The sequence below is a fragment of the Budorcas taxicolor genome, chromosome 21 (assembly GCF_023091745.1).
Source record: "Budorcas taxicolor isolate Tak-1 chromosome 21, Takin1.1, whole genome shotgun sequence".
NCBI classification, from domain to species: Eukaryota; Metazoa; Chordata; class Mammalia; order Artiodactyla; family Bovidae; genus Budorcas; species Budorcas taxicolor.
Window position 1 is genome coordinate 62,779,669 of NC_068930.1, and position 71,633 is coordinate 62,851,301.

Consider the following 71,633-nt stretch of genomic DNA (forward strand, 5'->3'; position numbering starts at 1 on the left):
ACGAAGGCAAAAGGGCCTGGTGCCCATGAAAGCCTTGCCTGTATCCGTGCGTGCTCAGTTGCTCAGCTGTGTCTGACTCTTTGAGGCCATATGGACTGTGGCCCACCAGGCTCCTCTGGGGATTCTCCAGGCAAGAATACTGGAGTGGGTTGCCGTGCCTTCCTTCAGGGGATCTTCCCAACCCAGGGATCAAACTTGAGTCTCTTAATAACTCTTGCATTGGCAGGTGGGTTCTTTACCACTAGCACTACCTGGGAAGCCCCATGAAAGCCTTACTGTGGCCCTTTCTCCAGTTTCCCGTTTCTTGGCTTTTATAATAAAATTAAGAGATTGAACTGGAAGATCTGTATGTAGCTCAGTTAATGGCTTCATGGAGTAGACAAAGCCACATGGCGGCAGATGCTGTGATCAGGCCTGACTACAGCTATTTTTTTCTAATTTTAGTCGCCAGGAAATTATTCTATAGTAGGTTAAATAAAACACTAATTCGCACCAGGGAGCAGTAAAGGGAGTGAAGCACATGACCCGTGGAGAATGTGTACTTGTTTTCCCAAAGACTTCATCTTGAAATAGAGTTCTGCTGAGTCCAGGTACCAAGATGGTTTCAGTTAATAACATAGGCTCTTAGAAACAGGCTTAAAATACCAGCCAGCTCATACAAACATCTCCTTAAAATAAGCTTGAATTTCATATGCAGATCCATCTAAGAATGGCTCAAATTAGCGCTTGAGAACAAGGGGGAACACCCAGTGCCAATGTCCTGTGTGGATTCAGACACCTCGGATCCAGCATCGCTGTAGCTCCAAGGACTCACGCGTGCTGTAAATCACAGGAGAGTCGGATTCACCACCCGGCCCAGAAATAGCACGGTTCTGGAGGTTTCTTCATAGATGATGAAGAGAAATGGCCGGTCCACTCTGATGATGGGAGGCATGTAATAAGCAGTGATTTCTAATAGGGTTCCTGCCATTGCCTCTGTCCCTTCTTCATCCACCTCAATCATAGCTCTTTGTAAAACCTAGGAAAGGAAATATGTGGAAGACCATTTGTGTGCTCATGGAGAATAGGATTCACTGAATCCCTGAACACTTTTTGTTATGGTCCTTACCCACGGGGCTGTGCTCTTGGGATGTATTGGTATAGAGCTCATCTGCAGAGAGGAATGGTCTGTGGTTGCCCTAGCAACTGCCTCAGAAGCCCCTCAAACACCAGGAGACACCAGGAACCCGATTGTGAAGTTCATTCTGGCCAGGGACGTGAGGATTCTGTGGCTGGCCATTTCACATACACGTGGATCAAATCAACAAATACTGAGCATGCACTTTGTGCTACTGATTTTTAAAAATATTTATTCGTTTGGCTGTACCGGGTCTTAGCTGTGGCATGCAAACCCTTAGTTCCAGCATGTGGAATCTAGTTCCCTGAGCAGGGATTGAACCCAAGCCCCCTGCATTGGGAGTGTGGAGTCTTAACCAGTGGACCACCAGGGAAGTCTCTGTGTTACTGATTTTTAAAATGAGCTGATATTCCTCCTGGAAGGTTTTCAAGCTGTCTGGAACCCCTGAGAACTTTGACCTTCTTTCTGGCAGGCAAGGGGTGGGAGGGAGGTGGGGCAGGAATGTGGTTATTCTTCTGTAGCAGTTTCCTAGAACTTGGTACCACTCTAAAGTGTCCCCTGAGCAAGCCTCTGGGTCCTTGAAGTCTTTCTGAACTCAGGTGGCCTGGATATAGGCCACCTGTCCCGTTTGTGAGGCCCTTTTGTCCAAGAACCTCATGTGATGTGCGTAATGGACCTGTATAATTATTCTAAAAGAAGATAATGAAAACTGTATTAATAATAATACTTAGACATTCTCTTAAGTTCCTGGAGTGAAAATTCCCTTCCTGGAGTAAACAAAGGGAAAATATCAATAATTTAGAATTTAAGCTCTAAAACCAAAACAAATTTCTTCAATCTTTCATGTGTTTGTAGCAGAAATGCATGTGTTGGATGCTGTAGCGGCAGAACTAGGGACAAAGAATGTAAGTTGGGGGAATTACAGGTCAAAATATATATATGAATAAAACTCAAAAACAGTTTTTGCCATTTGTGGATTGGGCTGCTTTCACTGCAAACATTAAAAAACAAAATGGAAGATTGTTTTGTAGGGATATATCAGAGGGGTTTTCACAAGAGGCAGGAAGTTAGGCAGATAACCTCTGGGGTTTTCTTCCCTCTCCAAAGCAGTGGACTTCACTGGCAGTCAAGTGGTTAAGATGACCCTTCCACTGCAGGGAGTATGGGTTCAATTCCTGGTCAGGAAACGAAGATCCCACATGCTGCAGAGTGCAGCCCCTCCATCCACCCAAATAAATGAATTAAACGGTAAGGTGGTGCAGTTTCATGGAATTCTAAGTGAATCTGTGAATCAATTCCATTTGGGGGTGAATTTCTCCTTAAGCACTGAGAAAGAAGAGGGAGCTCTACATAAATTAGTTAAACAGATGTTTTAATAAAGTAGCTCCAAATGCTTCAAACATCCAGCTTAGGCACTGTTTCAAGTCTTGGGAATTTTAATCTAGTTTTCTACTACAAGGCTTCCCTTGTGGCTCAGCTGGTAAAGAATCCGCCTAGAGTACGGGAGACCTGGGTTCCATCCCTGGGTTGGGAAGATCCCCTGGAGAAGGGAAAGGCTACTCACTCCGGTATTCTGGCCTGGAGAATTCCATGGACTGTATAGTCTATGGGGTCGCAAAGAGTTGGACACGACTGAGCGACTTTCACTTTTCTACTACAACTTGGCCTTTTATCGACATTCAGTGGAATGGAAAAATATTTGTTCTCTTGGACTCCCCTGAAAGAGCCTGACTTACCTTGGAAACTTTCAGATTTCTTTCAGTAACCGTGAGATCCCTTAGGTCAGCCCAGGGTAAGAAGATTCTTTGGACTCCCATCTGTTTAAGCAGCTCATGCATCTTATACTTCTGGTCTAACTTGAACTTTGGAAAGAAAACTTCCATTTTTCTGTGATACAAGTACATATAATGGTGAACCATAGACAAAAATCTTAGATTCTGAACACTAATAAGGTCACTTCACCTTCCTCCAAGATTATTCCTAGTAACAAGTCTCCTTCAGTTGACTGTAGCTCATTCTGCCCTTTTGTAATGGTCTGACTCAGAGAAGAGAGTTCTGACTTATCAAAGATGTATTACTTCTGCTTCAGGAAACCAGTTTTATTTCCCAGTCAATGACTCACATTCTCTTTAGGAAAAGATGTCATACTTTGTTGGCCTGATGGGCTGCCGTCTATGGCAGTTGGACACGACTGAAGTGACTTAGCAGCAGCAGCAGCAGCCATACTTTGTATCTGTTTCCCTATGTCTTAAAAACAACCCAACCAAATATCTCCTGCCATGAATCCTGCAGACTCCTGGAGGGTGGCTGTTTCCAGTCCCTATTCTGCAGACTCCTAGGATTCCAGGAGAAACTTGGGAGTCTGGGAATGGACGGAGGGGAGGGGAAAAAAGGAAATTTTCAACCCCCTATTTATTTTTAGCCAGAGAAACTCTGATCTCTCTCTCTCTGCCTATCTATCTAGCTATATTGGGTTGGCCAAAAAGCCCATTCAGGTCTTTCTATACCACCTATAAAGATGCACATTGGAGTTCTTACCCTTGTTTAGAAAGATGGATTCTGTGGCTCAAAAATAAAAGGATGTAAACTACTGACTGGTACTAAGTTAGTCTTAAAGAAGTCCCAGTGTCTTCATCTGTGAAGTACAGCCAAAATACCAATACAGATTTCAGCGTTCTTCAGAGGAGTCAATGACATAACATATGTTAAGCACCCAGAACAATGTCTGGTGTAGAGTAGAGGCCCAGTGAATATTCATTTCCTTTTGCCCCCTCAACCCTTCTTTCTTCCTCTCTTGTAGAGCTGGGCAGGGCCCATACTCAGGACATGACAGGTCTTGAAGACTGATATATAAATTGATGCACCTAAACATTTGTTGAGGGCTTACTACGTTGAAGTCCTTTGCTAGGCTCTAAGGATTTGAAGAAGAGGAATGAAGATAAAATGAACACTGGGACCTTTAGCTGAACTCCCCTCTGTGTCAGATTCTAGAGTGACGGATTCAGGAGGCATCACCTTGGCCTCCTTACTGGTGCTAACTTCCTTGTACCCTGATGGGTGGATTGATTTATTCCACAAGCATTTGTGATCCTGCCCTGTGCTCCCACCCCTGCTCTCTGTGCTCAGCCTCCTCTCCAGGTCCTCGCATCTGGTCTCATGCTTCCATTTTTGTGCTGCTGACTCCCCAGCCTGGACCTCGCCCTGCACACACCAGATCCAGCCTTTGATACCCAGCTGTTGCCATTTTGATATCCCCACCCAGCTGTCTATAGGTATTTCTGATCCAGCTCTTTCCAGCTGAACTTTTGCACATACCCCTCGGCATGTTCGTCCCACAGTCTCCCTTTTCAGTACGTGGCAAATCTTTCCAGTTGCTAAGGCCAAAATCTTCATCTTTGACTCTCCCTCTTCTCTCTCACCCACATTCCAGTCCATGGGCCAATCCTGTGACTTCCAGGTTCATAGATTCAGGACCTGCTCCTCCTCACCTCCACTGCCACTACCTGCCGAGCATCCTGATCTGGGTGCTTACGCTGACCACGTGACTGGTCCCCTTGCTCCTCCTACATGGCCCCAGTGTCTTTTCTTAACAAGCACAGACCATGTTGCCCCTCAGCCTGACTCCAGTGGCTTCTCATCTCTTTTGAAAAAGCCCATGTGTTTCCCAGGGCCTGTAACGTACAGTCCTGGGTGACGGCTGCTGGTTCCCCTGCGACCTCATCTCCAAACTGCTGCAGCCTCACCAGCCACCTCATTGTGCCTCAAACCCACCAAGCACACTCCTAACCCAGAACTTTCACACTTTTGCCTGTAACTCTTCTCTCTCCCAGGGCACCCTGACAGCCCTCCTTCATCTTAAGTGTTTGCTTACATCTATCTTCTTGGCCTGGCCTTCCCTGCTGCCCACCTACACCTCACTAGAACGTGAGCTCCATGAGGAGGGCTAGCATCGTGGACGCATCACAATGCCTGACAAGTGGAAGAGCCTTGATAAGGACTGGCCGAGTGAACAAGGAGCCACGCAGTATGATAGACAGTGACAGAGTGGAAAACAGGACAAAGGCAGCCCCTGCCACCAGGGAGCCCACCGTGGGGCAGGACAGGCACAGAATGAAATTGGGAGTGCCCACAGGGAAGGAGAGGCTGAGCTGGGCAGCAGGAGAGCCGTACCTGGTTTTCATGTTCCTGAGCCACGTGTCCACCAGGTCTGTGGTCAAGTAGTCTTCAAGGGTGAGATGGTCGCCTATCCTCCCCATGAGGACCACCAGCATGGAGGCATTTCCTTGGTAGGGCAGCTTGAGGACATGGCAACCAAAATTCTTATCAAAAGTGGAGGCAAACTTGCCTGACCTGTACATCATGGGCACCTTGACCACCTTGTACTTGTCCAGGTAGAAAGTGTCCATTTCGGTAAGAGCAGGGTCAAAAGGGATCAGCCATTTCCCTGAACAGGTAAGAAAGGAACTCATTGTGGAAACGATCCTCCCCTAAAGCATCCTTCCTGCCAAAGTAATAAAGGGCCAGTGTTCCGTCCCCCTTTCTGCCCAACTAGGACAGGTATCCTTATTGGATTTGTTTTGACCACAGCTCAGGCAGTCAGGAGGAAGGCATGGCAACCCACTCCAATATTCTTGTCTGGAGAATCCCCACGGACAGAAGGGCCTGGGGGCCTATAGCCCATGTGGTCTCACAAAGTTAGACATGAGTAAAGTGGCTTAAGCATGCCTGGATGCAGGCAGCCGGAATACATTTCCTGAAGATCAGCCTTTCCCAGGCTTCTTTCCAAACTGGCAAAAAATGAACCCAGGGACCTCCCTTGTCCTATGGTTCAGAATCCGCCTTCCAATGCAGGGGACATAGGTCTGATCCCTGGACCAATGCAGGGGACACAGGAAGATCCCACATGCTGTGGGGCAACTAAGCCCGAGTGCCACAACTATGGAGCGTGACAAAACAGAGACCTAACACAGCCAAAAATAAAGTGGTGAAAGTCGCTCAGTCGTGTCTGACTCTGCGACCCCATGGACTAAACAGTCCATGGAATTCTCCAGGCCAGAATACTAGAGTGGGTAGCCTTTCCCTCCTCCAGGGGATCTTCCCAATCCAGGACTGAATCCAGGTCTTCCGCATTGCAGGCGGATTCTTTACCAACTGAGCCACAAGAGAAGCCTGTTACACACACACACACACATACACACACACACACATACACACACACACACATACACACACACACACACACACACGAATCTACCCAAAGTCCTGCTGGAATCACGCACTGAAGCAAGGAGATGTCTCCTAACCACCTGTGGCTCCCTCACGTTCTGGACAAAACACAGGGTGAGCAAAAGTCACTCATTCCAGATGGTGCCCAAAGGACCCACTTCTGTCTACACTCACTTCCTTGTGGTGGGTTAGCTCCAACCTGGAGAAGACTTTGGGCCTGGCCACAGGCCTGTGTGCAGGAAGGGCTCTCTGACCACTCCTTTGGTGCATATAATGTGCAAACAGAGGCCACTGGGGCAGAAATGATGACATTGCCACCCATCCTGTGCTCAGTGAGGCTCAGGGGAGGGGCGCCTTGTCGACAAGCAGCCACACAACCCAGAGGAGGCCGCCTGCATGCAGGCACACAGCTCTACACACAGACATCTGTCCTCCTCCCGGACATTGCAAGCCCCCTGGTGTCACCTTCCTGCTACAACGGTGGCCATGCAAAGCCAGTGCTCCCCGAGAAAGGCAGGATGGAAAGGACCTGGGATGAACCCCTCATCTGAGGTCAGCTTCTGCCGTTTACCCTGTGACCTTGATCTAGCCAACTTCTCTGAGCCTCACTTCTCTATAGGAGGTGGGAGAGTCTGCATTTTCTATACTGAGAATCCAAGGATAAGGGATTTTGTCACTTGCCCCAGGTCACAGAAGTAGAGGGTGAAGGAGCAAAGATGCAACCTTAAATATCTCAGATGATCAGAAACCCAGAAGGTTCCCCAGGTCAGAATGTCAGAGGAGAGCTGTGTAGATATGCTTAGAAAACTAGCAGTAAGCCCTGCAGGCACGTAGGGGCCCCAGGGCAGGGGTATCAAATGGACACGTTGTCTGGCGCTGTGCCCGGTACATCCTACCTGTTCAATGCATGTTTCAATCTGTTTGTGAAACCTGAGAACAACATGTTCCTAGAAAATCCCTTGGCATCAACCGGACACAGGCCCAGCAGGAAAGGAAGAGACAGGCGAAGAGACCCACGGCTCTGGAAGAGCAGAATGTTATCCATGTACCTTTGAACAAGATGTAATCCACGAGAATTAATCTGGTGTCAGGATTAATCTCATCAAAGAGTTTGGGAAGTTTCCCCTGTGTCTCTTGGCTCATGTAATGATTCATGAGCCTTTTGGCCTGGGAAGCGTTGCGAAAATTCACAGTCACACACTCCATATCGAAATACCTCTTGGAGAGATTGAGGAAGGTCTCTCTGATGTCAAAGTCCTCGTGGATGAAGGCGAAACTCCCCTGGGCCAGGCCCAGCTCTGGGTTATGGGAGAGGCTCTCTCGTAGCCTCTTGAAGAGAGCAGGCAGGCGCGGTGTTTGGGTCTGGTTCACCGCGGGCTGGGTCTGGTTCCAGGCCTGCAAGAGGAGTCCCTCCAGCTGGGCTCTGCTGTGCCCCCCGGCCCCCAGAGTCAGTGCAGCCATGGCCCAGGCCAGGCTGAGCGGGGAGAAAACCACGTTGCCATCATGCTTCAGGGAGATCTTACGTAGCAGGCTGAACCCCAAGTTGGAGGCCTCCCTGGAGAACTGCTGCCCCTTGGCTGACAGCCAGGGGGAGTCTTCCTCCCCCTCCTCTTCCTCTGGAGCCCATGGTCTCTCACTGGTCTGGCTGGTCTTGTTTTGGTCCCTGGGGGTCAGCAGAGTCTCCAGCCCTTCCTGGGCCTCTGGCGAGTGGAAAGCAAGGGTGGAACCAGGCACCAGCCACGCCTGGGCCAGGAGGCAGGCCAGCGGGAGGCTCAGCACCACCCGCATTGGGGCAGCGTGGAGGCCCAGTCAGCAGCAAGGCTTCCTTGGGAGAAAAGAAGGCAGAGATTGTCCTTAATGTCTGATGCCCACCTCCTCCCTGGGTCCTGGTACAGCTCCTCCGGTGACCCTCCTTCTTTCCTGGGGGTCGGGGCTTATGCCCCCGTGGCAGGGCTGGGGAGACCCTGAGCAATTAGGGTCAGATTTGTTACCTGAGTCGGTGGGAGGGGAGATATCTTATTTCATGGAGAGAAACCTCCTCCCGTTTCCATCAGGGATCAGGCCCTCGGGCAGCTCCTGGTCTGCCCCAGCTGTCCTCACCCATCCCAGTTCCTCCCAGGGGAATGGCAGGCAGCCAAGAAGGGAAGGGATGAGAGGGAATGCGGTGTGGGTCCTCGGCCTCACTGGGTGCTGGTCACAGCAGTGCCGGGAGTTGGGAGGTCTTCCCAGAGCTTTCCCTGTCTGCTTGCTTCATTCGCTGCCCTGGATCGCTGGGCAATAGGGCAGCCTGTTCAGGCTGGGCTGTGCGGACTTGGACCTTGGCCTTTGGCTGGGGACTTAGAGGGTCTGGGTGGCCATGGGGCAAGGATGAATGCTGAGTTTGCCTGATTCTGCAATAGACCCCCCTGCCTCCCCTACAGCGCTCGGCCCAGCCCTGGGGCCCAGTCACAGAGCTCCTCTCAGGACTTCCTGCCTTCACTCTCTCCAGAGCCCCCAAGGATAGGAACGGATGATGAGCCAATTCAAACCACTCAGGCCCGGGCTAAACTTCGCTTGGACCGTCTCACCTAACCCTCAACCTGTGAAGTGTGTCCTCTCGCCCACTCCGAGGCTGCCTGTTCTAGCGGAGCCAGGCCTCCAGCTTGGGCAGTGGGTCTCCATACACCACACTCCCCACCACTGCCCCCTCTCTGGCCTCCCTCTCATCCTTGGGCCCAGAGCCTAGCTCCCGATCACCTGGAGTTTCCATCTGAATAAACCCCCATGGGCACACGGGGCTCCTAGCGTTGACACCACCAGAGGCTGGCTGGGAAGGTCACTGAGATGCACCCTCGCTCTCTTCCGAACCCACTGCCCCAGGAGGGCTTGGGTGGGGCAGGACCACTCAGCGCAGAGCACACAGGGCAAGGGAGGCCACAGGCCTCACAGAGTTTCTATCAGCAGAGACCTTCACTCAGCCAGGCCACCTGAAGCAAAATGTGCTGGTGGGGTGAGGTTCCCCGGCCTCTTGTGGATGCAGAGGTCTGTGTCCTCGCTGGGCCGGCTACAAGATGACCCTTGGCTCTGAGACTTAGCACATTGCTTTTGGCTTTTGCTAAACAGTGTCATAGGATCCAGGGCCTCGTTCTTTCCATTGCTTGAGTGGCATGACCTTACTCAGCGAAATACTCCTCTGTTTTCTGTGAGCATTTAGGAAGCTTTGCCCAATTCTAAATGGCAAGCCTGCACTCTAAAGGTAACTCCAGCATTAAATGTGCTGGGTAAAGACCTGCTGGAGTGTACCAAATGTACCCAGGTTCATGCCTTCGTTATATCACAGGCTTTAGCACCCCTTTGTAAATTAATCCCACAGTGATACTCTCAAATTCAGAGTCACTTCTGTCTGTAATGGTTTCCACAGACTGGTGCTAGTAGTAAAGAATCTGCCTGCCAATGTAGAAGATGCTGGTTTGATCCCTGGGTTGTGAAGATCCCCGTGAAGAAGGAGATGGCAGGGTGGGTTCTCACACATTCCCACTCATCTCAGTATTCATGATCAGCAGGAAGAAGATTTCCACATACCTTAGTAACAGCAAACTGCCCACCACTTGGTTCCAACAAGAAATTGCCATAACTCTGAACTCTCATTCCCCTCCAATGAGCTTTTGTTCAAAGCAACCCTCCCCAGCTTCCTCCCAGAACCTAAGAAAAGCCAGCCTGCCTTTGTCTCTTTGAGAATTGTCTATGGTTTGCCAGTTTGTCCCAAATTGCAAGTCCTCTTCTATTCCTGAACCTGTTCATCTTCACTTCATTGTAATTGCCATTAATTTTGTTTAAGGGGCTTCCCGGGTGGCTCAGATGGTAAAGAATCTGCCTGCAATGTGGGAGACCCAGGTTCAATCCCTGGGTCAGGAAGATCCCCTGGAGAAGAAAATGGCTACTCACTCCAGTATTCTTGCCTGGAGAATCCCATGAATAGAGGAGCCTGGCAGGCTACAGTCCATGGGGTTGCAAAGAGTCAGATACAACTGAGTGACTAACACTTTCACTTTCTAAGGGGCTTCCCAGGTGGCTCAGTGGTAAAGAATCCGCCTCCCAATACAGGAGACACGGGTTCAATCCCTGCTCTGGGAAGATCCCATATGCCACGGAGCAAAGCCCATGAGCCACAGCTACTGAGCCCACGTACCACAACTACTGAAGCCTGCCCGTCTGGAGCCCGTACCCCGCATGAGAAGCCACTGCCATGAGACATCCATGGACTGCAAACTCGAGAGTAGCCCCTGGTTGCCACAACTAGACAAAAATCCGTGCAGCAATGAAGACCCAGCACAGCCAAAAATAAATAAATAAAAAAATTAAAAGACATTTTTTTAAGGATGACACAGAGATGCAGCACTCTAGAACCTGAGTAGTAATAAACCCACCACTCATGCACCACTTCTCAGCCCTGAATGTACCTGGAGCTGCAAACCCACCCCCAAATCTGGAAGCAGCAGGAACTCACTTGCTCGGGCAGACAGGTCCCTGAGAAGAAGGCCAGGGAGCTATGTGGGGCTTGCACGGAGTGTTGTGGGCATGACATCTCAAGCCTTCAAAGCCTCTTCCACTGGCCTCCTCTCTGCGGAGGAAGCCTCCTGTGTCTACAACAAGCCTCTTACCATCCCCACCTCCTTGCCCACCCCATCCAGTCCAGGAATGAGGGCTCAGCGCTGCCCAGGTTGCCACCCTCTCCCCTGAGAACCCACCCAGAGAGGACAGGTCTTCTCTCCCTATTCCTCATTAGGCAGACACTGTGAAGCCTCCCTTTGATCCACTGTTCTTACCAGTGAGTGGCCACCTGGTGCCTGGGAAGGTCCTTCATTCAGGGCAAAGACAGAAGGTTAGGGCTTGTAGCTGAAAGGCTGCAGTAAATATTTGCTATTCCAAAGTGTGACCCCCCCTGCCCTCAGGGGGCTGTTACTGATTAACATCCTGCTTGGAGACGGTGGTGTTTCTGGGAAAGCCAAGATGGAGAGAGAAGCTTCTCATAATCCCCTGTAATCCTGCACTCCTGACCCTTGGACAATTCCTCCATGAGAGCTTCTGCTTCTCAACCCAGGCAGCACCCTAGTGAGATCCAGCTCCTCGTGGGACATAGTTGCTGCAGGTGCTGAACGCCTCGCAGGAAGGAAGGGCTGGATCCCATGGAGGCCTCCCGGGTCCCCAACTCAAAGCTGGGCTCCATGTGAGGAGGGAAGGCAGAAATGAATAAGGCCTGCTCCCAGCACCTCCCAGGGAACTTTTCAGTCCACTGGGAGAGCTGTCGCTGTTTAGTTGCTAAGTCGTGTCCAACTCTTTGTGACCCCATGGATTGTAGCCCACCAGCCTCCTCCGTCCATGGGGATTCTCCAGGCAAGAATACTGGAATGGGTTACCATTTCCTTCTCCAAGGGACCTTCCCCACCCAGGGACTGAACCCACGTCTGTTCCATATCCTGCATTGGCAGGCAGATTCTTTACCACTGTGCCACCTGAGAAGCCCCCCGCGCCCTCCCCGCCCCCCGCAGTGGGAGAGACAGACCCTTTAATCACCACCAGCCATAAAGAGCCTATTTCAAGGTTAACTCTCTGCTTCACCAGGTCAACGGACTTCTAAGACTAAAATCCTCAAACTGTTAGACTGTTGGACTGTTAGACTCTTTTTGATAATATAAATATTTTATGTGCCCTTTACTACTCTGAAGTGAAATTTGTAGTTAATAGAATCTACCCACAAAATTTAAAAAATAATAATAATGCATTATAATATGGAGGGGAAAAGGAAACTGTGAGAAGATAACGTTTCTTTAAGTATGCCCTGCCGTGACTGCACTAGAAGCGGCAGTGATACTGTCAGATGTGGGACCAGGTGGGAGCGCTCTCTGCTGCACACCTGTCGTATTTGCCCTTCCACACCGCAGCCACGGTCACTACCAGCAATGTGGCTTTCTGCAATGGTGAGTCACGTTCAGTTCCTCCAAAACAACATACAAATCTTACTCTGATTTATTTTCATAGGAAATTCCTTGGGAAATAAAAATTGGTGGTGGGGGGGGGGGATGGTGTTTTTAGCTGAGCTAAAATACCTGTGGCCCTGTGAGAGTCTGGGCTCAGATCATTTATTAGTGGGTTTTCAAATGTTCCATCCACGTGGACTTGCAGCGGGACATTGCAGTCACATGACACCGCTTCATTGTGGGGGATAGGCCTGTGTGTTTCCATTGTATCTGGCATGTCTGGCCCGCACTCATGGAAACCCAATAACGCTGCTCCAAATGGTTGTGGAAATCAGAAGTGCCCCCAGCAAGTTTCCAGAGTGTTCCTCTGGGGAAATACTTGCTCTGTTGAGAATGGCTGCCTGAAGAGGCCAAAGTGAAGGGTGCAGGCAGATGAGGCTGCGCCAGGGTTCTAGGCTCAGCACAGGAGCCAGCCTCTCCTTCCGGCCCCTGGAGTTCTGCAGCTGAGGGGCGGCTGGCAACCAGGAGGCAAGGTCTGCTTCCTGCTGAGGGTGACGGGCTTCTGCTTGGGGCAAATGCCTGGGAGGAACTAGTGAGCATGGAGGGTGTGGAGCACAGCGCTCACAGGGGATTCAGAGGTGCCGTAAAAGTCATCATGGGGCATTTGACCATTTGGGAGTCTTAAAACTTCTGCAGGAATTTCAGAAACGGATCTTTATAAGGAAGGCAGCAGAATGTATTGGAAAGAGTGTAAAGGCCTCTGTCAGACTCCCTCGGCTTGAATCTCAAGTCTTCCAAATTCCTGGCTGCTGGACATTAGGAATGTAACCTAACTTCTGTGAACTTGCTTTTCCTTCTCCATAAAGTAGCTAAAACTGTGCCCCTGACCCATGAATATCTCAGCAGCACCCAGGAACTAGGAAGTCTATGGGCAACATTGCTTCTAAGGTGGTGGGTCCCAACCCCCAGGAAGGGTGGCCCGGAAGTTCTCCACCTTCAGCAAAGATGAGTCCTGCACTGCTCCCAGCAGGTCAAGGTCAACACTTGTCCCAGTAACTGTGAGCTCTTTCACCAGCTGTGTGGCCCTGAACAAGCTCCTTAGCCTCTTCTTGCCTCGGTTTCCTGATCTGTAAAGTGTGACTCCCAGGGCTGAGCTGTTAGGACTGCGGTGAGGCTTAAATAAAGCAGTGCCTGTAAAGAGCTTGCTGCCTGGTAGGAAGAGCTGATGAATGATATTTGTGGTATAATTTCAGAGCCAGAATGAACTTCAGCGGCAAGCCCAGACCCTGGATTTGGACTTGACAGAGGAGAAGATGCTGGGGGGGAAAAAGGTCAATGTTAGTCGCTCAGTGGTGTCTGACTCTTTGTGACCCCCATGGACTGTAGCCCGCCAGGCTCCTCAATCTATAGGATTCTGCAGGCAAGAATACTGGAGTGGGTAGCCATTCCCTTCTCCACCCAGGGATCACGCCTGGGTCTCCTGCATTGCAGATAGATTCTTTACCCTCTGGTAGAGACACCAGGGAAGCCAGAAAATGCACACCCTTACTCCTTAAGGCCCTTCCTGCCTGTGGTGGTACCGGAATACAGCCAGGCCACCTGATTTCCCATCTGCATTTCATTCACCAGCTTCTGCAGAGAGAGACTGGGAAACATCTGATGGGAAGGTGTGTGGTGATCAGAATCAACTCAGAGGAGAAAGTACAGTCATTCCGGGAACAGCTCAGTAGGCAGGCAGCATAGTGCTTCCGGGAGCCACTCTGGAGGGTGAGATCCAGGGGCTTCTAAAGCAAATCTGTCCTAGGGCCCAAAGGGCTGAATGTCTGAAAAACAACCAGAGCCAGGTATTGCCAGAATCAGGCTTCAGGAACCAGTGAATCACAGTTAGTCCGCTCAGTGTGGATCAGATCAAGAGGAAAGCTTGGGCGAGTGTGGGGCACAGAGATAGAAAACAAAAAGCTTCCGAAATCCTTGCGACACACAGATGTGTGGGGCAAATGGTTCACTGTTTGCAAAGCAGCCTCTCTTTCCCTCCCCACTGGCCTTCTGTCTCCCTGCATCTGCTCCAGGCTGCCTCCACCCTGCCTCCCCCGGCTCCAGTGACACCTAACAAGATGGCAGATTCATCCTCTGTCCCCAGTGCTAGAAAGCTGATGGTCAGGCAAGTGTGCTACTGTGATCAGCAAGGTGGGTTTAACTTCCGGGTAATTAGGGGCTTGCCTGGATAGCACCTGCATCTGCCTAGCATGACAGGTTAACTAACCTAGCTTTCTTTCCTTGAGATGGGCTTTCTCTTTGGTTCAGGGAAAAGGACATCAGAGTCAGAGGGACATGGTAGTAAGTTTTCCTTAGTATAAAGAAACAGATGATCAGAGAGGTCAATAAACTTGTTCAAGAACACAGAGCTTGAATTTGAACCCAGACCTCTGGATTCCAACGCAGCTAACCAGTACAGCCACCTAGTGTGACAACAGGTTTCACTGAGATGGTCCTTCTACCTGGGAGATCACGTCCTTTCCCTTTTTGTTTTGTGCTGGGGTTCATTAGTCATTTGTTTCAGTTTTTAATTTAAAAAATTATCTTTAAATAATTTCAAACTTTAAAGTTGCAAGGATAGTTACAAACAACTTCTGTTATGCTTTACAAAGGTTCACTAATTTTAAAACATTTTCCACATGTTTTACCATCTCTTCTTTTTATACATAGTAGCTTCAGGTATCAGAGAAGGCGATGGCACCCCACTCCAGTACTCTTGCCTGGAAAATCCCATGGGCGGAGGAGCCTGGTAGGCTGCAGTCCATGGCGTGGTGAGGAGTCGGACACGACTGAGCGATTTCACTTTCACTTTTCACTTTCCTGCATTGGAGAAGGAAATGGCACCCCACCCCAGTGTTCTTGCCTGGAGAATCCCAGGACAGGGGAGCCTGGTGGGCTGCCGCCTATGGGGTCGCACAGAGTCAGACACGACTGAAGCGACTTAGCAGCAGCAGCAGCAGCAGCTTCAGGTATTGTGACCATATTAAATTTCCTGGATTTGAGAATTTGATACTACTTACAGAAGACAATACTCTTGTTCTTGGGGTCACCTTATCATCTCCAGTGGTCCATCATAAGGCAGTGTGTGTGCACGGACATGCGTATACACGCCTTGCGCCTGCTAGTAGCTGATGAAGCGTATTGTCCAACTAGTATGTTGAAAAGCTCCTTGGACTGATTCTTCTTCTCCCCTTTAACGTAGTTATATTATCTGTTTGAAATATGTTTGAATTCACTTGTTTTCTTTTCATATGGTTTTAGGGCTTCCCTCATTTGTTCACTTAATTTTATTTTTGAATATACAGAATATTAACATTACTCTAAAAGTCTAAACCATATAAAAAGGTCGATGAAGAGAAGTTCTATTCCTTACCCCCCAATCTCTTCCACTCTGTCCTCCTCACTCCCTTGCAGGTAACCATTTAATTAGTTTCTAGGTCATCCTTTTTTTACAAGGACCCACTGGCATTCACACTAGCAACATATGAAAATGATTGTTTCCGTACAACTGGTAGAGTGTCCTGAAAAGCTCTCACATTTTTCCAATCTGATGAATAGGAAATGGTATCTCAATGTAGTGTTAATTTGCATTTTTCTTATAATGAGGTTGAACATATTTTCATATGTTGAAACACCTCATAATAGGGATATTAGCTCTTTATCAGTGACATTTCTTGCAAGTATCTTCTCTCAGATTTTCAATTCTATTGACTTTGCTTATGAATTTTTGACTAAGCAATTAAAAATATTTTATATGGTCAAATTTCTCAGTCCTTTGAAAAATTTCATATAGACTTTGAGTCATGGTAGGGAAACCTTTTTCTCTACCTAAATTACAGAGAAATTTACCTGTGTTTTCTTCTAGTACTTATACAGTTTTTTCTTATTTTTCATTTAGGTCTCTGATTCTTAGTTTATTCTTATGTGTGAAGAGTGAGTCTAATTGTATCTTTTTCATTTTTCAAATGGCTATTCAGTTGTCCCAATACTATTTACTTAAAAGTCTTTATCAAATATTAAATTTCCATTTGTATTGCTAGACTTTCTAACCTATTTCATTGGTCTGCCTATCTATTCATATTCCAGTGCCATAGATTTAGTTACAGTGTCTGTGCGGTTTGAGTTGACATCTGGTTGGGCCGGTCCCCTATCCTCCACCCCCTGCCCCCACATCTTTTCTCTTTCTGTGTTTTCCTGGCTACTCTTGAAGGTTTATTCTTCTGTATGGACTTTGGCATCATTTTGTCTACCTCCAGAAAAACATTTGCTAGTATTTGTATTGGGATACAATTCAGTTGATAACTCAGGGAAAACTGACATCTAGATGAGGTTGGACATCTTATTCAATAAAGAATATCTTTGCATTCGTTCAAGTCTAATTTTGTGTTTTACGGAATATTTTATAATTTTCTCTATATCAATTCTGCACATTTCTGGTTTATTTCTAAGTGCTATATCTTTTTGATTGTTTTTGGATTTTCTCTTCCATTATCTGTTTTAATTGGTTGTTGTTTGTGTATATGAAGGCATTGCTTTTGCATGTTAACTCTGTATTCTGGTATCTTGCTGAAATCTTTTATTGAGTTCGTTTTACCATTGATTTGCTTAGGTTATGCAAGTACATTACATGTCATCTGCAAACAGAAAGAGTTTACACTTCTATGTCTCTGCTCCCTCTTGTCTAATTGCATAGTCTAACACCCCCAATGTGAAATGGTAATGAATAGAACAAGTAGCCTTGTCTTACTCTTGATCTTAGTGGGAATGCATTTAGTGTTTTCTTATTAAGATGCTGACTTTACACATAAATATGGAATCTAGAAAAATAGTATAGATAAACCTATTTGCAGGGCAGGAATTGAGACACAGGCATAGAGGACAGACATGTGGGCACAGAGCTGGGGGAAGTGGAGAGTGGGATGAATTGAGAGTAGACTGACGAACATGCACTACCATGTGAGAAACAGATAGTGGGAAGCTGCCAAATAGCACAAGGAGCTCAGCTCGGTGCTCTGTGATGACCTAGAGGTGGGATGGGGGGCGGTGGGGGTGGGTGGGAGGTTCAAGAGAAAGGGGATATATGTATGCATATGGTTGATCTGCATGTGGCTCAGCTGGTAAAGAATCCATCTGTAATGCGGGAGACCTGGGTTCAATCCCTGGGTTGGGAAGATCTCCTGGAGAAGGGAAAGGTTACCCAGACCAGTTTTGTGGCCTGGAGAAGTCCATGGACCATATGACTGAGCGAATTTCACATAGTTGATCCACTTGGTTGTACAGCAGAAACTAACACAACATTGTAAAGCAATTATACGCCAATAAAAAAAGATTCTGATTTAGAAAGGTGTACAAATATGTCTATTTAAAGAAAGTGAAATGCACTCAGTCATGTCCAGCTGTTTGTGACCCCATGAACTGTAGCCTGCCAGGCTCCTCTGTCCATGGAATTTTCCAGGCAAGAATACTAGAGTGGGTACCATTCCTCTTTCCAGGGGATCTTCCCAACTCAGGGAACAAACCCAGTGTCTCCTGCATTGCAGGCAGATTCTTTACCTTCCGAGTGACCAAAGTGAAGTGAAGTGAAGTGAAGTGAAGTCACTCAGTCATGTCCGACTCTTTGCAACCCTGTGGACTGTAGCCCACCAGGCTCCTCTGTCCATGGGATTCTCCAGGCGAGAATACTGGAGTGGGTTGCCATTTCCTTCTCAAGTATCCTCAGTTCCTTTCTCTCAAGACATATGCTGTTGTTGTTCAGTCGCTCGGTCATGTCCGACTCTTTGCGATCCCAGAGACTGCAGCACACCAGGCTTCCCTGTCCTTCACCATATCCTGGAGTTTGCTCAAACTCATGTCCATTGAGTTGGTGATGCCATCCAACCATCTCGTCATCCTCTGTCATCCCCTCTCCTCCTGCCTTCAATCTTTCCCAGCATCCTGTATCTATCATCTAATTCTCTCTCTATCATCTATTATCAATCTATTTATCTCTCATCTATAACATCTATTTATGTATCTACCCATTTGCTTCTCCTTTATCTCACTTGCTGTTTTCTGCCCTGAACTGTGACAGTAAGGTCTCTTCCTCTTGCAGTCTTTCTCTAGTGACCTCTTCTAACAAAGCTTAATATGATGCCCGGGGCTGAATAAAAGGTCCAGACCCTGATCTGAAAGGTCCAGATCAGTTTTTGCAGAGCTGCAATGAAAGGAGAATTTGGAGTTGAAAAGCAGTAAATCGATACCTTTTTGTTTTAAACAGTCAGTTATACTTTAAAGGTGTTTAGAAATATTTTTTCTTTGTCCACATGTATACTCTTTCCAGTGCTCTTCATTCTTCTGTGTCTGTCCTAGTTTCCATCTAGAAGCATCTTATTTCTCTATAAAGAACTACTTAAAATTTTTCTTTAGTAAAGGTGGCAAGCTTCCTCAGCTCTTCTCTGAAAAACCTCCTTATTTTGTCGTCAATTTTGAAGGGTTTTTTTTTTTTTTTTTTGCTTTCTGACTGATAGGACATATCCGACCCCCCCTCCAGCACTTTAAATACATCTTTCTGTTGTGTTTTGACTTGGATGATTCCTTCTTTTTAAAGTTTTTGCTTAGAAATAATTTCAAACTGACAAAAGTTTACAAAAATAGTAATGTTTCCATAGACCTTTCACGGTGCTTCCACATATCACATAACCGAAGGACAAGGATCAAAACCGGAAAATTACATCGGCACAGTACTATATTGATATTACTCAGTGTATCGGTCGTCCTCCTCTTCCCCTTCAACCACTCTTGTCACCAGTAGCAATGACAGTGATTTATTACAAGAGGGGAACCTGGGGAGGATTAGGGGGAGCCCTCCCACCCCTTTCTGTGGGCTCTGGGTGCCCGCGTCAGACGCAGGTGGCTCCTGGGAGTGCACCTTCGGTCGGGTTCACAACCTTGCCCAGGAAGAGGCTGCTCCATGTGAAATCGTCGAAGATCATGATGATGAAGGGCCGGTTGAAGCGGAGGGTGAGCGGCCCGGGCGCGGCGCTCACGCTGACCCGGGTTGGGGCGGCTGCCCCCAAGCCCTTCTCATCGACCTGCAGCGCAGCCTTGTGGACCACCTGGTGGGAACAGATCCCGCGAGGAGGATGAGTACCGGCTGCATGGGCGGAGCTTTCTGAGCTCCGCCGCCTCAGCTCCTCGCACCCTCGGTTTTCTGGATGGCGAAGCTGTGGCTCAGAGAAGGGCACTTACTGATTCCTCATCTATGCGGCAGCCCCCGGACTAGCGCCGGAATCTGTCCACCCCCCGGACCCAGGTCACACCTGGGCTGCCTCCCTAGAAAATCGGCAGGTGGAGCCCACCAACGGAGAGAGAAGGACTTGGGGCTGAAACTGGAGCTCAGCATCCATACTGGGCGTCCCTTACTGGGTCCTGCGCTGGTGGACGGAGACCTCGTTCCCTCTTCACTTTGCCGGTAAATACGAGGGTTCGATTTGTGCAAAAGGGTTGTACCCACTCTGTAGGGGAAAGGGTCATCTGTGACTTCTCCAACATCCCTAGTTATAATCAAAATTAGAAGATATTCTCAAGCCGGTAAAACTCTTGAGTGGCTTGTATCAAAAGCCTTGGACAGATCAGAACTGGCTGATTAAATAACACCACCTATGGGATAGGATGGCTTCCCTGGTGGCTCAGTGGTAAAGAATCTGCCTGCCAATGCAGGAGATGCAGGTTCGATTCCTGGGTGGGGAAGAGCCCCTGGAGAAGAAAATGGCAACCCACTCCAGTATTCTTGCTGGGGAAATCCCATGGATAGAGGAGCCTAGCGGGCTCCATGGAGCTGCAAGGAGTCAGACATAACTTAGCAACTAAACAACAACAACGAAGGGACAGGACTCTCCTAGATGGAGCAGCTGGGAATCAGAGGCTCAGAGCACTCTGAAATGAGGCCCACGTGGCTAGGGAGAAGCTGAGCTGGGCTAGGAACCCCTGCAGTGTGTCCTGGGAATATGAGGTTTTGAGTCGTATGTTAGCCTGTTTACTGCCTCTGTGACCTTGATGAGTCATTCACTCTCCCAGAGATTCCTCCTCTGAGAAACTGGGGTTGCAGCCACCTTGTAAGGTGGTAGCGGTCTGACTGAGTCCTTCACACACAGGCACTGCTGAGCGTATACTGTGTGCCAGGCATCACAGTGGTCAAAGACTGCGTGTATGAGGGCAGGGGCTTCTCTCACTCTCCTGGCCGCCCCCCCGCCCCTTCTTTTTTTGTCATCCACAGGATGGTAAGATCCTTCGAGGGCAGGGCCACATCTGAGGCATCTCTAGTGTCTAGCCCAGGTGGGGACACATAGAACTTGCTCTGTAATATTTCTGAATGAGTGACAGAACCTAAAGCTGAAGGATGGAGATTCAGCGTGATCTCATGCAGACCCTTTCTTTTGCTAGCAGTCCTGCCGTGACGACTTCGTCTTCTGCAGAGCCCCTCTGTGTGGCCTGGCAGAACAGGTGGACGCTGGACTGTGCTACTGCTTTGTCCCCAGCTTCCTGTGTGACCTTAGGGAGGTCACGTTCCTGCTGAGCCTCCGTTTAGCCTGTTGTAAACTGGAGGCTTGGAGAAGACCTCTCAGCCAGGGGTCTAGTGACCTGTTCATGGATGGGCTCTGTGTTGCTTATTATTGTTTGTACTGTGAATTTTGGTAGAGGGGGAAGGAGGGGCTGTAAAGACACCTACCTTTGACACCTTCGGCAGGGCCTCTTGGGTGATGCCTGAGAAATGTGTCCGGTTGCTGAGCAAGTCTGCAATGCCCATATCCCCCATGATGCCCCCAAGGTCATAGGCTCCAGAGATGGAGATCTTTGGGATGTACAGGTCCACCTGGCTGCTCGAGTAAGCAGATGGGGTTAGATTTTCCTGGGCTGGGCCTGATCAGCCAGACTCCTGTTTCCCCTGCGATGCCCCTGCCTCCCTGCTGGACCTGCTGTTTGGGGACAGAGGAGGGGACAGGGCAAGAGGCAGGATCTGCCTCTCCCTGCAACACACAAGCAGCTTCTTCTTTGGACCTCTGAATTGCAAAGTCCTTTCTTCTCAGCTCTTTCTTGGAGCTGATTCCACTCAATCCAGCTAAACTCTTGGACCCTGAAGGAAAGAATCCCGAAAGAAATCCTTGTGGACAAGAGAAATAAAAGCAAAAATGAAAAATAGGATCAAACAAAACAGAAGTTTTTGCACAGCAATGGAAACCATAAACAAAATGAAAAGACAACCTATGGGGTGGGAGCAAATATTTGCAAATCATGCTACCAACAAGGGCTTAATTTCCAAACTATACAAACAGCTCATGCAACTCAATATCAAAAAACCAAATAACTCAATCGAAAAAATGGACAGAAGACCTCTATAGACATTTTCCCCAAAAAGACATACAGATGGCTAACAGGCACATGAAAAGATGCTCAACACTGCTAATTATTAGAGATATGCAAATCAAAACCACACTGAGACATCACCACACACTAGTCAGAATGGCCATCATTTAAAAAGTCTGTGAATAATAAGTCTGTAAATGCTAGAGAGGGCATGGAGGAAAGGAAACCTTCCTACAGTGTTGGTGGGAATAGAAGTTGGTTTAGCCACTGTGGAAAACAGTATGAAGTTTCCTTAAAACATTAAAAAGTTATCATATGATCCATCAATCCCACCCCTGGGCATATATCCAGAGAAAACTCTTAATTTGAAAGGATGGCTGTACCTCTATGTTCATTGTAGCATTCTTTACAGTAGACAACACACCTTAAGTGTCCTTCAACAGATGAATGGATAAAGAAGATGTGGTATATATATGCAATGGAATATTAGTCAGCCATGAAAAAGAAAGAATTAATGCCATTTTCAGCAACATGGATGGACCTAGAGAATATCATACTAAGTGAAATGTCAGATAGCAAAAGGCAAATACTATATGATATAATTTATATGTGGAATCTAAAAATAATACAAATGAATTCATTTATAAGGCAGAAAGAGTCTCACAGACATAGAAAACAAACATTGTTACCAAAAGGGAAGGGGTGGGAGGGATGAATTAGGAGTATGGGATTAACAGATACACACTGCCATATATATTAGATACACAACAAGGATTTACTCTATAGCACAGGTGACTGTATTCATTATCTTGTAATAACCTATAGTGGAAAAGAATGATAGAAGGATATATATAACTGAATCACTTTGCTGTACACCTGAAACTAACACAATATTGCATATCAACTGTACTTTAATTTTAAAAAGAAAAAAATAAAAGTCCTGTGGAACTGCAAGCATCCCCTGGGAGAAATGGAGTGGAGGGAGCAGGCAGCTGGGAGCAGTGGTCCTCGCCCCAGCCGTGCTGCTAATGCTGTGTGGCTTTAGCCAAGTCCCATCCCCCTCTGTGCTTGTCCTCATCTACACCACACGGGGGAGAGAAGATCCCTGAAACCCTGAAGTCAGTGATAAGGCCCACGCTGTCCATTGTGGAAGGGAAGGCTGGAGAGCTGCTCTGCACTGAGCACAAGCCACCCTGGGGAGGCCTGGAGGCTGCCAACCTGGGGAACTGAGGAGGAGTCCAAGGCCAACGAGATGTGGGACTTCTCTTGATGAGCAGTGGCAACAGAAGGTAAGGGAGGCAGTCCCATACCAGGCAGCTCCTGGCTCACCTTCCTGACCTCCTATACCTCACCTAATCTGCGCAACCTTACAAAGTGGAGTCAACATCTTCAATTTCCAGATTGAGAGACTGAATCTCAGAAGCTGAGGAATTTCTCCAGAGTCACACCCCTGGGAAGCAGCAGGACTGTGAAGAAACCAGGACTTGTTGCCTTGGAGCCCCACTGCCCTACCCCGAGAGCTGTCACCATGACCTGCCGGCAGCAGGCAGGTGACAGCTGAGCAAGGGGACCCGGGGGAAGGCTCTTGTGAGAGCACCTTGTGAGTAGGGCTCAGGGGCTTCCAGTGGGAGGTGGGGTATCAGCTGGGCTCTGAAGGATGCTGAGCTCAGATCCACTGGAGAGCATGGTGGGGAAGGGGTAGTGATGCTGGGAGTGGTGAAAAGTGAGAAGTGACCACGTGAGTGTGGAGGTGAGGAGCCGTGGGTGACATCATTGGAATAAAGTAGATGCCCAATCACATATGATGTCTAAAGGTGCAAAGTTTTACCTTGAATGTTTATTTTTTAAAAATCTAGACGAAAATGGCACGTGTTACTGGTGAATGTTGTTTTAAAGTATTTTAGTTTAGAGATTATTTTTGGAGTAAAGAGAAAGGATATCCTTTGTCTAATTTTCAATACATCAGGGTTTAGAATTTGAATCACAGAGTATTATCACCACCTGGTGGGGCTGTACCTGAATTACAGGGTCCCTTCGAGGGGTGAGGGTGAGGGAGGGAGGGATGGGACGGTTGACCAGAAAAACTGGCAAATGGGTCCCAACTATTAACCAAACATGTGGGGCTTCCCCAGTGGCTCAAGCAGTAACGAATCCACTGCAACGCAGGAGACATGGGTTTGATCCTTCTGTTAGGACGATCTCCTGGAGGAGGAAATGGCAAGCCATGCCAGTATTCTTGGCTGGAAAATCCCATGGAGAGAGGAACCTGGGATTCAGGGGGTTGCAAAGAGTCAGACACGACTGAGCACATGATGGATGGATGGATGGATGGACCAAACATGGGCTCACATGCACACACCCTGAAGGGAGGGATGGTTGGTCCAAGGACACTAAGAATGCCTTCCATGGCCCCCATGTGGCTCTGGGGATCTCTCTGGAACACAGAGCTCTCTTCCCTGAAGGAGAATACCCTAGGACTTCCTGTCTACTCTGGAACCGGATTAACCTTTCCAGAAGCACCAGGACTCAGCAGCTCTCCAAGAGGATCATTTATAATAAAAAAAAAACCCAAACCAATGAACACAAAGCCTTTGTCTATAACAAAGTAGAAGAGCTTCTTTCTAGATTTTTCTGCCGGCAAAATTCTTGGATTACCAAGTTCATCTGAGAGGGATTTGGCTTACCTCTGCTGCTGACGGTGCTCGGGTCCTGGCCTCCCTGACTTGGCTGGTGCTGTTACCTCTTCCACCTGTGATCCTGGGGTGCTTCGTGCTGACTGAACTTCTACTCAGGCTTAAGGCTCAGTTCAAAGTGAAAGCCTTCCGCTCTGTAGCCCCTTCCCCAGTTTCCTGGGGCAGAGTCCAGTTTCCTACACTCCTTCAAGTTTTATACATTATGCCTCTCCTTCCCTCTCTTGCTCTGACAGAGCTTACATCACTGTACCACTAATAATTCCACTAGAATCTGCTTCCTTCTCTAGAGTACATCCCTTCTGCTTAGCCTAGTGTGTCGTACATAGCAGTTGCTTCCACATATGGATACTGAATGACTGGATGGATGAATGAAGGACATGGTGATTAACTTAATCAGGACAACTTCCTGATTAAGAAGGACCCCCCTTTGTGGAATGCCCCAGAGCATCTCTGTGTCAATCAACAGGTGGATAAACAAGTGTGACTTCTAGGTCAGAGAACCCAGCACACAGGGAAACAATAAGCCCTGGAGGGCAAGTCTAGGGGTAGAAGGATAGCTAGATGGATCCCTTTTCTTCTTGCCCCACTTTCTGGGAACTGCAGAAACTCAGTTGGCTAAGGGCTTACCTCATGGTTAGGGACTTGGACCACCTCTGAATGGTGTCCCGGCTCAGCGCGGTGATGACCGAGTCCGTCTTCCCCTTGACTGGGAGCACGAAGAAGACAGTCTCATTGCCTGTATAGTCCAGCTGTACCAGCTGGCAGGGGAGCACCGAGTCGTTCAGGTACTTGATGGTGTTCGACTGGAACATCATGGGCACCCGCACTGTGGTCGCCTCGTTCACATAGAAGTTCTCTTCTCTGGTGCTTTCCAGGTCGAAGGAGTGCACCCACATGCCTGGGGAGAGGAGGGGAGGGGAGGGGAGGAAACAGGCCTGTGACAGCAGGAGGAAGGCACAGCTTGGGTGGCATCAGCGCACCAGGGATGACCACCAAACAAATCAGGCAGTGGCCTCCTCAACCTGGAAGGTCCTCACCAGAGCTGCTGGAATTTTGTGCTAGGATGTGAAATTCCCAGAGGTGTAAACCCTGCTCCATCCTCCTTTGTGATACACTGCAGATTAGCATGCTTTCTGAGACTGACTTCTAAAAATGGAAGGAGAGAGAAAACAGAGAATGCCGGTCCTGGGATTTGGGAGTAGGATTCAGTACACTAGACTTTGGATCGAGTGGATCTTGGATTGGAGGGCTCTGAAGTAGTGCTGGGGGAACTGATCAACTATTCCATCCTCACCCCCTGATGTCCTGGCCACAGAAGCACAGCAGGCAGCCTGGTCACCCGGTCAGTTGTACCCACTTTCCTGCAGGCAGCTTCTCCCCTCCTGAGTGGCCCCAAGGGCCACAGCACATTTCCTAGAGACAGGATCAGGGTGAGATGAGTCCTTCCAGGTCTCAGACTCCCATCCCCACCTGGACTCATATCCCCTTCACCACATTCCACCACAGCATCATGCAATTTGTTTGTTCCTCTTGTGATGGGGAACTCACTGCTGTAATTGATGGGACTTTCCACTACTGGTCAATACTGATGGGAAGGAAATTGCTCCTTGTGAAAGTCACTCAGTTATGTCCAACTCTTTGCGACCCTATGGACTGTAGCCTGCCAGGCTCTTCCGTCTATGGAATTCACCAGGCAAGAATACTGGAGTGGATAACTGTTCCCTTCTCCAGGGGAATCTTCCTAACCCAGGGACTGAACCCAGATCTCCTGCACTGAAGGTGGATTATTTACATCTCAGCCACCAAAGCCTGCCTGATGGTAATGCCTGCCTGAGCCTGTTCAGCCCTTGAGTTTATTCCAAGAAACTCCAAGTCCTCTTGGAGATGACAGGTTTTTGGGTATTTAGACACGGGTTGAGTCTCACCAGGGCCTCTTTGGCTCTAGGTTATCTCACAGGTCTGGAGATGAATGAGGACCCTGAGTCCAGCAGACCCCAAGTGTTCTGGCTGCCCTTGACCTCCAACCCAGAAACCCTTGTGAAGTCACTGATTGCCACCTGAAGCTGCCTGAAAGTGGCCAGAGCATAGCTCCGAGAGACATTCTCCATCCATTCACCTGTGGGGTCTCTGGACCACGAGGCCAAGACTCTCGGTTCAGAGGCAGCCTCAGCACCCTGGAGGACTTCTAAGGGAGATGATAGGCAGAAGCCAGAGAATGCAGGGTAATGAGCAATGGATGCAGATCCTGGAGACTCGGGGACTGTGCCTGGTCCATCTCCATGACTGAGGCTGTCTCACAGCACGTGAGATAGTCTATGGGCTCTCAAGCCATCCTCTGGGCTTACTTGGTGGCTCAGTGGTAAAGAATCTGCCTGCCAATGCAGGAGGCATGGGTTTGATCCCTGGGTCCAGCAGGTCCCCTGGAGAAAGAAATGGCGACGCACTCCAGTATTCTTGCCTGGGAAATCCCATGGACAGAGCAGCCTGACAGGCTACCATCCATGGGGTTGCAAGAGTCAGACATGACTTAGTGACTAAACAAAAACAAAGGAAGTCTGGACTCCTCAGAATTAAAGGGGTGTGTGTTTTATGGCCAACTGCTCCAATTCACAGCCAAAAATATGTGGATGAGATATTTTTTAGAGCTAGGTTTTCCATACTTAAAAGTTTGCTGTGTGCTTTTTACTGAGTACTTCTTTTCTAGAAGCAAGTGTATCATATATCCAGCTTGGTAGAAAACCAAATTTAGAATGCCATCTAATTTCTACTTTAAAGGATTTTTCTTCTTGAAAATTCCTAGGAATTTATGAAGGGAAATTGGAGACAGCAAGGATGAGTCCCTGGAAGATCTTTTAACAATATTTCTAATGTTCTCTGAAAAAGAGCTGTTAAGACAGTTCACTAAGTAAGGAACATGCCAGGGACACTGTCCATGTCCCAAGTTTAGTGATGAGAGCTTCACCATTCTTCATTTGTATTATTATCCTGACTTGCTGGAAACATTTCAAAGTGTCTCTCAGCTTAAACAGGGGCTTGTTAATTAGCTTTGCTTTATCATAGAACATCTGTGTATAATCAAGCAACCCACACTCCTGTTAATGTCTGCTCTTCTTTCAGATGTTCAAACTATTTCTGATTTTATTACCAGGAGCTATTATTTCCTATCAACTCAGCCCCATTGCAGTCATGAGAATGCTTAGAAATTTTGAGAGCAAAGCCCTGTGTCAAATGGTACTCTGTCAGCCCCTGTCCTGCCAGCCGTCTCTGTCTCCCTTAGGCTTCTACCGGTGTTGCAGAACTTCTATGCAACCACTGCTGAGTTCCTTGCATGTGCCAAGCACTATGCAAAGGCGCTAGGGTGCCCAGGGAGCTGAGGATGCCATGCACGAGAGCACATAGTCTAGTGGGAGACACGGCCTGGAGAATTCATGCGAGCATCCAGGAACATTTCCGGGCAAAACATTCCTAGACTCCTTGGTCCTCCCATTGGCAGGTGTAAACAATACTGTGTTTTGATTGGGATCACAAAAGATCCTGAATAGCCAAAGCCATATTGAGAAAGAAGAGAAAGCTGGAAGCATCACACCTCCTGATTTCAAACTGTATTATAAAGCTATAGTAATCAGAACTGTATGGTACAGGCATAAAAACAGACACATTGACCAATGGAACAGAACTGAAAGCCTAAAATAACCCCTCACATTTATAGTCAGCTAATATATGACAAGGGAACCAAGAATACTCAAAGGGAAAAAATAATCTCCTCAATAAATGGAGCTGAGAAAAGGATATTCATATAAAAAACAATGAAATTGAACACCTATCTCACACCATTCACAAACTTGAAATGTATTAAAGACTTAAACATAAGACCTGAAACCATAAAACTCCTAGAAGAAAATTTAGGGTAAAAAGAAGCTTTTTGACATTAATTTTAGCTGTGATTTTTTTTTTATAAGATAGCAAAAGCGCAAGAAACAGAGGCAAAAATAAACCAATGGGATCACATCAAACCAGAAAGCTTCTGCATAGCAAAGGATATAGTCAGCAAAGTAAAAAGGTAACCTATGGAATGGAATTAAATATTTGCAAGACATATATTAGATAAAGGGAGTAATATCCAAAAAAAAAGTAAGAAACTCATCCAACTCAATATCAAAAGAAGCCTCAAATAATCAAATTTAAAACTGAGCAGAGGACTTGAATGGATATTTTTCCCCCCAAGGAAGATAAAATATAAATGGCCAATAAGTACAAGGAAATGTGCTTAACACCACTAATCACCAGGGAAATGCAAATCAAAATCACAATGAGATATTGCATCACACCTGTCAGAATGACTATTATTAAAAAGAAAACAAGTGCTGGTGAGGATGTGGGGAAAAGGATGTCGGGAACCCTTGTGCCTTGTTGGTGGGAATGTAAATTGGTGCAGCCATTATGGAAAACAGTATGGAGGTTCCTCAAAAAATTAAAACTAGAACTACCACATGATCCAGCAACTCCATTTCTAGGAATTATCAGAAGGAATGAACCCACTATATTGAAGAGATACCTGCACTCCCATGTTCATTGAAGCATTATTCACAATAGCCATGTTTCCAAGATGTGGAAACAATTTAAGCGTTCATTGATGAATGAATAAAGAAAAGTGCATTTATGTTCACACACACACACTGATTGGAATATTATTCAGCCCTTAAAAGAAGGAAATGTTGCCATTTGTGACAGCATGGATGAATCTTGAAGGCATTATGCTAAGTGAAATAAATCAGACAGAGAAAGACAAATACTGTATGCTGTCACTTACATGTGGGATCTAAAACTGTAGGACTTACAGAAACAGGGAATAGAATGATGGGAGAAATGGGTGAAGGTGGTCAAAGGTGCAAACTTCCAGTTACAGAATGAGTAAGTTTCAGGAATTGAATGTATAGCATGGTGACTATAATTAATAACACTGTAGGGGCTTCCCTGGTGCTCAGATGGTAAAGAATCTGCCTGCAATGTGGGAGCCCTAGGTTCAATCCCAGGGTCAGGAAGATCCCCTGGAGACGGGAATGGCAACCTACTCCAGTATTCTTGCCTGTAGAATCCCATGGGCAGAGGTGCCTGACAGGCTACAGTCCACGGGGTTGCAAAGAGTCATACATGACCGAGTGGCTAACACACCAACACTAACATAAACTTAAACGTTGCTAAGAGAGCAGATGTTAAAATTCTCAAAACACAAACACAAGTAACGAGCCTAAAATTTGTGCTGTTTAAGCTACCAAAGTTTAGTATATCCTCAAGCTGCCTGTTCATAAAAATGACTGGGGGAGGGGGCCTTCTTAAAAATACAAATTCTAGAACATTCTTGCTGTAGTTTTGCTCCTGCAGATTTGGCACGGACACCAGGATCTGTCATTTTAACAGGCCTCCATGGTGATTTTTATGGACAGGCACTTTGGAAAATTTTGCTCCAAGTTGGTGAGGAGGGGCTGCGGTTTGACTGAGAGGGATCTTGGTCAGAGCTGGCTTGGGAAGTTGTTTCATAGGCTGTCTGGAAGTTCCTGAGAGTGTGGGCTGTCTGTCTGGTTCTAGGCTGTATTTTCAGCCCCTGACCAAGTACCTGACTCTCAGTCAGAACTTGGCCAATATCTGTAGACCATGAGGCACTCAGAGGGTTCATGGTTACATGTTTGGCCCTTAAACCAACCTGCAAGAGCATGGGCAAGCTGTTCTGAGTGTCATTTTAATCCTTGGTGAGGGTGATGTAATTCACTTTTCTAATAGGATCATGGTGAAGATGGAGACTCTTCAGACATGCATGTGCTTTGTAAGATCAAAGACTTTGCCTAAGAGTACACCCTGGGTTTTGATGGCTTTAACTGAATGGGATGGGTGAGGGGTACCTTTAAAAAAGATGTAGTTGACCAGGATGAACATGGCTGAGCTATCTGACTCCGAGAACAAGTCCACAATTTTCCCTTGTGTCTTATTCTTGATATACTCATTCATCTGCCTGCTGGCTCCTGCCCAGTCCCGAAAATCTGTGGTCAAGGCCTCCAGCTCATAGTAGTGCTTGGTGTCTGCTGAGAATGACTCCAGAAGCTCCAGGCTGTGGTCAAGGAACAAGGCATTGCCCATGGTCATTTCCAAGGTGGTGTTTGACTCCCTGAGGAGGTGGTGGAGATGCCGAAAGGCCTGGTGGATCTCAGCTTCGGACATCTCAGCAAGGCTGAAGCCCAGGCCTTGGAGAAGTTGCTCCCGTGTGTAGCCTCTGGCACCCAGGGACAGCATAGCTAAGGCCATGGAGATGCTCACAGGGGAGATGAAGACATTCTTGCCTGGAGCTGAGGCCGCTAAGTGCTTATACAGGGTAAAGGCAAAGTCAACATTGTTTGGAGCCAAGTCCCGGTGAGGGTTCCTTGTGCTCACGTCAGTGTCAGAGCCCTTAGCCTGAACGGTCCAGAGCCCACTGGTAGACAGCCAGAGGAGACAGGTGTACAGCGTGAGCAGCATTGTCCAGGATGGCCAGGTCCTGCAAAATCAGAGATGCTCATTAGATGATGCAGGTCCTCCAAGGCAGTGGGGCATGGTGAGCAGTAGGCGGAAGCCCTAGCGAAGACCCCACTCAAGCTCCAATTTCTTCTACATTGGCTGTATGACCTGGAGCAAGTCAGAACTCTGGGCCTCGATTTCCTCACCTGAAAGTGTGAATTGCACCTGCTGTGATTTTCAAATACCAAACCATGTGCCCAAAAGATTGTTTCACCAACAACAAGGTATAAAGGATTATTTTGATTTTATGTAGGCAGAATAGATGCTCAGAAAGGTTAAATACCCACTCAATTAATACATTCAAAGTACTGAAAGAAAAAAACTATCAGCCAAGAATACTCTATCAGTCAAAACTGTCCTTCAAAAGTGAGGAAGAAACTAAGACATTTCCAGATAAAAAAAAGCTGCGGGAGCTTACCACTAGACCTCTCCTATGAGAAATGCTAGACGGTGTACTTCTGGTTAAAATGAAAGAACACCAGAAAGTAAACAGATGCTGTAAGAAGAAGTAAAGATCTCTGCAAAAGGTAAATACATGAGTAAGTATAAAAACTAGTATAGCTTTGACTTGTATTTCCACTTGTTTATGTTCTCTATACGATTTAAAAGAGTGATGCATAAAATGTAATTATTCATGTATCTTTTTGGACACAGAATGAATAAAGATGTAATTTGTGACTTATATAACTGAAAAGATATGGGAATGGAACTATATAAGAGCAGTTTTGTATGTTATTGAAGATGACCTGGCATAAAGTCAAATGAGAGTGGTATAACTTTACCATATTAAATGTAATTTCCATTAAAACCCAAAAAGAAATAGTTACAGAGTGTGCACAGAGAGGGGCTTCTCTGCTAGCTCAGCTGGTAAAGAATCTGTCTGCAATGTGGGAGACCTGGGTTCAATCTGTGGGTTGGGAAGATCCCCTGAAGGAGGGCATGGCAACTCACACCAGTATTCTTGCCTGAAGGATCCCATGGACAGAGGAACCTGGCGGGCTACAGTCCATAGGGTCGCAAGGAGTTGGACACGACTGAGCACAGCACAGCACATGCACAGAGGGAAGGGAGAAGGTAATTAAGATCCTTCCTTTGTATTAAGGAATATAAATCTTCCTATGTAATCCAGAAAATCAACTAAACACACACACAGAATATATTAGTAATGCAGGAAACAAAGGACAAAAACCCATAAGGCATACAGAAAACAAATAGGAAAACGATCGAGTAGTTCCTCCGTATGAGTAATTAATGTAAATGGATACAATTCTCCAGTAAAAAGACAGAGATTGACAGAATGGATTTTACAAAAAGAAACAACTATATGCTCACTACAAAAGATTCACTTTAGATCCAAAGGCACATATATGAAAATGAAAGAATGGAAAAAGATAATCCATGTCAATAGGCACCAAAAAAGAGTACAGCTAGCAGAAGAAAGGAAACAATAAAAATCAGAGCACAGATAAATAAATAGAAGTTAGAGAAAATCAATGAAGCCAAAATATAATATTTTATAGTATTGTAACAATATATTAGGATATAATTATAATAAAATCTAGTCTTCAAAATGATTAACAAAATTGATAAGCCTTTAGCTAGACTAATTCGACAAAGAGAGAGAAGTCTCAGATTACCAAAAGCAAAAATGAAAGTAGGGGCATTATTACTTATCAGTTCAGTTCAGTTCACTTCAGTCGCTCAGTCATGTCCGACTCTTTTCGACCCCATGGACTGCAGCACGCCAGGCTTCCCTGTCCATCACCAACTCCCTGAGTTTATTCAAACTCATGTCCATTGAGTTGGTGATGCCATCCAACCATCTCATCATCTTCTGCCCTTTTGTCCTCCCACCTTCAGTCTTTCCCAGCATCAGGGTCTTTTCAAATGAGTCAGATCTTCGCATCAGGTGGCCAAAGTATTGGAGTTTCAGCTTCAGCATCAGTTCTTCCAGTGAATATTCAGGATTGATTTCCTTTAGGATGGACTGGTTGGATCTCCTTGCTGTCCAAGGGACTCTCTAACCCCACAGTTCAAAAGCAGCAATTCGTCAGTGCTCAGCTTTCTTTACAGTTCAACTCTCACATCCATACATGATTACTGGAAAAAACATAGCTTTGACTAGATGGACCTTTGTTGGAAAAGTAACGTCTCTGCTTTTTAATATGCTGTCTAGGTTGGTCATAGCTTTTCTCCCAAGGAGCAAGCGTCTTTTAATTTCATGGCTGCAGTCACCATCTGCAGTGATGTTGGAACCCAGAAAACTAAAGTCTGCCACTCTTTCCACTGGTTCCCCATCTATTTCCCATGAAGTGATGGGACCAGATGCTATGATCTTACTCTTCTGAATGTTGAGTTTTAAGCCAACTTTTTCACTCTCCTCTTTCATTTTCATCAAGAAGCTCTTCAGTTCTTCTTCACGTTCTACCATAAGTGTGGTGTCATCTACCTATCTGTGGTTTTTGATATGTCTCTTGGCAGTCTTGATTCCAGCTTGTGCTACATCCAGCTTAGCATATCTCATGATGTACTCTGCATAGAAGTTAAATAAGCAGGGTGACACTTTACAGCCTTGGAGTACCCCTTTCCCAATTTGGAAGCAGTCTGTTGCTGCATGTCCAGTTCTAACTGTTTCTTCTTGATTTGCATACAGATTTCTCAGAAGGCAGATCAGGAGGTCTGGTATTCCCATCTCTTTCAGAATTTTCCACAGTTTGTTGTGATCCACACAATCAAAGGCTTTGGCATAGTCAATAAAGCAGAAATAGATGTTTTTCAGGAACTCTCTTGCTCTTTTGATGATCCAGTGGATGTTGGCAATTTGATCTCTGGTTCCTCTGCCTTTTCTAAATCCAGCCTGAACGTCTGGAAGTTCATGGTTCACATATTGTTGAAGCCTGGCTTGGAAAATATTGAGCATTACTTTGCTATCATGTGAGATGAGTGCAATTGTGCAGTAGTTTGAGCATTCTTTGGCATTGCCTTTCTTTGGAATTGGAATGAAAACTGACCTTTTCCAGTCCTGTGGCCACTGCTGAGTTTTCCAAATTTGCTGGCATGTTGAGTGCAGCACTTTCACAGCATCATCTTTCAGGATTTGAAACAGCTCAACTGGAATTCCATCACCTCCACTAGCTTTGTTGGTAGTGATGCTTCCTAAGGCTTCACATTGACTTCACATTCCAGGATGTCTGGCTCTAAGTGAGTGATCATACCATCGTAGTTATCTGGGTCATGAAGATTTTTTTTTGTATAGTTTTGTGTATTCTTGCCACCTCTTCTTAATATCGTCTGCTTCTGTTATGTCTATATCATTTCTGTCTTTTATTGTGCCCATCTTTGCATGAAATGTTCCCTTGGTATCTCTAATTTTCTTGAAGAGATCTCTAGTCTTTCCCATTCTATTGTTTTTCTCTATTCTTTGCATTGATCCCTGAGGAAGGCTTTCTTATCTCTCCTTACTATTCTTTGGAACTCTGCATCCAGATGGATATATCTTTCCTTTTCTCCTTTGTCTTTCATTTCTCTTCTTTTCACAGCTATTTGTAAGGCCTCCTCAAACAACCATTTTGCCTTTTTTGCATTTCTTTTCCTTGGGAATGGTCTTGATCACTGACTCCTGTACAATATCAGGAACCTCCATCCATAGTTCTTCAGGCTCTCTGTCTATCAGATCTAACCCCTTGCAGCTATTTGTCACTTTCACTGTATAATAATACCTTTATTGACTGTGCCGAAGCCTTTGACTGTGTGAATCACACGAACTATGGAAAATTCTTCACGAGGTGGGAATACCAGACCACCTGACCTGCCTCCTGAGAAATCTGTATGTAGGTTAAGAAGCAACAGTTAGAACTGGACATGGAGCTGGTCAAATTGGGAAAGGAGTATGTCAAGGCTGTATATTGTCACCCTGCTTATTTAACTTATATGCAGAGTACATCATGAGAAGTGCTGGACTAGATGAAGCACAAGCTGGAATCAGGATTGCCAGGAGAAATATCAAAAACCACAGATATGCAGATGACACCGAACTTATGGCAGAAAGTGGAGAACAACTAAAAAGCCTCTTGATGAAAATGAAAGAGGAGAGTGAAAAAGTTGGCTTAAAACTCAACATTCAGAAAACTAGGATCATGGCATCTGGTCCCATCACTTCATGGCAAATAGAAGGGGAAACAGTGGAAACAGTGACAGACTTTAGTTTTTTGGGCTCCAACATTACTGCCGATGGTGACTGCAGCTATGAAATTAAAAGACGCTTGCTCCTTGGGAGAAAAGTTATGACCCACCTAGACAGCATGTTAAAAAGCAGAGACATTACTTTTCCAACAAAGATCTGTCTAGTTTTTCCAGTAGTCATGTATGGATGTGAGAGTTGGACTATAAAGAAAGTTGAGCACTGAAAAACTGATACTTTTGAACTATGGAGTTGGAGAAGACTCTTGAGAGTCCCTTGGACAGCAAGGAGATCCAACCAGTCCATCCTAAAGGAAATCAGTCCTGAATATTCATTGGAAGAACTGATGCTGAAGCTGAAACTCCAATACTTTGGCCACCTGATTTGAAAAACTGACTCATTTGAAAAAGACCCTGATGCTGGGAAAGATTGAAGGCTGGCGGAGAAGGGGATGACCGAGGATGAGATGGCTGGATGGCTCAATATATATGAGTTTGAGTAAGCTCCAGGAGTTGGTGATGGACACAGAGGCATGGTGTGCTGCAGTCCATGGGGCTGCAAAGAGTTGGACATGACTGAGCGACTGAACTGAACTGAACTGAACTGATACCTGAATGGTCTAGTGGTTTTCCCTAGTTTCTTGAATTTAAGTCTGAATTTGGCAATAAGGAGTTCATGATCTGAGCCACAGTCATCTCTGGGTCTTGTGTTTGCTCACTGTATAGAACTTCTCCATCTTTGGCTGCAAAAAATACAATCAATTTGATTTCTGTATTGACCATCTGGTGATGTCCATGTGTAGAGTCATCTCTTGTGTTGTTGGAAGAGGGTGTTTGCTATGATCAGTGCATTCTATTGGCAAAACTCTATTAGCCTTTGCCCTGCTTCATTCTCTATTCCAAGGTCAAATGTGCCTGTTACTCCAGGTATCTCTTGACTTCATACTTTTGCATTCCAGTTCCCTATAATGAAAAATATATCTTTTTTGGTGTTAGTTCTAGAAGGTCTTGTAGGTCTTCATAGAACTATTCAACTTCAGCTTCTTCAGCCTTACTGGTCGGGGCATAGACTTGGATTACTGTGATATTGAATGGTTTGCCTTGGAAACGAACCAAGATCATTGTCGTTTTTGAGACTGCATCTAAGTACTGCATTTCAGACTCGTTTGTTGACTATGATGGCTACTCCATTTCTTCTAAGGGATTCCTGCCTGAAGTAGTAGATATAATGGTCATCTGAGTTAAATTCACCCATTCCAGTCTATTTTAGTTCACTGATTCCTAAAAGGTTGATATTCACTCTTGCCATCTCCTGTTTGACCACTTCCAATTTGCCTTGATTAATGGACCTAACATTTCAGGTTCCTATGCACTATTGCTCTCTACAACATCAGACTTTACCTCCATCACCCATCACACCCACAACTGGGTGTTGTTTTTACTTTGACTCCATCTCTTCATTTTTTCTGGAGTTATTTCTCCACTGATCTCCAGTAGCATATTGGGCACCTGCTGACCTGGGGTGTTCATCTTTCAGTGTCTTATCTTTTTGCCTTTTCATGCTGTTCATGGGGTTCTCAAAGCAAGAATACTGATGTGGTTTGCCATTTCTTTCTTCAGTGGACCACGTTTTTTCAGAACTCTCCACCATGACCTATCTGTCTTGGGTGGCCCTACATTGTGGCTCATAGTTTCATTGAATTAGACAAGGCTGTGGTCCATGTGATCAGATTGGTTAGTTTTCTGTGATTGTGGTTTTCATTCTGTCTTCCCTCTGATGGAGAAGGATAAGAAGCTTATGGAAGCTTCCTAATGGGAGAGACTGACTGTGGAGGAAACTGGATCTTGTTCTGATGGGTGGGGCCATGCTCAATAAATCTTTAATCCAATTTCTGTTGATGGGTGAGGCTATGTTCCCTCCCTGTTATTTGACCTGAGGCCAAACTACAGTGGAGGTAATGAAGATAATGGAGACCTCCTTCAAAAGGTCCCATGCAGGCACTGCTTCATTCAGTGCCCCCTATCCTGAAGGCCTTAGAAAGCATCACTACCAACAAAGCTAGTGGAGGTGATGGAATTCCAGTTGAGCTGTTTCAAATCCTGAAAGATGATGCTGTGAAAGTGCTGCACTCAACATGCCAGCAAATTTGGAAAACTCAGCAGTGGCCACAGGACTGGAAAAGGTCAGTTTTCATTCCAATTCCAAAGAAAGGCAATGCCAAAGAATGCTCAAACTACTGCACAATTGCACTCATCTCACATGATAGCAAAGTAATGCTCAAAATTCTCCAAGCCAGGCTTCAGCAGTACGTGAACCGTGAACTCCCTGATGTTCAAGCTGGTTTTAGAAAAGGCAGAGGAACCAGAGATCAAATTGACAACATCTGCTGGATCATCCAAAAAGCAAGAGAGTTCCTGAAAAACATCTACTTCTGCTTTATTGACTATGCCAAAGCCTTTGATTGTGTGGATCACAATAAACTGTGGAAAATTCTGAAAGAGATGGGAATACCAGACCACCTGACCTGCCTCTTGAGAAATCTGTATTCAGGTCAGGAAGCAACAGTTAGAACTGGACATGGAACAACAGACTGGTTCCAAATAGGAAAAGGAGCATGTCAAGGCTGTAAAGTGTCACCCTGCTTATTTAACTTCTATGCAGAGTACATCATGAGAAACGCTGGACTGGAAGAAACACAAGCTGGAATCAAGATTGCCGGGAGAAATCTCAATAACCTCAGATATGCAGATGACACCACCCTTATGGCAGAAAGTGAAGAGGAACTAAAAAGCCTCTTGATGAAAGTGAAAGTGGAGAGTGAAAAAGTTGGCTTAAAGCTCAACATTCAGAAAACGAAGATCATAGCATCTGGTCCCATCACTTCATGGGAAATAGATGGGGAAACAGTAGAAACAGTGTCAGACTTTATTTTTGGGGGCTCCAGAATCACTGCAGATGCTGACTGCAGCCATGAAATTAAAAGACGCTTACTCCTTGGAAGGAAAGTTATGACCAACCTAGATAGTATATTCAAAAGCAGAGACATTATTTTTCCGACTAAGGCCCGTCTAGTCAAGGCTATGGGTTTTCCTGTGGTCACGTATGGATATGAGAGTTGGACTATGAAGAAGGCTGAGTGCCGAAGAATTGATGCTTTTGACTTGTGGTGTTGGAGAAGACTCTTGAGAGTCCCTTGGACTGCAGGGAGATCCAACCAGTCCATTCTGAAGGAGATCAGCCCTGGGATTTCTTTGGGAGGAATGATGCTAAAGCTGAAACTCCAGTACTTTGGCCACCTCATGCGAAGAGTTGACTCATTGGAAAAGACTCTGATGCTGGGAGGGATTGGGGGCAGGAGGAGAAGGGGATGACAGAGGATGAGATGGCTGGATGGCATCACCGACTTGATGGACGTGAGTCTGAGTGAACTCCGGAGTTGGTGATGGACAGGTAGGCCTGGCGTGCTGCGATTCATGGGGTCGCAAAGAGTCGGACATGACTGAGCGACTGAACTGAAGTGATACCACAGAAATTCTTTTAAAATTATGAGAATACTATGAAAAAATTGGAAGTTACACACCAAAAAACTGGATAACCTAGATGAAATGGAAAATTTATAGAAACACAAAACATACCAAAATTAAACCACAAAGAAACAGAAAATCTGAATAGATCTTTAAGTAGTCAGGAAATCAAATCAGTAATTGAAAACCTCCCAACAAAGAAAAACCCGGATTATGCAGCTTCAGTTTTGAATTCTACCAAACACTTAAAGAAGAATTTGTACAAATTCTCCTCAAACTTTTCCAAAATAACTGAAGAGGAGGGAATGCTTCTTAACTCATTCATTGCCCTGATACCAAAGGCAGACAAAGACACTATCATAAAAGGAAACTACTGACAAATATTGTTTATGAACATTGAGGCAAAAACCCTCAACAAAATGTTAACAAGCAGCATTCAGCAGCGTAGTAGAAGGATTTTACACTATGTCAAGGTGGGATTAATTCCTGGAATGCAAGATCAGAATGGTCATCATCAGGAAATCTACGAACAATAAATGTTGGCGAGGGTGTGGAGAAAAGGGAACCCTCCTACAGTGTTGGTGGGAATGTAAATTGGTCCAGACTCTATGGAGAACAGCATGGAGGTTCCTTAGAAAACTAAAAATAGATCTCCAATATGATGTGGAAATCCCATTCCTGACCATGTATCCAGATAAAACCATAATTCAAAAAGATGCATACCCCAACATTCACCGGAGCACTGTTTACAGTAGTCAGGACACGTCCTTTGACAGAGGAATGGATAAAGATATGGTGCATATATACAATGGGATATCACTCAGCCATCGAAAGACTGAAATAATGCCATTTGCTTCAACATGGATGGACCAACAGACTGCCATACTGAGTGAAGTAAATCAGGCACAGACAAAGCTCATATGGTATTCCTTATATATGGAATCTAAACAAATGAACTTACATAGGATCACAGATACAGAAAACACACTTATGGTTACCCGGGGGAAAGTGAGGGAGAAGGGATAAATGGGAAGATTGGGATTAATATACATACACCACTATTATAAAATAACTAAGAAGAACCTACTGTATAGCACAGAAAACTCTACTCAATACTTCATAGTGAACTACATGGGAAAAGAATCTAAAAGAGTGAATACTTGTGTATGTATAACTGATTCACTTTGCTGTACAGCAGAAATCAACACACCATTGTAAATCAACTATACTCCACTAAAAACTTGAAATAAGCAAAAAGTAAGGGGTATAATAACGATGAACAGCCAAATGAAGAGAGTAAGGCAAGGTCTGCTGCTGCTGCTGCTAAGTCGCTTCAGTCGTGTTCGACTCTGTGCGACCCCATAGACGGCAGCCCACCAGGCTCCCCCGTCCCTGGGATTCTCCAGGTAAGAATGCTGGATGGGCTGCCATTTCCTTCTCCAATGCATGAAAGTGAAAAGTGAAAGTGAAGTCGCTCAGTCGTGTCTGACTCTTAGCGACCCCATGGACTGCAGCCCACCAGGCTCCTCCATCCGTGGTATTTTCCAGGCAAGAGTACTGGAGTGGGGTGCCATTGCCTTCTGCGAAGGCAAGGTCTAGAGGGGTCTTAGGCACAGGGGCTCTTGTCCCTGTGGCTTGTATGTATACCACCCTCTCGCCATGTACATTCAGAAGCTCTCCGAACCCCACACCTTTGCCATGCTTATGGAGGCTTCATCACGTAGGTGGAATTGATCATGAACCTAATCTCCAGCCCCTCACCCTTTCCTGCAGGATGGGGCTGAAAGTTCCAAGTTCCAGTCATGACTTGGACTTTCAGGTGACCAGCCACCATCCTGAGGTCATCCAGGAGGTCACCCAGCATCTCATTAGAGCAAAGGACACTGCTGTCACCCAGGAAATGCCAAGGGATTTCGGAGCTCTGCCTCAGGAAGCAGGGTCTAAGACCAAATACTCGAACAAAAGATGCTTCCCGTGTTCTTATCGCTTAGGGAATTACAAGGGTTTTAGGAACTTGGTGCTAGGAACCAGGGGGCAGAGATCAGTATGTCTCCTGCATTGCAGGCAGATTCTTTACTGACGGAGCCACATGAGAGCCCTCCAACAGTCAAGTTCATAGAAACCCAAGATAGGTTAGTGGTTAACAGCACTGGAGGGTGGGGAGTGGGGAAATGGAGAGTCAGGGTTTAATGGGTAGAGTTTCAGTTTGTGATGATGAAAAAGTCCTGCAAATGGATGGTGGTGATGGTTATAGAGCAATGTGAATGTACCTGATACCAGAGAACTGCACGCTTAAACCTGGTCGAAAGGCTCAATCTTTATATATCTTACCACAATAAAAAATTAATGATAAGCCATTAAAAAGGTTTGATAAGATGATTCCAAAAAATACAGCCAAGGTCAGAGTCAGTAAGCAGACACTCTATCTGCAAGGCCAGTGGTCCGAAGCCCTGTGCTTTATGGAAAGCCCCTGTATTCCTATTAAGGAAGGATGCTTATAGGAGAAGCAGGTCCCCCTGCATCACCCCACCTACAGGACTAGCTATGCTGGGAGGGGTCTGGGAACCCACACTGAAACCAGTCCCCCAGGAGAGTGTGTGCACACTGAGGGTGGGAGTCACTAGTCTGCTCCAGAACACACCCTGAGGCCCTTTCCTGGCCCACTGCAAACCCAGAACTTCATGAGAACCTCTCTTTGAGTCCCTCTCAACATCCCCTGCCTGCCTCCCTCCACATGGTAGAAATACAATTCCTATTCCTGGCTACTCAGCTTTGATAAGAGCCTCGCCCCCTCCCTGCCCAGTTGCCTGGCTTACAGACAATCTCCATTTTCCCAGGTTTCACAGCAGACCAAGTCAGATGGAGATATCAGCACTATCTTTATGACCCAGGTGACCTGGGTTCACTGTTTAAACTCTGCCCGTTTCCTTGATATAAAATAGAGTTGATAACAACACCTACCCCTGGCCTGGCCCATTTGACCGTCTACATTTCTGGGGTCTGTCCTCTTCTCCAGTTCTAGGACACAGCCCAAAGTTGGGACTTGGCATCCCTCCCAGTTGCCCCTGCTCCTCCACCTGATCTCCATGCCTCCTGCTCACCACCTGCCAACCTTTCTTTCCTCTGCAGCCAGGGCATGTTTCCAGAATCAAGTGGATGAGCCAGCCTCCTGCAGAAAAGCTGTCAGGGACTCCTGTTTCTCCCAGGCAGGGCTGATCCTCACTCATGTTGCCCAGAGAGTCCTACCTCACCCCCCAACCCCAAATCTGGCCTGTTGAAATCTCAGTCATAGCAACACTGTGTCTCTTGGGGTGTCTTCCAAGCACGTACCAGACTTTCATCCCTCTGCCTGGGTCAGGCCAGGGAGGTCATTCCATTCTCCAGTGTTTGCAAAGCCTGGCTCTGGCCTGAGAACTGGAGACAAAGATGGGCCAGTTCCAGTCCTGCCCCATGTGGCTCCACTCTCTGCACTCTGTTGGCCTGTCCCCTCCCTGTCTTGCCTGGATCACTTCCTCACCTCCTCCAGGAATGCCTCCTCTGTGCTTCTGTCTGTCACTGCCCCTGTCAGACTGTAGTGAGATCTTTGCTTCAGTCCTGGCCATCTCCACACGCGTCTTTGGCCCCTACTTCGGCAAGGACCTGATGCAGTTCACAGCCTGGAATGGGATGGGCTTTCCCCCAATAGAAGTTCTTCTCTCTTCCCTTCTCTCCCTGCTGTCTCTGAGATTTCACGCCTCATCCCCTCCTGTGCTAATCCTCCAAGATGGGGATTAAAACTCTACCTACCTCACAAGACTGTTGTGAATATCAGTCACAGCTGTTAACAATGACCTCACTTTCTGGGTCATCCTGGATCCATTGTACAGATGAGAAAACTGAGGCCCAGGGAGTGAGAGCTGAAATCCCAAGCCCAGCCGTCTGACTACATAGCTTGTGTTCTGCCTTCCTCTAGAGTGAAAACCCAGCAATGTAAAAATGCAGAGTATCAATATTATCCATGGATTTCATTGATGTATGTCCTCCTTGTCCCTCATTTTTGAAGTCACACATGCAGTACACACCCACTGTGTTCTCTATTTTTCTAGATGCTCTGTACAAGTCAGGCACCGTCCCAGGCCCTGTGCATTTAAACCTCGGACCATGTGCTGTAATGCTGGTAGTTCCATTCTGTCTGCAGGATCCTTGCCCCAGGCCATCCAGGGAGCAGGTGTGTGCAGCTCTGTAGGGTACAGTCTGTGCTGGGTCACCTGGGCACTGCCCTCCCCTGCCTGTGTCCCCCCGCAGGGGTGCTCTATTGTGCTGATCCATCCCAGCTCTCAGACTCCATCTCAGAGGCTGTTAATGGCTGTCTGGCTGGCCTTAGGGGCATTGTGTAATAATAGCTGGGAATGGCTTCTAGCGCCGAGTCAACTCCTGCAAGACAGGAGCCCAAGAAAAATCAAAACCCCTGTGGGTGGCCCACAGACTCTGGAAAACCCTCTCTAGGGTTGTCTCCTATCACTGCTGGTTGCCCTAAGGCTTCATGCCCCATTAAAAAAAAAAAATTCAAGTGAGCAAGACGCAGTCATGGGTTGCTTCTGGAGGCCGGGCAGCTGTTACTCACGGTCTGCAGTGGGCTCAGGCTGCAACTGCTGGCTTGGTCCTGCTGTCCTGGATCATGTCATGTGTACAGTAAGCCAGCAGGGCTGCTGCTGCTAAATCCTGTTGGTCAGCTTCCCAGCTGGTTAATGGTTAGAGGGGGGCCAGTGGCCTTCACCATTTGGTGGTCCCCTCCCCCCAGTCATTAACCAATGGGAGCCTTTTCCAGGAAATTTAAGTAAACACAGCAATGCTGCAAATTAACTTTCTTCTGCATTCAATTCCCTGAGGTTTGATTTTTTAATAGCAAAATGCGGCTGGAGTTACGTCAGGGTTTGCGGTTGCCTGGGTGGCAGTGGGCGCAGAAGCCACAGGTGTCCTTAATTAGCATGATGGTGCTCACACCTGTGAAGAAGCAGGTGCTGAGCTTGGTCTGGGAATGAGTCCAGCCCAGAAGGTCCTACCTTCACGGGGGCAATAGTGTGAGGGAAAGATAGATGTGGAATAAAAGCAGTGGGAGGGCTTCCGGTGGATTAGCTCATTTAATCCTCACGACTCTGTGAAGTGATAGTATTATTATCACTCTTCTCTAGAGGAGGAAACTGAGGCGCATGGAGCTTAAGGGAGCTGCTCTTGAGATTCAAATACAAGACCATTCAGCTCTGAAACCTAGCACCTTCCCTTCTCTCTTCCCCACATTTTTATTCATCAGCTCTCTTTTGACTAAAGATGACAGACCTAACTCAAATAGCTTTAAAGCAGGAAAGAATTTATACTGGGTCTCTTGAAGGATAATTCTGAAGTGTGAGGGCTTCAGGCCTGGATGGATCCAGGAGTCTCAAGGTGGTCATCAAATCAATCTCTCTCTCTCTCTTTTTAAAAAATTCTTTCTTTGCTCCGCTGTCTTCTTTCCTGCTTCAGTTTCTTTATGGTGGGGAAAAAGTGGCCACTGCAGCTGCAGTTTACTTGGTTCTAACTGGTAATCTGACATCAGAAGGAGAGGGACTCACTTTATTTCAGTGTTCATATCAGTCCCCCGAAGGACATGATTGCCCATCCTTGGATTGATTCAGCGTGTGGAAGAGTACAACATCGTGAATTGTGAGTCAGGGTACTGTGCCCTCTGCCGGACTGGTGCTGCTATTACTACTTTTCAGGGATGTGGGGAGATGTTCCCCTGAGGCCTGCAAATCAGTGGACAGTTTAGAGGGCACTTCAGTTTTATTACTAGTTATTGGCCTTTTCAAGATTTTTTATTACTTAAGCCAATTATAGATTTATAACTAGGAATAGTTATAAATATATAACTAGAAATATATAAATGTAACTAGGAATTTACTATTTTTCAAATCTGTCATATCAGTATTTTAAGCTTAATAGGAAATGTTAAAATCTCCACTCATAATTGTTCATTTATTTACCTCTTGGTCAGTTGTTGGTTGATATACTTTGAGACCATTAAAACTTATGCAACTTTTGATTATTATATCATTTCTCTCTATTGTTCATTTTTCTTTTATCTTGTCTTTATGTGGCACACTTTTGTCTGAAATTCTATTTTATCTAGTAAGATTGGTTTCCCAACTGTTTTGGTTCACACTTGCTTGATATATTACACATTTTCATTTGCAAGCTCTCTATGCTTTCTTGTTTTAAGAGCATCTCATATACACAACATTTTGCTGGATTTATTTTTTATTTTCTGACAGTGAAAATCTCTTTGCCTTTCAGTTGGCAAAATTAACCTATTACACTTCATTTTAATTATGGTTGTTTTAGGACTGACATACCGCTTCATCTCATATTTTTCATTTACTATATATTCTTTTTCTTTTTGTGTCTTTTACTTCTTTGCGTTGAAATGGTTGAATTTTCTCCCGCGGGTTTAAAAGATACTCATTCTATTTTTGGCCTTATGATGGTCTCCATTTACTGAAAACACCAAAAACCTCCAGCTAAGATCCTAGCTGTCAAGGAGCAGAGACGAGCCATCCCTACTGTGCCTGGTCTGAATTCCTGTCCACAGAACCCAAGAGTGTAACAAATGGCTGTTTTAAGCTACTAAATTTTTGGATAGTTTATGAGGCCACATTACTGAGGACAGATTTTGGCTCCTGGAAATGGAGTGCTTCACAACAAAAAGCCTGAATATGTGGCAGTGGTCCTGGGATCAGTTGGAAAATGGGAGTTGGAAAGGCCTTCTGAAGACTGTTAGTGGATGCCTGGTGGTCCTTGATGCGAGGGCTTAAAGGAAAGTGAAGATCAGGTGGTGGAAAGCTGGAGGAAAGGTGGGGGGAAGTGAAGTAACACTGTCATCTCTGGAAACATGAAAACAGAGAATAACAAGTGAACTGGTGGCTGATGAGATACCCAGGCAGACTGTTGAAAGTGTTCTCCAGTTTCTTCCTGCTATTTACAGTAAAATGTGAGAGGAGATAGATAAGCTTATTTTTTTTGTTTCCTATAAAAGAGCCAGGACTTTCTGGGCCAAAACAAAGCAAAGCATAGTTTCTCCTTCATAGCCAATGATTTTACCTTTTGAGAAATGCCTGTTTTAGTAAAATTGTTTCTGTCAGATTGTCTTTTTCTTAGTCACTGGGAGACGTGCCAGTTAGATGTGTTATATACTGCAAAATAGCTTCTCTAAGTTTGTGGCCTTTTACTCTGTTTTACAGAATCTTTTGATGAACATAGTTCGCAACGAAGTTCAATCCTTCTATTTATTTTTCCACAGATAGTTTATGTCCTATTTAAGAAATCACTGTCCATTTCAATGTTGTGAAACATTTTCTTATGAAGCTTCTATTGCTTTATCTATTTATTTTTGAGTATGATGTGAAGAAAGGGTCAATTTATCTTTTTCCATATGCATGCTGACACCATTTACTGATGACAGGAAGTGTGCTTTTTAAACACGATATGTTACATCTTGGAGGAGATTGAAGAGGCATGATGTTTGCAATGGTGGGATTTCTGAGGAGAAGGTGGTCTCCAATTCTTGTAGGGCTTTAGCAAGAAGCTCCTTGAAAGGGTTGGGGTGACTCCAGAAAGACCAATAAATCATTATCCGTGACTTAATGTGGTGCTGAGGTCCTTAGCTGCAGGAAACATGTACTTTGAGGGACATTAGTGGAAAAATTGACAGAACTGGAATATGGATTGTATGTTAGAGAAAAGTATTGTACCAGTGGTAAATATCCTGAAGTTAATAGCTTTACTGAAAAAATAATACCCCAAGTTCTTAGGAAATATACATCGAAGTGTTTAAAGGTAAAAGATCATGATATATCAAATTTATAGTTTTAAAAAACTATATATGTATACACACCCATACATATATGCATATATATAGATACACACAAAGAAAGGCAATACCAAAGAATGCTCAAAGTACCGCACAATTGCACTCATCTCAGTTCAGTTCAGTTCAGTTCAGTTCAGTCGCTCAGTCATGTCCGACTCTTTGTGACCCCATGAATCGCAGCACACCAGGCCTCCCTGTCTATCAACAACTCCCGGAGTTCACTCAGACTCACGTCCATCGAGTCAGTGATGCCACCCAGCCATCTAATCCTCTGTCATTCCCTTCTCCTCCTGCCCCCAATCCCTCCCAGCATCAGAGTCTTTTCCAATGAGTCAGCTCTTCGCATGAGGTCGCCAAAGTACTGGAGTTTCAACTTTAGCATCATTCCTTCCAAAGAAATCCCAGGGCTGATCTCCTTCAGAATGGACTGGTTGGATCTCCTTGCAGCCCAAGGGACTCTCTAGAGTCATCTCCAACACCACAGTTCAAAAGCATCAATTCTTCAGCACTCAGCCTTCTTCACAGTCCAACTCTCACATCCATACACGACTACTGGAAAAACCATAGCCTTGACTAGACGGACCTTAGTTGGCAAAGTAATGAATGCACTCATCTCACACACTAGTAAAGTAATGCTCAAAATTCTCCAAGCCAAGCTTCAGCAATACACGAACTGTGAACTTCCAGATGTTCAAACTGGTTTTAGAAAAGGCAGAGGAACCAGAGATCAAATTGCCAACATCCGCTGGATCATCAAAAAAGCAAGAGAGTTCCAGAAAAACATCTATTTCTGCTTCATTGACTATGCCAAAGCCTTTGACTGTGTGGATCACAGTAAACTGTGGAAAATTCTGAAAGAGATGGGAATACCAGACCACCTGACCTGCCTCTTGAGAAACCTGTATGCAAGTCAGGAAGCAACAGTTAGAACTGGACATGGAACAACAGACTGGGTCCAAATAGGAAAAGGAGTACATCAAAGCTGTCTATTGTCACCTTGCTTATTTTACTTCTATGTAGAGTACATCATGAGAAACGCTGGACTGGAAGAAACACAAGCTGGAATCAAGATTGCTGGGAGAAGTCTCAATAACCTCAGATATGCAGATGACACCACCCTTATGGCAGAAAGTGAAGAGGAGCTAAAAAGCCTCTTGATGAAAGTGAAAGTGGAGAGTGAAAAAGCTGGCTTAAAGCTCAACATTCAGAAAACGAAGATCATGGCATCTGGTCCCATCACTTCATGGGAAATAGATGGGGAAAGAGTGGAAACAGTGTCAGACTTTATTTTTGGGGGCTCCAAAGTCACTGCAGATGCTGACTGCAGCCATGCAATTAAAAGACGCTTACTCCTTGGAAGAAAAGTTATGATCAACCTAGATAGCATATTCAAAAGCAGAGACATTACTTTGCCAACAAATGTCTGTCTAGTCAAGGCTATGGTTTTTCCAGTGGTCATGTATGGATGTGAGAATTGGACTATGAGGAAAGCTGAGCGCCGAAGAATTGATGCTTTTGAACTGTGGTGTTGGAGAAGACTCTTGTGAGTCCCTTGGACTGCAAGGAGATCCAACCAGTCCATTCTGAAAGAGATCAGGCCTGGGTGTTCTTTGGAAGGACTGATGCTAAAGCTGAAACTCCAGTACTTTGGCCACCTCATGTGAAGAGTTGACTCATTGGAAAAGACTCTGATGCTGGGAGGGATTGGGGACAGGAGGAGAAGGGGGCGACCGAGGATGAGATGGCTGGATGGCATCACGGACCTGATGGACGTGAGTCTGACTGAACTCCGGGAAATGGTGATGGACAGGGAGGCCTGGTGTGCTGCGATTCATGGGGTTGCAAAGAGTTGGACACGACTGAGCGACTGAACTGAACTGAGATACACACATGGGGTTCCTGTGAAGACTGGATGGTACCATAAACCTAGCACGGCAGAGGACAGAAGGTAAGGCCTGTCAAGAAACCCATTGCTAGAATGGTTATTTTATCTCCCCTGGTATCCACTAAGTGCTGGGTCGTGCTTAGACAGTGCCTGATTAGAATGCATTTTCTTTAATTATCAAGCTCTTAGCCCCAATAGAAAAATAATTTTAAAAAGTAGAAGAAGATTTTTTCAGAAGCATTGTTGAGTCAGAAGTCCATCGGTTTACTGTGTGTTCCCTGAACCACTGGTCTGTGCCCATCAGGCCCTGGCTAGTGGCTTCCAGGTGAGTGCAACCTGCTCCCCGATTACCAGGAGGTCCACTTCCATTGTTCCCCCTGGGCTAGTTGCGGCTGCACCTGGGTCTCACTTGAAAGATGTACCCGCCTTTCAGGATTCACTCCAAATCCAGGGAGGAGTGTTTGGCTGAAGCCCTCTAAGAACGACCATCTCCTCCTCTGAAATTACCCTACAGATGTGTTGCTCTGAGTCCCGCCTTCCCAACTCTGCCAGCCACAGAAGCTGTGACGGGGAGGCTTCCTCCTAACTTCTGCAGCTGTGAGGCTACCTGCTATCTGGAATCAGGTCTCCGGGAAAAAAAAAAAAAATACCCTTGCCTGACATGGTCGCATCAAGCCGGAGACCTGCAGTGATGAGACTTGCCAGGGAGGAGCCTTCAACGGCCTTTGCTGAGCCCTGGTCGGCTGTTTATTCGAGGGATCATGAACTGTGTTGGCAAAAAGGATGCCAACATGCGGCCAGCGTGGGGCCTGTTGCTATTATGGGTCAAGAAGACTTCCTGGTTTCTTTCTCCTGCAAGTCTACATTGCTGGGGTCACCTGTCCTATTTCCAGGCTCAGCCTTTGGGCAATTCCTGGACCAAGCAAGAATCTAATCCCCAGCACACCCCCACCCCCTTCTCCTGGACAAGCAGGAACACAGCCCAGAGGCACCATTACTTTGCTGATAGGGTTCTGCATTGACTGGCTCACCCCTTTTATCTCCTTTCTCATTTCCTTGCCATTTCCTGCTCTGCCCTGATATCACAGCCTGAAGTAAGGCACTGGGCACTGAGTCTGGTATGTGCGCAGTGAGGGTAGTAACTGGCATTTATTGAGCTGCTGCTGGGCGCCAGCTCTGGTGTTTTGTGGGTGCTGGCCTGTTTGGCCCTCACATGAACTTCACCAGGAGGTATTATTATCATCTAGGATAACACAGCAGTCAGGAGCAGGGTTTGAATTAGCTGTGCGATATCAGGCAAGTGACTAAGCCCTCTGTGCCTCAGCTGAGAAATGGAGATACTAGAGTCACTCTAGGTTGTTGTGAAGACTGCATATGCAGAAAGAGCACAGAACAGTGCCCGATGTATTCTGCGTGCTATATGAATGCTGATGAGTACCGGCATACTCGTTTTATCGCACTTTGCTTTACCGTACTTTGCAGATACTGTGGTTATTTGTTTGCTTGTTTATTGGGCTGCACTGGGTCCTAGTTGCAGCGTGTGGGATCTAGTTTGCTGACTAGGGATTGAACCCCGGCTGCCTGCCTTGGGAGCGTGAAGTCTTAGCCACTGGACCACCAAGGAAGTCCCTCAGATATTGTGTTTTTTTACAAATGAAAGGTTTGTGGCAACCCTGTGTCCTGCAAGTCTATATGAGCCATTTTCCCAACAGCATTTGCTCCCTTCATGTCTTTGGGTCACATTTTGGTAATTCTTGCAGTATTTGAAATGTCTTCGTTACTGTTATATTTGTTATGGTGATTTGGGACCAGTGATCCTTGGTATTGCTATTGCAAAAAGATTTTGACTTGCTGAAGGCTCCGATGGTGGTTAATATCTTTTGGCAATAAAGTATGTTTAAATTAAGGCGTGTTCACTGCCTTTTTAGACAGAATGTTATTGCATACTTAAGAGACCACAATATAGTCTAAATAATTTTCGTATGACCTGGGAAACAAACAAAAAAAACTATATGTGCGACTCTCTTTATTGCAATATTTGCCTTATTGCAGTGGTCTGGGACCAAACCCTCAATATCTCCAAGGTATGCCTGTTGTTGCTAGTCTCATTTAGCAACTGGGAAACCGGCAGGGAGAAGCTCGAATGTTACCAGGTCCAAGTTCATTACTGCTTGCCATACCACAGGCCAAGGAATCAATGGACAAGATGCTGGGGCAAGGAATAGTGACTTTATTTGGAAAGTCAGCAGACTGAGAAGATGGTCCTAAAGAACCATCTCTCAGAGTCAGAATTCGGCCATGTGGCTTGTTGTGGCAAACTCCTTGGTTCTGGTCAGGCTCCTAGAGGGAATGTGATATTTCTTTGTTTTTGCTCTTTTGCTTATGCGGCTGTCCACCTCCCTCCCTCATGATGTTCCTATAAATCTCCAAGACAAATCTTATTTTCCGTATAAGTATTATACTTTTAAAGGTCAAGCCTGGTAAGCAGAGCCTTGAGCATGAACTATCACGCATATTTCAGGCTGTAGGCAACTTTCTTTTACCGAAGGTGCAGAGCCGGCATGGCTGAGCCCAGGCAACAGAGCAGGGCTGTTAGAGCTACAGGAATAGAACCAATATGGAGTCAGGTTTGTTCTCTGTTGCAAAAAGACTTCCCTAAACTCACAGTACTAAGCAGAGGAATCAGAATGGGAGCCCACACTCCTTAGCTAAAGCCCTTATTGAAGTTCCACTGCCTCCGTCTTCCCTTATTCCTTCCCCGTCTCATTCCACATCAAAACAGAAGTTACAGGTGCTCTTGTCTTAATAACGAGCAGTTCTGCTTCCCTGGTGGCTCAGAGGTTAAAGCGTCTGCCTCCAATGCAAGAAACCCAGGTTCGATCTCTAGGTCGGGAAGATCCCCTGGAGAAGGAAATAGCAACCCACTCTAGTACTCTTGCCTGGAGAATCCCATGGACAGAGGAGACTGGTGGGCTACAGTCCACGGGGTCACAAAGAGTCGGACACGACTGAGTGACTTCACTTTCACTTTCACTTTCTGCAGTGCCATTCTGGGCCCAGGGGGCTGATGGGCATGTTGGGTCAGGGTGTGATGGTGATGTGGATGCGCCTGTTGATCCAGCCATCGTCTACAGATCCACAGTGGGGAGTAGCCTGAGAAAGTTTGAGAACTGTGGGGTCGGACAGGCAAGCTGTGCAGGTAACCTCAGGAGAAGCTAGGAGGGGCCGGGCTGAGTCCCAGCTCTGCCTCTTGCCCTGTCACCAACGTGTTCTGTGAGCTTGGACAAGTCTCTTGACTTCTCTGAGGCTCACCTTCCTAGCTTTCCAGCTTCCCTGAAGACAGAGGAGGCAGGAGATTAAAATCCAGACCCTAAGAGAGAAGGCTTGGTGTCTGTTAGGCTTGTCTGCGGTATCACTCCAGCCGATGGCTGGTTGTGTGATTTAGGCGCATTCTCTACTTTCCACCAACCTCAATTTTCTGGTTCATTAAGTGAGGTGAAGGGTCATGCCCACCTTGAGAGCATTTTCCTGGTGATGAATGAAAACAATTAATGTAGTGTTATGCACAGTGGTTGGTGAGTTTCTTTTGTCAACGAAAAATTAATCAATAGCCAATCTAAGAAAGAAATGGAAGATTTTATTTGAGCCAAACTGAGGATTATAAGTCAAGAGACAGTCTTTCAGAAAACTCCCGGGACTGTTCCACCTGAGAGGTCAAGGCACGGTTGTGCAAGTTTTTGCGATGAAGTGCATCAAAGCAACACACTGACCTTTACATAGTCCAAGGCGAGGAATGAGTCATTGTGACCCCTTACAGGATTGAGAAAGGAGCCTTATCTCGTAAGGATTTACCTTGCTGGTAACATGTTTTTCCTTTTTGTGGTGGGTAAGCATTCCAGTGTTCTTGCCTAGAGAATCCCAGGGATGGGGGAGCCTGGTGGGCTGCCGTCTATGGGGTCGCACAGAGTCAGACACAACTGAAGCGACTTAGCAGCAGCAGCAGCAGCAGCAAGCATTCCTCTGTCTTCCAAGGGGATCCAGTTAATATGTAATACAGATACACACTAAAGGGAGGGGGGGCGGGTTGTGGCTTAAACGGGCAGAGAGAATTTTATCTTCAAACATGTTCTTGTTCTGCTTTACAGTAATTTTATTTTGTCACCTTTTTAGTACTGCTCTTGCCGGGTATGGGTGTCCGTGTCATGAGGGCCTCATTTAATAGGTTGGGAAGTACGGTCTGTTATTCTAAAATCTGGAAAAGTGTATAAGCCTGACATCATTTTTTTTTTCCTTGAATGCTTGGCAGAATGTGCCAGAGAAATCATTTGGGCTTGGAGTTATCTTTGGGAGGAATTTTTTATTTATGGGTTTAATTTCTCTCATAGAGAACTATTCAGATTTTCTATTTCTTCAAGCAATATTTTTTAAGAAGAAAATTTGCTCATTTAATCTAGCTTTTAAAATTTATGTATATGAAGTTTTCATAACATTCCTTTGTTTATCCTTTAGATAAATAGTAATGGCCTATTTTTCTTCTCTTTTCCACTTTTTAAATTGAAGTATAGCTGATTTACAAGGTTATATTAGTTTCAGGTATACAGCATAGTGGTTCAATATTTTTATAGATTATTAAACTCCACTTATATTATTGCAAAGCATTGACTATGTTTTCTGTGCTGCAGAGTACTCTGTGCCTCTTCATCCGATGCCCCTATCTGGCAAGTCCTCTCCTTCCCGCTTGCCACTGGTCACCACTAGCTTGCTTTGTGTATCTGTGAGTCTGTTTCTGTTTTATTGTATTCATTCATTTGCTTAATTTTTTGATTCCAAGTGTTACTTACAGCACACAGTGTTTCTCTTTCTCTGTTTGGCTTATTTCACCACACCTAGACGTGAGTTTGAGTGAACTCCGGGAGTTGGCGCTGGACAGGGAGGCCTGGCATGCTGCAATTCATGAGGTCGCAAAGAGTCAGACACGACTGAACAACTGAACTGAACTGAAGTGCCTTCTAAGTCTATCCATGTTGTTGCCAATGGTAGAATTTCATTCTTTTTTTTTTTTCATAGTTGAGTCCGATTTCAATATAGAAGTCCTGGTGGCTCAGCAATAAAGAATCTGCCTGCAATGTAGGAGACGTGAGTTCAATTCCTGGGTGGGGGAAACCCCTTGGAGAAGGAAATGGCTTCCCACTCCAATATTCTTGCCGGGATAATCCCATGGACAGAGGAGCCTGGCAGGCTACAGTCCATGGGGGTTGCAGAGTCAGACACTATTTCATAACTAAATCACCGCCATTGAAGGACACCTTGGTTGCTTCCAGCTTTGGCAGCTATGAATAAAGCTGCTATAAATATTTAGGTGTGGGTTTTTTGTGTGGACAAAGTTTTCACATTGGCTGGGGAAATATATAGGTGCATGATTGCTGAATCATATAAGATCACATTCAATTTTGTAAGAAACTTATGGCTTATCTTTTCATTTTTTAACAATATCTTTTGAAGGGTAAACATTTTACGTAAATGGAGTCTAATTTATTTTTCATCCCCAGGCAAGCTGGATGGCTCATCATCCTAATTTGGAGACAAGAGAATAATTTTTTCAAGCAATGGCATCAGCTAGAGGAGGAGATGCTCTGTCTTTATCTCTCTCTTTTATCTATCTTTATTTTTCTACCTATCTAGCATCCATCCATCCACCCATTCATCCATCTACATGAACATGGAAGAAACTGCGTCCTGGTAGAAAATGTCTAGTAGATAGTGAAGATTTGTGATTGAGGAGATGATAGAGGCAGGGTTACTGGTTTGATGTCCTTGAGGGCCTGAGATGAAATATAACCAAGGGTGTAGGTGGAGGGGTGGCTTCAGCTAGGTCATGTGCTCCATTATAACGAGGGGGAAATAGACACATGAGCAGAGAGAGCCACAGGTGAGTAGGAAGACGGTTACCTATATTTTGCCAGCAAAAGGAAGTAAGTTCCCTTGCCTGGGGTGATTAAGGGCAGGAGGTGTCAGAGGTTTGTTGTAATGTGAAGGTATGAAGTATTTACTTAATACAGGAAGCATGAAAGGGCTGGAACAGACACTGATTGCTGCCAGGGATCAACAGCTGTCTTGAGGCTCAGTGATCATGAATTCAAAACGAGATCTATCAATGTGTTGTGTTTTCTTCTAGCTACATCCAAAAGTTTGAGTGTAGCTGTGAAATAGGGTTAGAATTAGAGGGTTTTGTCATGAAGCTATGATAGAGACAGACAAGGGCAAAGGAACTCAGGGTACGATTGATCATGGAACTTAAGCTGGACGAGGAGGAAGCGAGGACCTGAGGGAACAGAGGGAGGTGAAAACTAGTAGGATCCATGAACGGTGCATTCCTGGGGGTTGGGGGATTGTTGGAGCTGAGTACCAAGAGTAATGAGCTGGAAGGAAAAGAAGCAGTGGTCAGAGGGTGGAATAGTTGAGTGTGTGAAGGGATGACGGCAATGATGGTGTGCATGGGATGACTGTGAGAACAAAGTTCCCATGGATTCTTATCAACCTACAGCTGTTCCTGGCACCAGTTTGAGGTCAGGCTACACCCTTCTCCTTCACAGTGATTCATTCTGTCAGCACTGGGCTCCTTGCCCGTTCAGCTTAAAATTCCATCTGACACACTCCCAGTAAGAACATGTATCTTGCTTGTAGTGAAATCTACTCCCATGCCAGGAGTAGTTGTAGTATGACAGGTGCTGTGCATGCCTCCACCAATAGCTCTTTGAGGATGGGACTGTCTCCTCCTCTGTATCCTTTCTGCCTTCAGACCATGCTGGGCACACATCTGGTACTCAGTGGATGCTTTCTCAGATAGTACACAGGGTTGAACGTCGGATGGAGACTTGGGAAGAGCTCAGTTGCTGCCCTGCAAGTCCAAGGAGGATTCCCTCATCGGGAGTGCTGGTGCTGGGTCATCCTTTGCAGGGGCATGGCTGAGGCATGCCAATGCTTCCAAACACAGACACAAAATAATTGTGTAGGTTTTCTTATCAAAGAGACCCTGAGAGGCTTTCCTTCTCTGCCACTTGCGGAGGGGACCTGAGAGCTGGCTGGTGCCTTGTAAGCCCCTGGGCCTGTTGGATGCCAGCAGGCAGTGACGACAGGACAGCCCCACTCTCTTTTATGTCACACACACAGACTCCCAGGCCACACTCAGTGTGGATTTCCCAAGTCCTGCCAGGGGACTGCCTTCCCAGTGGCACCCAAATGCCCTCACCCAAGTTTGTCACCTGCTGCTTCACTGAGCTGAGCACACCTTGTTCAAGCAGCAAGGGAACTGGAAGGAGAAGAAAAATCCAGAAACCAACAGAGGATATGAAGCTGATGGAAGGTCATGAGAGTGAGGTGGGTCGATAAGTCCTCCCAGGAATGTTCACACTGGGCCAATGAGTTTGACTTATAATTGTACAGTTGTTATGGATCTTGGTTTGCTAATCTGTGAAATGGGTCCAATAACTCAGAGTGATCTTGTGTAAAGACACTCTACCTTTGCTCATATCTTCAGTCATAGCTTTTCTTTTTCTTCAAGAGCCCAGAGCATCTGACAGCCTGGCAGGCATTGCAGGAAGGAGGAGGCACACCTACTTCTTTGACTTTAGCATAGGATCATCATTTTCCCCATGCAGAGAAGGTAGTGGCTGCCTTCCTCAAAAAACTAACAGCAGGAAAAGCCTGTCAGCATGAAACTTGTGCGAATGGGATTTGGGAAAGGCACCCGGGCTTGTGGCGTCCTCCTCTTCTGCTCCTGTCAAATCCACAGTCAGCCATGCTCCGTGCACTGCTTGCCAGGGACCATGGTGACCTCAAGGTTTCTGGTTTGGGCAGTGCACAGAATCAGGACAATTTACTGAGACTTAGAGGAAAAGACTCTGATGCTGGGAGGGATTGGGGGCAGGAGGAGAAGGGGACAACAGAGGGTGAGATGGCTGGATGGCATCACTGACTCGATGGACGTGAGTCTGAGTGAACTCCGGGAGTTGGTGATGGACAGGGAGGCCTGGCGTGCTGCAATTCATGGGGTCGCAAAGAGTTGGACACGACTGAGCGACTGAACTGAACTGAGAGGAAAGGAACAGGAAGAGGGGATTTTCTTTGGGGGTGGAGGACAGAGTGGGAAGAAATGCATCTTTTTTTGAATATGCTAAATATGAGGCACTTCTTGGACATTTGGACAGAGGTGACCAGATGACTGGTAAGGAAATGAGTCTGGAGTTCATGGGAAGTGGGGCTGGACAAAAGGAGCTGAGAGTCTTCAGTGCATAGCAGATTTGGAGGTCACTGAGGGGGCCAAGCTCACCTGAGAATGAAGAATAAGAAAAGATGGGTGGCTGAGGAAGAGCTCTATGGAATGTAAATATTTAATGGGCTCAGTGTGTGCAAAGGAGGTAGGGTGGAAGGAGAATCAGGAAAGCCACGCTGAGCCCAGACAGGAGGGTGTTGAGGAGAGGCTAACAGAGCAGATAAACGGCACAAAGCTAGGAGGACACAAGGAAGAGGCTCCCCTGCTAAATAAGGGGCTTCTTTTGGGGAGGCAGCTTGATTAAACAATTTAGGTCATGAGCCCAGAAGCAAGACTTGTGTTTGGTGGAATGGACAGCAATTTGGGATATCTTCTGTGGGCAGGGCTGGCTTCCAGGAGGTGCCACCTGGGCTCTTAACAGGTCTGGAATGTGGTTTAATGCTCAGCTGTCTCCACATTGAAATGTGATTTATGAACAGGGGCCCCACATACTCATTTGTACTGAGACCTACAAATTATGTAGCAGGTCCTAGAAGTTTGGTTGTGGCAGGAAGGAGGGAAGTGGGACTGTTGCTGGAGAAGGAACTGGAGTTTGAATGTTCAGGTGAAGGTTCTAGAAGAAAGGTTGGAGGTATGGAAGAGAGAGGAGTTAGTCAATAAATGAAGTCTTGCTGAGGCAGTAGGGAGTGTGATATGACCTGATCACATCTTAGACAAAAGGTGGGTCACCTTTTTAATAAACTGCAACGAGATCTAAACAATCCTTAAAGGATTCAGTTCAGTTCAGTTCAGTCGCTCAGTCATGTCCGACTCTGCGACCCCATGAATCACAGCACGCCAGGCCTCCCTGTCCATCACCAACTCCCGGAGTTCACTCAGATTCACATCCATTGAGTCAGTGATGCCATCCAGCCATCTCATCCTCTGTCGTCCCCTTCTCCTCCTGCCCCCAATACCTCCCAGCATCAAAGTCTTTTCCAATGAGTCAACTCATCGCATGAAGTGGCCAAAATACTGGATTACTTACTGTTAAAGAAAATATAACCAATAGTGTCTGGGCTCAACCCCAGGGCAAGTTTCTCAGTCTTGAAGTGAAGGGAGCTATTTGCCCCCTGGCTACCTGATCCTTCTCAGAGTGGGTGAGGAAGACTTCCGTGTCACACAATTTCTGGGTATTATCAACAAACTTCTGTGTGAGTATGCTGCTTCCCTCCCTGTATAGGCTTCCCTGGTGGCTCAGAGGGTAAAAAATCTGCCCGCCATGTGGGAGACCCAGGTTCAATCCCTGGGTTAGGGAGATTCCCCTGGAGAAGGGAATGGATTCCCACTCTAGCATTCTTGCCTGGAGATTCCATGGACAGAGGAGCCCGGTGGGCTACAGTCGGACACGATCGAGCAGCTCACACTTCATACTTTCTCGGGCCCCAAACAGCGTGCTGTCTGGCTGGCATGCCCTGGGGGTGCAGGAGAGTGCAGAGGAATTGACTGTAGTCCCCATGGAACCCTTTGACTGGGATTTGGGCCAGGCTGAATCCCAGACCCTCCAGGCCCTGGGTGTGTGCTGCTGGCCTGCCCTGGAGACCTAGCGGGGTGAGGGGAATGGAGATACTCACCAGGGAGAAGATGGTATTCCTGCCTGGAGTGTGGATATCATCTACCAGTACAGGCTGAAGGCAAAGTGGGGGTCCTTTAGGGAGGCTGCGGAGGCCGACAGGGTCACTGGGGTTGGTCAGTTTTCCAGGTCATCGATCCTGGACGAACTGATACAGAATACCCTCAAGCTAGCCCAGCCAGCCACACAGGACGCTCAGAACACTTCCTGCAGCTCTCCTCCTCCATCGACTGCCCGGGGCAGCTTTAGTGGGGAATTCAAAGGGAGCAGTGGGTAAGGCTCCAGCTGTGGAGTCAGGCAGACTTTGACTCTGGAACTGTGTGAGGCTTGATGTGGGACCATGGTGGGAAAAATGCAATATTCAATAAACACATAGGTGTAGAAGAAAAGTCCTAACTATATCCTCTAGGTGTGCTTAGATTTTATTTATAATAATAATAAATTCTATTTAAAATATAATATTTACAATGTAAAGTAAAAATTCAGCCTATCCCTTCTCTAGCAGATCTTCCCAACCCAGGAATTGATCCAGGGTCTCCTGCATTGCAGGCAGATTCTTTACCAACTGCCCCCAAAATGCCCCCATGGATGTGAAAAAACACCATTGTCATATATAAAATTAATTTATCACAGATTCTTCTAGACATTTTATATGGTCTCATGCATATGCTTTCCTTTTTTCCTGCCAGCACCATACTGTTTTAATTGTAGTAGTTTAAAAACACATTTTAAAATACTTTAAAATATAGATTTTTGCAAGACAAGTCATTTGCAAGGCATTTGTTTTTCTTTTTCAAAAATCTCAACTTTTTTTTGTGGATTTATTCCATGTCAGATGAATTTTCAAATCAATTTACCAAATTGAAAAAATCCAGATGGGATTTCAATAAGAACTATTAATTTGAGCAAGCTCTGGAAGATGGTGAAGGACAGGCAAGCCTGGCATGCTGCTGTCCATGGGGTTGCAAAGACTCAGACACAAACAGCAACAATTTGAGGGGAAATGTGATCCTTTCTAAGCATGTATCTTTTAAGCCAGGGATGTGACATAACTCTCTAATAATTTAGGCCTTTTAAGAGTAACTTTTTGCATACCTCCCCAGGTTGTACCCTGTTCCAGCTCTCAGCCCTCTGTGCCTGCATCATTTGGGTGCCTAGTGTGTGGTGCACTAGGAACAAGAGGAGAGGAACTGCTGACCTGACCTAAGTAGGTTGGCCTCACTATGCTGAGGAGAAAGGACAGATATCATATTCTGTGGGGAAAGTACTTTCCCATTCTCTCACCCATTCATCCTCCCAACCATTCGTCTTCCCATCCATTCATCCTCCCATCCATTCATCCTCCCGTCCATTCATCCTCCCATCCATTCATCTTCCCAACCATTCTTCCTCCCATCCATTCATCCTCCCGTCCATTCATCCTCCCATCCATGCATCCTCCCATCCATTCATCCACTTCTGAAGCACTTGTGTGTCAGTGCTTTGTCCCTCAGTCCTGTCCGACTCTTTGTGACCCCATGGACTGTAGCCCACTAGGCTCCTCTGTCAATGAGATCCTCCAGGCAAGAATACAGGCATGGGTTGCCATTCCCTTCTCCAGGGGATCTTCCCGACCCAGGGATTGAACCCAGGTCTCCTGAATTGCTGGCAGATTTTTCACTGTCTGTGCCATAGGGAAACCTCTGAAGCACTTACTATGTGCTTAACCCTGGATGGGCATTGAGGGCAGATTTGGAGTAATTGTATCACTGCCTTCATGAAGCATACTTCATCTGAGGCCATGGATGCCTATTTTCCACATACTTACCTCAGGAATGGGTAATGGAGTGTGGAAACCCTGAACTGGCTGAAATAATCCTGAGCTGGCAAAGTTTATGATGAATGAACAGGATTCACTTAGAGTTAACAAGAGTAAGCTTCCTCTACCAGACAGAGTGGGCTTCCCTGATGGCTCTGGTAAAGAATGGTAAAGAATCTGCCTGCAGTGCTGGAGACCTGGGTTCAATGCCTGGTTTGGGAAGATCCCCTGCAGAAGAGAATAGCAACCCACTCCAGTATTCTTGCCTGGAGAACTCCATGGACAGAGGAGCCAAGTGGGCTACAATGCATGGGGTCTCAAAGAGTCTGACAGAGCTGAGTGACTAACACATACCAGGCAAAGTAGAGGACTGAACATCAGTGGGGCTCCTGTAAGGATGTGGACTTGAGCTGAGTTCTGAAGGATGGGCAAAATTTGGGCTAAGCAACCTCTGAGCGGTGTCCCAAGTAGACTCACAGTCTATTGTGGTCACCCAGTACTCCTCTGGTTTGTTACCCTTTTTTAATTCCCTTTGGCACTTCCTCAGATGTATTTCTCTATGCAAAAGCTCAAGGACCAAAAGATTAATACAGAAGTAGTAATAATGACCATTATATCTACTACTGTGGGCAAGAATCCCTTAGAAGAAATGGAGTAGCCATCATGGTCAACAAAAGAGTCCGAAATACAGTACTTGGATGCAATCTCAAAAATGACAGAATGATCTCTGTTCGTTTCCAAGGCAAACCATTCAATATCACAATAATCCAAAGCTATGCCCCAACCAGTAATGTTGAAGAAGCTGAAGTTGAATGGTTCTATGAAGACCTACAAGACCTTCTAGAACTAACACTGAAAAATATCTTTTTCATTATAGGGAACTGGAATGCAAAAGTACGAAGTCAAGATATACCTGGAGTAACAGGCACATTTGACCTTGGAATAAAGAATGAAGCAGGGCAAAGGCTAATAAAGAGTTTTGCCAATAGAATGCACTGGTCATAGCAAACACCCTCTTCCAACAGCGCAAGAGATGACTCTACACACGGACATCACCAGATGGTCAATACAGAAATCAGACTGATTATATTTTTTGCAGCCAAAAATGGAGAAGTTCTATACAGTGAGCAAATACAAGACCCGGAGCTGACTGTGGCTCATATCAGGAACTCCTTATTGCCAAACTCAGACTTGAATAGAAGAAAGTAGGGAAAACCACTAGACCATTCAGGTATGACCTAAATCAAATCCCTTATGATTATACAGTGGAAGTGAGAAATAGATTTAAGGGCCTAGATCTGATAGACAGAGTGCCTGATGAACTATGGACTGAGGTTTGTGACATTGTACAGGAGACAGGGATCAAGACCATCCCCATGGAAAAGAAATGCAAAAAAGCAAAATGGCTGTCTGAGGAGGCCTTACAAATAGCTGTGAAAAGAAGAGAAGTGAAAAGCAAAGGAGAAAAGGAAAGATATAAGCATCTGAATGCAGAGTTCCAAAGAATAGTAAGGAGAGATAAGAAAGCCTTCCTCCGCGATCAATGCAAAGAAATAGAGGAAGACAACAGAATGGGAAAGACTAGAGATCTCTTCAAGAAAATTAGAGATCCCAAAGGAACATTTCATGCAAAGATGGGCTCAATAAAGGACAGAAATAGTATGGACCTAACAGAGCAGAAGATATTAAGAAGAGGTGGCAAGAATACACAGAAAAACTGTACAAAAAATAGCTTCATGACCCAGATAATCACGATGGTGTGATCACTCACCTAGAGCCAGACATCCTGGAATGTGAAGTCAAGTGCGCCTTAGGAAGCATCACTACGAACAAAGCTAGTGGAGGTGATGGAATTCCAGCTGAGCTATTTCAAATCCTGAAAGACGATGCTGTGAAAGGGCTGAACTCAATATGTCAGCATATTTGGAAAACTCAGCAGTGGCCACAGGACTGGAAAAGGTCAGTTTTCATTCCAATCCCAAAGAAAGGCAATGCCAAAGAATGCTCAAACTACCACACAATTACACTCATCTCACATGCTAGTAAAGTAATGCTCAAAATTCTCCAAGCCAGGCTTCAGCAATATGTGAACCGTGAACTCCCTGATGTTCAGGGAGTTCAGGTTTTAGAAAAGGCAGAGGAACCAGAGATCAAATTGCCAACATCTGCTGCATCATGGAAAAAGCAAGAGAGTTCCAGAAAAACATCTATTTCTGCTTTATTGACTATGCCAAAGCCTTTGACTGTGTGGATCACAAGAAACTATGGAAAATTCTGAAAGAGATGGGAATACCAGACCACCTGACCTGCTTCTTGAGAAACCTATATGCAGGTCAGGAAGCAACAGGTGGAACTGGACATGGAAAAACAGACTGGTTCCAAATAGGAAAAGGAGTACGTCAAGGCTGTCTATTGTCACTTTGCTTATATAACTTCTATACAGAGTATATCATGAGAAATGCTAGGCCGGAAGAAACACAAGCTGGAATCAAGTTGCCGGGAGAAGTCTCAATAACCTCAGATACGCAGATGACACCACCCTCATGGCAGAAAGTGAAGAGGAACTAAAAAGCGTCTCAATGAAAGTGAAAGAGGAGAGTGAAAAAGTTGGCTTAAAGCTCAACATTCAGAAAACGAAGATCATGGCATCTGGTCCCATCACTTCATGGGAAATAGATGGGGAAAGATTGGAAACAGTGTCAGAGTTTATTTTTGGGGGCTCTAAAATCACTGCAGATGGTTATTGCAGCCATGAAATTAAAAGACACTTACTCCTTGGAAGAAAAGTTATGACCAACCTAGATAGCATATTCAAAAGCAGAGACATTACTTGGCCAACAAAGGTCTGTCTAGTCAAGGCTATGATTTTTCCAGTAGTCAAGTAAGGATGTGAGAGTTGGACTGTAAAGAAAGCTGAGCACCGAATAATTGATGCTTTTGAACTGTGGTGTTGCAGAAGACTCTTGAGAGTTCCTTGGACTGCAAGGAGATCCAACCAGTCCATTCTGCAGGAGATCAACCCTGGGATTTCTTTGGAAGGAATGATGCTAAAGCTGAAACTCCAGTACTTTGGCCACCTCATGCGAAGAGTTGACTCATTGGAAAAGACTCTGATGCTGAGAGGGATTGGGGGCAGGAGGAGAAGGGGACGACAGAGGATGAGATGGCTGGATGGCATCACTGACGTGATGGATGTGAGTCTGAGTGAATTCCAGGAGTTGGTGATGGACAGGGAGGCCTGGCGTGCTGCAATTCATGGGGTTGCAAAGAGTCAGACATGACTGAGCAAACGAACTGAACTGAACTAATAATCATTGTAGTAATATATGCAAGGATAACAGCTAATCTTATGTATTTGTTAACTATCTTCCAGGTGATAGAACATGTGCTATCTCCTGAAATGACCCTATGAGAAGGCATTAGACCTATCTTGCAGATGAGCCCAGAAAAGATTGAGTAACTTGTTCAAAAGCAAACAGTTTGTAGACATTGAGGCAGGTTTGGCATGGAAAGCTTTGTGGCATCCAGATCTTATTCTACTGTACCAGGTGACTTCTTGGGAATGGGCATATTCTGAGGTTGCTACAGAGGTAAGAGGAGAAGTGAAGAGTAGTTCGGAGGATCAGTGTTGAAAATGAAATTATTCATTTAGCACTCGTTTAAAACTGATTTCTATAAAGACACATAGACACACACACAGCTAGTTTTCTTTTGCTTCAATAATTTGTTCTAGAGTTTCTTTGGATGCACTTTATTGGGATGAAATGGCCAGAAGTTTTTATCTGATACATTAATTTCAAGTTATTGGTAAAGGCTGCCTGGGAAGACTGAGTTGACATGGCATTTGAGAGAATTCCTTGCTGGCGGTCCAGTGGTTAGGACTCAGCACTTTCACTCCTGTGGACCTGGGTTTGACCCTGGTCAGGGAACTGAGATCCTGCAAGCCTTGATGGCATGACCAAAAAAAAAATTCTGAGACTCCATCTTTCTGTGTGAGGGTGCCTTAAATCATTATCCATGACTGTCTTGGGTATGAACAGAGGAAGCCAGCTTATTTAAAATAATGGAGTTACCAAAATTTAGGACCCTAGTGAAAATGTTGAGTATCTATTCTAGGAGAGGGGGATATGGAGCAATAAGACCACTCAAGATGTAAGACCCCAAATAGTAAAATATCCCAAATAATTACCCCATGGAAGTCTTGAAGGATGCAAAATGAAGTCAGTTTAGCTGAAAGAGGAATCAGGCCCAGGAAACATAGGAACTGTGAGGCATTTTAGAGATCATCTAGGATAGGACAGTAAACGGTTTCCATCTAGGATAGGACAGTAGATGGTTTCCATCCAAGCTGCCATCTTGGATCCATCATGCGGATTCTGAAGCCATGCCTGAATGGAGATGAAAATAGGGTCATGGTTGATTGATGATGTCTGCTGTGGATGTGAGATTTGGAAGGAATTGCATATGGCCACATGTTTGCCATTTTTAGTCTGGTCCAGGTTCTCATGGTATAGATGAGGAAGCAGAAGTTAGGAGAGATAACAGGGACTCACCAAGGGTTGCACATACTGGGACAAAGTGAGAATTAGAATCCTCTGTCTTGCCTCAAGAGCAGGTAGTCTTTGTACTTCACTGTACGCTTTCTTAGGATTACTAAGAAATCATTGCCAATTTTCACAGTGTCTAAAGGGAATAAACACCTGATACCAGCTGAGTATTGATTTTGACATCACAGGTCCTGCTGACCTTCACCTGCAACTATTTGTTTGTTGAACAAACAAGCCTTTGAGCCTGTTTATTAGTACTCATGAGGCTTATCTTGTCTCTGGATTTTTGCTCCCATTTCTTGAGCACCTACTATGTGCTTAGAGCTTTACCTGTCATTCCATACTTAATTCTCCCAACAATGAGTGGATTTGTGAACGAGAAGGTTGAGTTCAAATGACTCACCCAAGATGATGCAGCTCGTGAGTAGTTAGTGCCAGCAACAGAACCCAGACTCCAACCACTCTTTTGCCATACCTGGCTACTTGGGTTCCTGTGCATTTTTAAACAATCTTGTCTTCTGTCTTTATTTGTAGAATATCACTGAGTGTCAAAAGTCAAGAGTGGCAAAAGCTCTTTGCTTGTATTCCATTGTTGGACGTGAACTGGCTTTTAAATCCTGATAGGCAATGACTTTTTATCCTTAGGCAAGCATTAGCCTGTGGTCAGTTTCCAGCTTCTCAAACTTTTCAGTAAAGAGTCTCTCTTCTAAAACACTGTCCAACACCCTCCTTACATTTGTGTCCACTCTGGGAGTTCAAGGAGGTGATTGGGACACCGCTAGCCCTCAGGGTGCCTCTCTCTTTGCAGAAAATCATCTGCATTAGGGCTGCTGTAACTGAGTGCCAGCAGCTAGGTGCCTTAAAAAACTGAAATTTATTGTCCCACAGTTCTGGAAGCCGGAGTCTCCAGCTTGATTTCAAATCGAGCAGTTGACAAGGTTGATTCTTCCTGAGGGCTGTGACGGAAGGGTCTGTTGCAGGCCTTTCTCCTTGGTGTGCAGGTTATAACTGACCAGGCTCACTCAGTGTTCTCTTGTTTTCATATCTCTGTGCCCACGTTTCCCCTTTCCTATATTGGATTAGGCCCAGCCTAGACCTCATTTTAAGTTTATGACCTCTATAAAGACTGGGCTTCCCCTGTGGCTCAGTGGGTACAGAATTCACCAGTAATGCAGGAGACACAGGAGACTTGGTTTTAATCCCTGAGTCTGGAAGATCCTCTGGAGGAGGAAAATGACAGCCTGATCCAGCACTCTTGCCTGAAAATCCCACAGACAGAGGAGCCTGGCAGGCTACAGTCCATGGGGTCGCAAAGAGTCAGACACGACTGAGCGACTAAGCATATCCCTATGTTGCACATTAAGGCTATCTCCAAATGAAGTGCTGAGAATCCGTGTATAAATTTTGGAAGGGACACAATTCAACCCATAATAGCATCTCTTTTTCTTGTACATAACTCATGAGGAATGGCATTCTAACCCCTGCCCCCATTTTATTATGACAGTTTTATTTATTTTTAATTGAAGGATAATTGCTTTCCAATGCTGTGTTGGTTTCCTCCATACATCAAGGTGAATCAGCCATAGGTATACACATGCCCCCTCCCTCTTAAACCTTCCTCCCTGTGACAGTTTTAAAACATAGAGCAAAGGGGAAAAATTTTTACAGTAGACACTTTACCATCTAGATTCCCCATTAACATTTTAGTATGCTCATTTTATCACATGCTCTCTGGAATAATAGCATCTTTGGGCAAATTAAAAAGAACATCTTTTAACCAGGTGGATGACACCATATGTTAGGGTTCGCCACTTGGGGAGTGTGGCTGGGGTGGACTTCAGGCCCCACACTATCTCTACCAGTGCCCTTGTGCAGTGCACAACCTGTACCACTGTCCTTATTGACCCCAAAGAAATTCCCTGAAAGAAATGGCAGGGAAGTAGAGTCTCTACAAGGCCCTTGGACTTTTTTAACAAATAAGTTTGTAATTCAGAATTATTCTCCAAACTAACACAGAACTCGCCCCTAGCAAAATGTATAGCCCAGGACTGGCATGTGGTTGGCATTTAGTCCAAGATGATTGAATGAAAGGCTGATTGACTGACTGAATCTACTTCCTCATAAGCTTAGTTTATTGAGCAATGACTAGGAATTAAAAAAGTATCCAGACTCCAAAGACAGGGAGTGCCTGCTAGGAAGAAATCCTTTCTTCTAAGAAGGAGCTCGGATGGCTCAATTACTGAAATGGTTCAAGGTTGCAATTGCCCTGAAGGCTGTTGGCTGACCATTAATATCACTGCTGCTGGGTTTCTGCTCATATTCGGTACTCCACCTGGTATTGGCCTGTCCCAAGGGAGAAATGTTCCCCAACATATAGCCCCAGGAGATGAAAGCTACACATTTGTGAGGGACTCAGCAAGATCATAATCTAAGTCCAAGGGAGTATCATTGAAGATTTAGCCAACAACTTGAGCAAAACAATGTTTATCAGGGCAGTGACTTCGGGGACTTTTGGTGCTCCCCTGGCTGGAGAGTGAGTTAATATTAACAGGCCCAAGGTGATGCGAGCTTGCATAATCAGGGCCTGGCCACCTCCTCCCCAGCTGATGATCCTGTTTATCATCTTTGATAGTTGCACCTCAGCTGCCCTCCCATTAACGTCCAGGGAGGAGGCTGGTGGGCTGGGTCTCTGGACAGCAGTGTGTGGTGCTGTCCGTAAAGACCGAGTCTTTATGTGTCTGCTGGATACCCTTTTTGGGCTTCTGGTCTGATGTACAACTTCCCCCAGCCCCCTGCCCTCAGGAAACCAGGTGCTGCAGTCACACCTCTGAACGCTTCTGCTCCCCTCTCCCTCTCCTTGCCTCTACCGATAGGCGCCTGCCTCCTTCTTGCTTCCCTTGAACAAGCCAGACCCACTCCTGCCCCAGGGCCTTTGCACCTCCTGTTCTCTCTGCCTGACTACTCTTCCCTTAGATGCCCACACAGCTTCTTCTCACACCTGCCTTGGGTTTCAGATTCCACATTCTCAGCGAGGACTTCCCTGACCACTCTGTTCGAGTGTGTTTCACACCCTAGCCACCCGATCCCCTGTCTCTGCATTATTTTTTTTGTTGACGGACTCATTGCCTTCTTCTATTCTATACACGGTGTTGGTTTATCCAGATTATTTCCTGCATCCCCCACTGAGCTCCTGTGGTTGTGGATTTTGTCTGTCTTGTTCATATCTGCACAGCCAGTGCTGGCTCCTAGTAGATGCTCAGTAAGTAGCTGTGAGAGAAATGAACGTGTGTTTACATTCATTCAGAAATTACATTTAAAAATCATGCTATGTACACTGTTCTGTATTTTGCTTATACACATATATATATAGGCAAATGTGTATACATTTATATATATGAGCTTTTCCCCTATCAGCCTATGCAGAACTGGCCTTATACTTTTAAAAACTCTGCATGATACTCTATTTTAGGGATATCTAATTTTACATAATTAATTCCCTATTATTATGAGCGCTGAAGAATTTTTGTTTTTCTAAGAATGCTGTAGTTGAAAAGAAGACAATTTTTTAAAACATTTGCTGTTTGTATATATTTCTATGGGCTCAATTCCTAGCAGCGGACTTTCTGAGTCGAAAAAAAATTTCTTTTTAACTTTAGTAGATGTTACAAAATTTTCTTCCAAGAGATTGCACAAATTTATATTCCCCCAACCTACTGTTTGAATATCTATTTCCTCACATGCAAATCAGCAGTGAGAATTTCTGCAAATAAACTCATGTATTTATGCCAGTCTGATTGGTCAGAAGTGACACTCTGACTTGTATTTTTAAAATAATGAATGGGTTGAGAATTCTTTCATATTTTCACTGGCCATTTGTATTTATTTTTTTGTAGCGTGCCTGCTTAAATCCTTTTCCCATTATTCTACTGGCTTACTTACTGTCTTATAGATTTAAAAGAATTCTTTAAAATTAAAATGATTCTCTTTAACATATCTGGTATATAATTTCTCAGTTTGTTCTTTTTACTTTGCTTATGGCATTTTTGGACATATATCTTTCGATTGTGTGTGTTAGTCACTCAGTCGTGTCCAGCTGTTTGTGACCCCGTGAACTGTGGCCCACAAGTCTTCTCTGCCTATGGAATCCTCCAGGCCAGCATACTGGAGTGGGTGGCCGTTCCCTTCTCCAGGGGATCTTCCTGACCCAGGGATCGAACCTGGGTCTCCCACATTGCAGACACATTCTTTACCATCTGAGCCATCAGGGAAGTCCCATTTTTAAACTAATTGATGTGAAATTACCATTAATATCATAGGATTATGAGTTGTAACTCAAAATGTCAGAAATTTCACTGGCTTCTTTGGAAAATATTGATTATACAATTATTATTATTATTATTACATTTAAAAATAATCTGCTATTTTGTTTTCAATTGTGGAAAACATATATAAATTTTACTGTCTTACCAGTTTTTCCCATGCAATTCGAAAGAAAAGTTTATTACTTTTTATTAGTGGTGTTTATACCCATAGTAAAAGAATCTGCGTGCAGTGCCGGAGACCTGGGTTTGATCCCTGGGTTGGGAAGATGCCCTGGAGAAGGGAATGGCTACCCACTCCAGTATTCTTGCCTGGAGAATTTCATAGACTGAGAAGCCTGGCGAGCTACAGTCCATGGCATGCTAAGAGTTGGACATGACTGAGCTACTAATACCAACACTTATGCCCACTTACTATAGCATAACATTTATTTTATTTATTTTGCCATGAAAAAATTAAAAAAAAATTTATACTGGAGTATAGTTGATTTACAATGTTCCGTTAGTTTCAAGTGTAAAGTGATTCAGTTATGCATACACACATATCTCTTCTTTTGGGAGATTCTATTTCCCATATGGGTTATTACAGAGTATTGAGCAGAGTTTCCTGTGCTATACAGGACACTGTGCTATAATCCTTGTTGATTATCTATTTTATATATAATAGTGTGTATATGTTAATCCCAACTTTTCATGTTTTCAGTTTAATAGAATTAAGAATGTTCACATGGTTATGCAACCAATCTCCAGAACTCTTTACATTTTTCAAAACAGCAGCTTTATACTCATTAAACACCAACTCCCATTCCTTCTCCCACAGCCCCTGGCACCACTGTTCTGCCTTCCTTCTCTATAAATTCAGTTACTCTGGGTACCTCATATAAGTGGAATCATATAGTATTTTCTCTTTTGTGACTGGTTTATTTCACTTAGCATAATGTTTTAGCTTATTCATGTTGTATCATGGATATTCCTCCTTTTAAAGGCTGAATAATATTCCATTGTATTTGTAGACCACATTTTGTTTATTTATTCAGCTGTTGATGAACATTTGAATTGCTTCCATCTTTTGTCTACTGTGAATAATGCTGCTATGAACATTAATATACAAATATCTCCTTTAGGCTGCTTTCAGTTCTTTTGGATATATATTCAGAAGTGACATTTTTGGACTATGACATGCTTGACATGCTTTGTCACTCAGTTGTGACCGGCTTTGCAACCCCATGGACTATAGCCTACCAGGCTCCTCTGTCCATGGGATTCTCCCCCAAAGAGTCCTGGAGTGGGTAGCCCTTCCCTTCTCTGGAGGATCTTTCCAACCCAGGGATCAAACCCAGGTCTCTTGATTTTCAGGCAAATTCTTTTACTATCTGAGCCACCAGGGAAGCTCTTGGATTATATCGTTATTCAATTTCTGTTCTTTTGAGGAATTGCCATAGTGTTTCCTTAGTGGCTGCCCCAATTTGCGTTCTTTCCAACAATGCATATAAGTTCCAGTTTCTCTACATCCTGGCCAACACTTTTTCTTTTCTTCTTGTTTCTTAAAAACTAGTCATCCTAATGGTGTGAGGTGATGTCTCACTGTAGTTTTGATTTGTAATTCTCTAATGATCATGGAAAAAGCAAGAGAGTTCCAGAAAAATATCTACTTCTGCTTTATTGACTATGCCAAAGCCTTTGACTGTGTGGATCACAATAAACTGTGGAAAATTCTGAAAGAGATGGGAATACCAGACCACCTAACCTGCCTCTTGAGAAATCTGTATGCAGGTCAGGAAGCAACAGTCAGAACTGGACATGGAACAACAGACTGGTTCCAAATAGGAAAAGGAGTACGTCAAGGCTGTATATTGTCACCCTGCTTATTTAACTTATATACAGAGTACATCATGAGAAACGCTAGGCTGGATGAAACACAAGCTGGAATCAAGATTTCCGGGAGAAATATCAATAACCTCAGATATGCAGATGACACCACCCTCATGGCAGAAAGTGAAGAGGAACTAAAAAGCCTCTCAATGAAAGTGAAAGAGGAGAGTGAAAAAGTTGGCTTAAAGCTCAACATTCAGAAAACGAAGATCATGGCATCCGGTCCCATCACTTCATGGGAAATAGATGGAGAAACAGTGGAAACAGTGTCAGACTTTATTTTTTGGGGCTCCAAAATCACTGCAGATTGTGACTGCAGCCATGAAATTAAAAGACGCTTACTCCTTGGAAGAAAAGTTATGACCAACCTAGATAGCATATTCAAAAGCAGAGACATTACTTTGCCGACTAAGGTCCGTCTAGTCAAGGCTATGGTTTTTCCAGTGGTCATGTAAGGATGTGAGAGTTGGACTGTGAAGAAGGCTGAGCACCGAGGAATTGATGCTTTTGAACTGTGGTGTTGGAGAAGACTCTTGAGAGTCCCTTGGACTGCAAGGAGATCCAACCAGCCCATTCTGGAGGAGATCAGCCCTGGGATTTCTTTGGAGGGAATGATGCTAAAGCTGAAACTCCAGTACTTTGGCCACCTCATGTGAAGAGTTGACTCATTGGGAAAGACTCTGATGCTGGGAGGGATTGGGGGCAGGAGGAGAAGGGGACGACAGAGGATGAGACAGCTGGATGGCATCACGGACTCGTTGGACGTGAGTCTGAGTGAACTCCGGAGATGGTGATGGACAGGGAGGCCTGGCATGCTGTGATTCA

The 71,633-nt window shown here is 45.4% G+C and overlaps 2 protein-coding genes across 2 annotated transcripts; both read right to left on the reverse strand.

The window, feature by feature from the left end:
• Nucleotides 1–826: 826 nt before the first annotated feature.
• On the reverse strand, nt 827–8,131 carry SERPINA10 (serpin family A member 10). Its single transcript, XM_052660064.1, has 4 exons — nt 7,393–8,131; nt 5,288–5,561; nt 2,854–3,004; nt 827–1,018 (listed from the first exon to the last, which is right to left on the reverse strand). Exons 1-4 carry the CDS (start codon nt 8,129–8,131, stop codon nt 827–829), a joined length of 1,356 nt encoding a protein of 451 aa, XP_052516024.1.
• An 11,083-nt stretch (nt 8,132–19,214) lies between these two features.
• SERPINA6 (serpin family A member 6) lies at nt 19,215–30,878 on the reverse strand. The gene is made up of 4 exons (XM_052660108.1): nt 30,269–30,878; nt 24,999–25,269; nt 21,044–21,191; nt 19,215–19,430 (listed from the first exon to the last, which is right to left on the reverse strand). Exons 1-4 carry the CDS (start codon nt 30,876–30,878, stop codon nt 19,215–19,217), a joined length of 1,245 nt encoding a protein of 414 aa, XP_052516068.1.
• Between the last annotated feature and the right edge of the window lie 40,755 nt (nt 30,879–71,633).

What these genes read in the sequence shown, in the direction of transcription:
- SERPINA10 (XM_052660064.1), bottom strand. Translation starts at nt 8,131, where the DNA reads ATGCGGGTGGTGCTGAGCCTCCCGCTGGCCTGCCTCCTGGCCCAGGCG. An exon ending in CTCAGGAACATGAAAACCAG is followed by an intron (nt 3,005 to 5,287) that starts GTACGGCTCTCC and finishes CTTGTATCACAG; the next exon opens with AAAAATGGAAGTTTTCTTTC. An exon ending in GAAATCTGAAAGTTTCCAAG is followed by an intron (nt 1,019 to 2,853) that starts GTAAGTCAGGCT and finishes TTCCTTTCCTAG; the next exon opens with GTTTTACAAAGAGCTATGAT.
- SERPINA6 (XM_052660108.1), bottom strand. Translation starts at nt 30,878, where the DNA reads ATGCTGCTCACGCTGTACACCTGTCTCCTCTGGCTGTCTACCAGTGGG. An exon ending in TCCAAGTCCCTAACCATGAG is followed by an intron (nt 21,192 to 24,998) that starts GTAAGCCCTTAG and finishes TTACTCGAGCAG; the next exon opens with CCAGGTGGACCTGTACATCC. An exon ending in CCCTGCCGAAGGTGTCAAAG is followed by an intron (nt 19,431 to 21,043) that starts GTAGGTGTCTTT and finishes TGTTCCCACCAG; the next exon opens with GTGGTCCACAAGGCTGCGCT.